The sequence below is a fragment of the Mauremys reevesii genome, linkage group 17, assembly GCF_016161935.1.
Source record: "Mauremys reevesii isolate NIE-2019 linkage group 17, ASM1616193v1, whole genome shotgun sequence".
In the NCBI taxonomy this organism is placed as follows: Eukaryota; Metazoa; Chordata; order Testudines; family Geoemydidae; genus Mauremys; species Mauremys reevesii.
This window is the reverse complement of record NC_052639.1, coordinates 14,001,527-14,073,260: the sequence shown is the minus strand read 5'-3', so window position 1 is coordinate 14,073,260 and position 71,734 is coordinate 14,001,527. Positions and strand designations below refer to the sequence as shown.

At 51.5% G+C, this 71,734-nt stretch overlaps 1 non-coding gene across 1 annotated transcript; it reads left to right on the top strand.

Moving 5' to 3' along the window:
- The first annotated feature begins 16,569 nt into the window (after positions 1 to 16,569).
- On the top strand, positions 16,570 to 16,641 carry TRNAQ-CUG. Its single transcript has one exon. It is a non-coding gene; the product is annotated as a tRNA-Gln (tRNA).
- Positions 16,642 to 71,734: the final 55,093 nt, after the last annotated feature.

The window sequence follows — 71,734 nt, the reverse complement described above, 5'->3', positions numbered from 1 at the left end:
AAATTCAAGCATTGCACTATGCAAACTTGGGACAGCTATAATGTTAAAGAACCTGAATCTCTAAACAGGACTCAGGGAGGGCATTTGGATAAAAATCCCAGCACCTTCCCTCTTCTGACAATTGGGGAAGAGGAGTTCTCTGGGCTTCTCCCCAGGGCATCGCCCTGATCCCACCCCCCTATATTTCATATTTACTGCTGATTGATAGATTTAACCCTCCAGTTGGTTTGGTGGCTTTAGCTGGTTTTGTCAAGCTCTGTTATTGTCTCTAATTCCTTCATCAGCACAGGGAAAATACAATGAATCAGCCTGGCTGATTCTCCTCTGTGTGTCTTTAAAAATACAGTGAATTTAAAAGACACTATTATTGTTTATTTTTTGTTTGCACAGGTTCCATTCTGGGAGCTATGTATACAAGTCATTGTTAAACCTCAGGAACATCTGAGTTCAACTCCTTTAAAATAATGTTTGAACTATAAAGAAAATTAAACAGTGATTTCTTTTGAAATGTCAAGCTATTTTGCCCTTTTTCTAAAAAAAATTCTCCGTGTCAACTAAGTCCTTGGATTGTTTGAAAACAAAATGTATTTTTGCATGGGGAAAATTTTATGTTCAATACCCACATGAGTAACACGTGGGTGCTGGGAATCCTGCAAGGGGGGACACAAGGAAGCACTGTCCCTCCTCAGTATGCAAAATGGGAAAAGATCAATGGCTGGAGTAGCTTCCACTGCTCTAATACCCTATTAAAGTCAATGATTTAGGTACATAACTATAGGCACTCAAGTATGGAAATTTTGGCCTATGTGATTTGACCAGGGCCACAGTGGGAGCCAGTGTCAACGCTAGGATTAGTCCTTTGTTCTCATCCCTGAGCCCACTACATACTATATTGCCTCTTCTATTTGTCTGCCCCTTTGTGGTCAAACGTCATGCTGGATGCTCAGCAGAAGAACTTGTGATAGTCCTAGTGTATCAACGGTAGCCTGAGTGGTGCTGCCCACTCCAGCTGCAAAATGATCTGGGGCCTTCCCAAAAATCAAAGAGCTTCTGGCTGTGATTTGTCAGTCCTCAAAGGCCAGCCAGGTGACTGTAAATAACTTACAATCACTAGGAAAAATTAGTATCAAGATTCCAACTCTAGCAGTCAGACAACATTGGTTCAATTTACAAGAGATTACTTTTTATATTCCTTGGTTCCCCCCAAATCAGGAAGGGCCTGTGACCACAGGTCCTGCAGGGTACAAAGGGCAGGTCTACATCCCTGTTCTCTTTGTGCATAGTCCTGCCTGCTACCTTTTCAGTTTCAGTTCTGCTACCACAGTACTGATCAGCACATAAGAATAGGAAAGGGCACACACACACACCCCTCCTGGTTTTGGGAGGGGAACATAGGAATGTTATGTGCTCTTATTCAGCACATAAGAATGTTATGGCACATAGGAATGTTATGGAATAACATAGGAATGCCTTAGGGCACATAGGAAAGGGCACGCTGGTAGCACACGGCCAGGCAGACCAGTGTGCCTCTGCCTCCCAACGGGGCTGCGCACCTGTGTCTGTCTGTCTCCCCACCTCCACCAACGTGGCCTGATAGTTCACGCTTGATCTCGTCACCCTCCCGCTCCATCCATCTTTCATTCCCTTCCCTGCGTCTCTCCATCCTTGTCCTCTGTCCCGTCCCCTGTCACCAGCCGTCCCGGCCCCTTCCCCTCGGTCCCGTCCCTGCATCCCCAGCCCTGTCCTCTGTCCCGTCCTGCTCCATCCATCCCTGCCCCCCTCCGTCCCCTCCATCCCGTCCCTGCATCCCCCTAGCCCTGTCCTCCGTCCCGTCCCCTGTCTCCATCCGTCCCTGCCCCCTTCGTCCCCGCCGTCCCTGCATCCCCCCAGCCCAGTCCTCCGTCCCGTCCCCGCTCCATCCGTCCCTGCCCCTCCGCCCCTCCGTCCCGTCCCTGCATCCCCAGCCCTGTCCTCCGTCCCGTCCGTCTCCATCCGTCCCTGCCCCTTCGTCCCTCCGTCCCTTCCTGCATCCCCAGCCTGTCCTCTGTCCCGCCCCGTCTCCATCCGTCCCTGCCCCCTTCGTCCCGTCCCTGCATCCCCCCAGCCCTGTCCTCTGTCCCGCCCCTGTCTGCATCCGTCCCTGCCCCCTTCCCCCCTCCATCCTGTCCCTGCATCCCCCCAGCCCTGTCCTCCGTCCCGTCCTGTCTCCACCCGTCCCGGCCCCTTCGCCCCTCCGTCCCTCCGTCCCGTCCCTGCATCCCCAGCCCTGTCCTCTGTCCCGTCCCCTGTCTGCATCCGTCCCTGCCCCCTTCGTCCCCTCCGTCCCTGCCCCCTTCGTCCCCCCAGCCCTGTCCTCTGTCCCGTCCCCTGTCTCCATCCGTCCCTGCCCCCTTCGTCCCCTCGGTCCGTCTGCATCCCCAGCCCTGTCCTCTGTCCCGCCCCTCTCCATCCGTCCCTGCCCCTTCCCCTCCGCCCCTGCATCCCCAGCCCTGTCCTCTGTCCCGATCCGTCCCTGCCTGCATCGTCCCCTCCGTCCCGCCCCTGCATCCCCAGCCCTGTCCTCCGTCCCGCCCTGTCTCCATCCGTCCCTGCCCCCTCCGTCCCCTCCGTCCGTCCCTGCATCCCCAGCCCTGTCCTCTGTCTGTCCCGTCTCCCCCAGCCCTGTCCTCTGTCCGCCCTGCCCATCCGTCCCCTCCTTCGTCTCCGTCCCATCCCTGCATCCCCCCAGCCCTGTCCCCCGCCCCGTCCCCGTCTCCATCCGTCCCTGCCCCCTTCGTCCCCTCCGTCCCGTCCCTGCATCCCCCCAGCCCTGTCCTCCGTCCCGTCCTGTCTCCACCCGTCCCTGCCCCCTTCGTCCTCTCCGTCCCGTCCCTGCATCCCCAGCCCTGTCCTCTGTCCGTCCCCTGTCTCCATTCGTTCCTGCCCCCTCCGTCCCCGTCATCCCCTCCCAGCACCCCCAGCCCTGTCCTCTGTCCCGTCCTCGCCTCCATCCGTCCCTGCATCCCCCAGCCCTGTCCTCTGTCCCGTCCGCCTCCATCCGTCCCTGCCCCCTCCGTCCCCTCCGTCCGTCCCTGCATCCCCAGCCCTGTCCTCTGTCCCGTCCGCCTCCATCCGTCCCTGCCCCTTCGTCCCCTTCGTCCCGTCCCTGCATCCCCCAGCCCTGTCCTCCGTCCGTCCGTCTCCATCCGTCCCTGCCCCTCCGTCCCCTCCGTCCGTCCTGCACCCCCAGCCCTGTCCTCCGTCCCGTCCCGCCTCCATCCGTCCCTGCCTTCCGTCCCCTCCGTCCCGTCCCTGCATCCCCAGCCCTGTCCTCTGTCCGTCCTGTCTCCATCCGTCCCTGCCCCTTCGTCCCCTCCGTCCGTCCTGCATCCCCCAGCCCTGTCCTCCGTCCGTCCGTCTCCATCCGTCCTGGCATCCCCAGCCCTGTCCTCCGTCCAGTCCCGTCTCCATCCGTCCCTGCCCCCTCCGTCCCCTCCGTCTCATCCCTGCATCCCCCCAGCCCTGTCCTCCGTCCCGTCCCGTCTCCATCCGTCCCTGCCCCCTCCGTCCTGTCCCTGCATCCGCCGCCGCCTCCCCTCCAGCACAGGTGCGCGAGGCGCCGGGTCGCTGCCCGCGAGCGGGGGGAGGAGCCGCCCCCGCGTCGCGGACTCCTCCTCGTTGACGTCATTGCCGCGCGCTGCCAGTCAGCTGCTTTGTTTGCGTCACGGCCCAGCCTGGGAGGAGCCGCCCCGCGTCGCGGACTCCTCCTCGTTGACGTCATTGCCATGCGCGCTGCCAGTCAGCTGCTTTGTTTGCGTCACGGCCCAGCCCCCTCCCGCCCCACGTGGTCCGAGAACGTTTGTTTTGGTGGTTGCCGCGGCGACAGAGGGCGGTGACGTCACAAGTGGGGCGGCCCGGTCGCGCGGCGTGACAGTTCCCAACGGACAGTGTCAGCGCTCTGGGCGCGAGCCCCGCCCGCGAGGACACTCCTCCACCCCGCGCACCAGCTCGCAGCAGCAGCGGCTCCCGGCAGCGGCGCGAGCAGGGAATCCCCGGAGCCGTCTCGCGCCGCCCTCCTGCTGCTGCTGCTGCTGCTGCCCGGCGGCGGACCGCGGCTGGCCCCGCCCCTGCTCCGGAGAGGCCCGTCCGAGCTGTAATTAAGGGTTTTTGTCTGGCAACTTTTTCATATTTTTGGTGCAACGTTTTTTACCCCTTTGAGCCTCTGCCCAGCTGGACTCTCCGCCGGGCTCCCAGCCCGAGCAGCCCCTGACACTTCCATGGGGTGGGGTGTCCCCGCTCCCGTGGCACTTGATGGGTCTCGGTGGCACAGCAGCGTGGATCCGGGTCCGAGCAGCGGCGGCGTTACAGGGCTGTCTGGTTCTCTCCCCGTGCTGTCTGCAGGCAGCCACCCGGCCAATGGACACGGCTCTCAGCGGCACGCTGCTCCTCCTCGCGATCCTCGCGGCGGGCAGGGAGAAAGCCCTGAGGCAGGCAGGTGTCAGCAATGCGAGTCCTCCCCACCCTGCACAGCCTGCCCGGTGCTCCGCGGTGCCCGGTGCTGGATCGCAGCGCAGGGGAGCTGCCCGGCCCCACCTGGCGAGAGTGACCGGGGCTGAGCTGGGCTGCAAATGAACGGGAGGGGACGGATGGAGACAGGGGACGGGACAGAGGACAGGGCTGGGGGGTGCAGGGACGGGCCGGAGGGGACGGCGGGGGGCAGGGACGGATGGAGACAGGGACGGACGGAGGACAGGGCTGGGGGATGCAGGGGACGGAGGGGACGAAGGGGGCAGGGACGGATGGAGACAGGGGACTGGACAGAGGACAGGGCTGGGGGGATGCAGGGATGGGACAGAGGGGACGAAGGAGGCAGGGACGGATCGAGACAGGGGACAGGACAGAGGACAGGGCTGGGGGGATGCAGGGATGGGACGGAGGGGACGAAGGGGGCAGGGACGGATGGAGACAGGGGACGGGACAGAGGACAGGGCTGGGGGGACGCAGGGAAGGGAGTGAAGGATGGAGGGAGTGAAGGATGGAGGAGCGGAGGGGGACCGGATCGCAAGCGTGAACTATCAGGCCACGGTGGTGGAGCTGGGGGGGAGACAGACAGACACAGGTGCGCAGCCCCGTTGGGAGCCAGAGGCACACTGGTCTGCCTGGCCGTGTGTTACCAGCGTGCCCTTTCCTATTGGGGTGCGCCCATGCTGTGCCACAGAGCTCCCCTGCCCAGCACCCCCCTACAACTCTTCCACCACAAATGCACAGTGCTGTGCACACACACCTCGCCCAGCACACCCCTGCCCACAGCCCCACCACAGCTGCCCAGCACCCACACAGAAACCCCACTCTCTAGTTTCCCAATACACACAGATTTCCTCCCTTCCTTCCTCCTCCCAGTGCCCTTCCCCACAGCCCCACACCATAACTGCACAATGCCCCACACAGACCCGCAGTGCCATGACACACACAGATCTCCCCCATAGCCCAGCACCCTGTTTTTCACTCTTGTTTTTCAAGACCCAAAGGGAGAAATCCTCCCTCCTCCTACTCCATGGGAGGAGGGAAGCGGGATTGAGCTTCTATGAATAGCTCCAGTGCCTGATTCTGCTTGAACTTACTTTTCCTGAAAGAGGCACCATTTTTCTCAGTTTTACCGTCACCCCTGGGGTTCTGAATAACAGCAGTGAAACTGACCAAAGCTGCTAGTGCTTGGCAGCATTGTGAGGCGGAATAGAAGCTCTGGAACTGCCAGTTTGCAGACTCAGGAAGACAGGTCTGCACTGGTTTACATTTGGAAGGTTATCTTCCGATAATGAAAGCTGGGCATGTGCTTTCTTCAGTCCCTGACAATGCATGGCGGAGAATACAATTATTAAAGAAAAACAGTTTTAGCCCCTTTTTGCACAGTTACCTGCACTTATACAGGTTGCAACCTGATATTCCTTGCACAATCTACAAGTTTGGGTGCATCGGTAATGCCCTAATTGTATTACCGTTGCACCGTGATTTTGCTTGGTTCTTTTTAACCAAGGTGAAGTATTCCTAGAAAATAGGTGAAACATTTGGATTTGTAACAGTAATGTAAATACTGTGATAAATTCAGTGCCCCTGGCTTCCCATGGTTCCACAATCATAGAAATGGCACTGGAATTTACTTTTATCTTCAGAATTCCCTCTCCTCCGCAGATCACCATAAGAACTTCAGGAAGGGCATTTGAAATAACACATAAAAGTGATTCCATGCACAAGTATGGAGTGTTTTCTGTTTCTCTGGAATTTGGCAGTCTATGGTGCTTAATATGGGCATATATGTTTGATTACTATAGAAATTTTTCAGATCCTGTAAAAAAAAGTCTGTCTTCACAGAATCCTCTCATCATTGGTACAGAAAGTGAAACAGAAGTGCTGCATTATTTTAGGGTTTCTGGATATGTTTTTCTCCTGGAAACAATTTTGGTGCTTTTATTATGCCAGATAATTACAAAAAATGTACTATCTGAAAAATATTGGTGATTGGCAGCAGTAGCCCTGGAAACGAAAATGGGTGAGATTTTCAAAAGAGAGTAAGTGATTTAGGAACATAAGTCTCATTAACTTTTAATGGGACTGGCATTTCTAAGTCATGCAGTTTTCAATGTCTCACCCATCATGTAAAATAGGGCTTGAATTTTCTATGATTTAGTTGACCACTGGCATGTACTTTCAGTATTTTCAAAAAGCATATACCAAATGGTAAATTAGAACATGCTGTAGCATGGCTAGTGCTGAATTATCAGACAAGTAGTTTCAAAACTTCCAATTTTTTATGCAGTATGTAGCTATTTATTTGTTCTAAAATCCATACTCTTACTGGCAGACTATTCTCAGACCTTGTAACCTTGTATGACTCTTACATAAACAAAGTTGTAGCTTCTAGTAGAGACTTAACTGATTTGCTCTGCTCTTTGTGTTATAGAGGAAAATCTTGTTCTCAGATGCCGATTCTTGAAATGATGAGGGTTTGTCGATCCCATAAATCACCTTCTTTCAAGGCCGGATCAGATATTCAAACAAGGTTATGAACCTCCTTACTTGTACAGTCATAATTCCAAAACAGGTCGATCAAGAGGAGTTATGTCCCTGCCCTGTATAATTTATAAACATGAAGCTGAGTAACCTTGGATGACGGAGGACAGGGCTGGGGGGATGCAGGGACGGGACGGAGGGGACGGAGGGGGCAGGGACGGATGCAGACGGGACGGGACAGAGGACAGGGCTGGGGGGATGCAGAGACAGGACGGAGGGGACGAAGGGGGCAGGGACGGATGGAGACAGGACGGGACAGAGGAGAGGGCTGGGGGATGCCGGGTCGGGCCGGCGGGGGGCGGTGGGGCCCGGGACGGATGGAGACGGGACGGGACGGAGGACAGGCTGGGGGGATGCAGGGACGGGACGGAGGGGACGAAGGGGGCAGGGACGGATGGAGGCGGGACGGGACGGAGGACAGGGCTGGGGGGATGCAGGGACGGGACGGAGGGGACGGAGGGGGCAGGGACGGATGGAGACGGGACGGGACAGAGGACAGGCTGGGGGGATGAATGGACGGACGGAGGGGACGAAGGGGCAGGGACGGATGGAGGCGGACGGACGGAGGACAGGGCTGGGGGATGCAGGGACGGGACGGAGGGGACGGAGGGGCAGGGACGGATGGAGACGGACGGGACAGAGGACAGGGCTGGGGGGATGCAGGGACGGGACCGAGGGGACGAAGGGGGCAGGGACGGATGGAGACGGGACGGGACAGAGGACAGGGCTGGGGGGATGCAGGGACGGGACGAAGGGGACGGAGGGGGCAGGGACGGATGGAGGCGGGACGGGACGGAGGACAGGGCTGGGGGATGCAGGGACGGGACGGAGGGGACGAAGGGGGCAGGGACGGATGGAGGCGGGACGGGACGGAGGACAGGGCTGGGGGGGTGCAGGGACGGGACGGAGGGGACGGAGGGGGCAGGGACGGATGGAGACGGGACGGGACAGAGGACAGGGCTGGGGGGATGCAGGGACGGGACGGAGGGGACGAAGGGGGCAGGGATGGATGGAGTCGGGACGGGACAGAGGACAGGGCTGGGGGGTGCAGGGACGGGACGAAGGGGACGGAGGGGGCAGGGACGGATGGAGGCGGGACGGGACAGAGGACAGGGCTGGGGGGGGCAGGGACGGATGGAGTCGGGACGGGACAGAGGACAGGGCTGGGGGGTGCAGGGACGGGATGAAGGGGACGGAGGGGGCAGGGACGGATGGAGACAGGGGACGGGACAGAGGACAGGGCTGGGGGGATGCAGGGACGGGACGGAGGGGACGAAGGGGGCAGGGACGGGTGGAGACAGGACGGGACGGAGGACAGGGCTGGGGGGATGCAGGGACGGGACGGAGGGGACGAAGGGGGCAGGGACGGATGGAGACGGGACGGGACGGAGGACAGGGCTGGGCGGATGCAGGGATGGGACGGAGGGGACGAAGGGGGCAGGGACGGATGCAGACGGGACGGGACAGAGGACAGGGCTGGGGGGATGCAGGGACGGGACGGAGGGGACGGAGGGGGCAGGGACGGATGCAGACAGGGGACGGGACGGAGGACAGGGCTGGGGGGATGCAGGGACGGGACGGAGGGGGCGGAGGGGGCAGGGACGGATGGAGACGGGACGGGACAGAGGACAGGGCTGGGGGGATGCAGGGACGGGACCGAGGGGACGAAGGGGGCAGGGACGGATGGAGACAGGACGGGACAGAGGACAGGGCTGGGGGACGAAGGGGCAGGGACGGAGGGGACGAAGGGGCTGGGACGGATGCAGACAGGGGACGGGACGGAGGACAGGGCTGGGGGGATGCAGGGACGGGACGGAGGGGACGAAGGGGCAGGGATGGGTGGAGACAGGACGGGACGGAGGACAGGGCTGGGGGGATGCAGGGACAGGATGGAGGGGACGAAGGGGGCAGGGACGGATGCAGACAGGGGACGGGACAGAGGACAGGGCTGGGGGGATGCAGGGACGGGACGAAGGGGGCAGGGACGGATGGAGACGGGACGGGACAGAGGACAGGCTGGGGGGATGCAGGGAAGGGACGGAGGGGACGAAGGGGGCAGGGACGGATGGGGACGGGACGGAGGACAGGGCTGAGGGGATGCAGGGACGGGACGGAGGGGGCGGAGGGGGCAGGGACGGATGGAGACGGGACGGGACGGAGGACAGGGCTGGGGGGATGCAGGGACGGGACCGAGGGGACGAAGGGGGCAGGGACGGATGGAGACAGGACGGGACGGAGGACAGGGCTGGGGGGATGCAGGGACGGGACGGAGGGGACGGAGGGGACGAAGGGGGCAGGGATGGATGGAGACGGGACGGGACAGAGGACAGGGCTGGGGGGATGCAGGGACGGGACCGAGGGGACGAAGGGGGCAGGGACGGATGGAGACAGGGGACGGGACAGAGGACAAGGATGGAGAGACGCAGGGAAGGGAATGAAAGATGGATGGAGCGGGAGGGTGACGAGATCGCAAGCGTGAACTATCAGGCCACGTTGGTGGAGGTGGGGGGGAGACAGACAGACACAGGTGCGCAGCCCCGTTGGGAGGCAGAGGCACACTGGTCTGCCTGGCCGTGTGCTACCAGCGTGCCCTTTCCTATGTGCCCTAAGGCATTCCTATGTTATTCCATAACATTCCTATGTGCCATAACATTCTTATGTGCTGAATAAGAGCACATAACATTCCTATGTTCCCCTCCCAAAACCAGGAGGGGTGTGTGTGTGTGCCCTTTCCTATTCTTATGTGCTGATCAGTACTGTGGTAGCAGAACTGAAACTGAAAAGGTAGCAGGCAGGACTATGCACAAAGAGAAAAGGGATGTAGACCTGCCCTTTGTACCCTGCAGGACCTGTGGTCACAGGCCCTTCCTGATTTGGGGGGAACCAAGGAATATAAAAAGTAATCTCTTGTAAATTGAACCAATGTTGTCTGACTGCTAGAGTTGGAATCTTGATACTAATTTTTCCTAGTGATTGTAAGTTATTTACAGTCACCTGGCTGGCCTTTGAGGACTGACAAATCACAGCCAGAAGCTCTTTGATTTTTGGGAAGGCCCCAGATCATTTTGCAGCTGGAGTGGGCAGCACCACTCAGGCTACCGTTGATACACTAGGACTATCACAAGTTCTTCTGCTGAGCATCCAGCATGACGTTTGACCACAAAAAGGGGCAGACAAATAGAAGAGGCAATATAGTATGTAGTGGGCTCAGGGATGAGAACAAAGGACTAATCCTAGCGTTGACACTGGCTCCCACTGTGGCCCTGGTCAAATCACATAGGCCAAAATTTCCATACTTGAGTGCCTATAGTTATGTACCTAAATCATTGACTTTAATAGGGTATTAGAGCAGTGGAAGCTACTCCAGCCATTGATCTTTTCCCATTTTGCATACTGAGGAGGGACAGTGCTTCCTTGTGTCCCCTTGCAGGATTCCCAGCACCCACGTGTTACTCATGTGGGTATTGAACATAAAATTTTCCCATGCAAAAATACATTTTGTTTTCAAACAATCCAAGGACTTAGTTGACACGGAGAATTTTTTTAGAAAAAGGGCAAAATAGCTTGACATTTCAAAAGAAATCACTGTTTAATTTTCTTTATAGTTCAAACATTATTTTAAAGGAGTTGAACTCAGATGTTCCTGAGGTTTAACAATGACTTGTATACATAGCTCCCAGAATGGAACCTGTGCAAACAAAAAATAAACAATAATAGTGTCTTTTAAATTCACTGTATTTTTAAAGACACACAGAGGAGAATCAGCCAGGCTGATTCATTGTATTTTCCTGTGCTGATGAAGGAATTAGAGACAATAACAGAGCTTGACAAAACCAGCTAAAGCCACCAAACCAACTGGAGGGTTAAATCTATCAATCAGCAGTAAATATGAAATATAGGGGTGGGATCAGGCGATGCCCTGGAGAGAAGCCCAGAGAACTCCTCTTCCCCAATTGTCAGAAGAGGGAAGGTGCTGGGATTTTTATCCAAATGCCCTCCCTGAGTCCTGTTTAGAGATTCAGGTTCTTTAACATTATAGCTGTCCCAAGTTTGCATAGTGCAATGCTTGAATTTACATGAAGAGAAAGTAGAGAGTAAGTAGGAAAGTTCTTCCAATTTTAAACTAGATGTATATTAAATTAAATCTGTGCTAATTAATCAGAGGCATAAAGAGTATTTAAGACAACAGCTCAGCCCCTCTCACCCACCCTCTCCATCACCATTGTCAACTTTCTCTGGATGTGTTTTTATGGATAAACTGAACTGATCTGACTGGCTGAATCAAACAATAAGTTGTTCTAAACGAATCACGATGTTTCAGGTCAATAACTGTTTGGGAAACATCTGTTACGTTACTGCTTCAACATTCAGCTGAGAAAATTATTAGATATATATTCTGATAATTTGAACAGAAACAAAGTCATCGTAACAGAACATTGAGAGAGGATCAAAGCCTTAGGTTTTGAAAATAAATATCACACGTCAACATTTTTTCCATAAATGCTTCGGCAGCGGAGACCATTATCCTAAGATAACATTCTCCAGCAGAGAGATGATCTCTTAATTAGAGCAATATGTAAACTACTTTAGGATGCTTGATATAAATCCTGCAAACTGATTCATTGATACTTTTACTAAGATGAATTTTGATATCATGGGATGAAATCCTGGCCCCACTGCCACACCCCTCCCTTGCTGGGCTAATGTCCTGCCAAGGGCCAGGCACTTTGGAGGTTTGAGCTACTCCCTGTGGATCACCCCACTCAAGGAGCGTTCGTTCTAGGAAGCAAGCCGGCTAGACAGGAAAACATCAGACGCTGCTGCTCCCAATGCTACACTCAGTTTTTCAGAAATTAGTCGACTTTATGGCCAGAAGAGACCATTAGAGCATCTAATCTGACCCCCTGCATATCACAGGCCTCCTGTATGCAGGCCCGCCCAGAGAGGGGGGCAAATGGGGCAATTTGCCCCAGGCCCAGCAGGGGCCCCCACGAGAGTTTTTCGGGGCCCCTGGAGCAGGGTCCTTCACTCGCTCCGGGGGCCCCGGAAAACTCTCATGGGACCCGGGCCCCCAGAGCTTCTTCGCTCCCGGTCTTTGCCTGCCAGGGGTCCTTCCTCTCTGGGACAGAAGGACACCCCCCCCCACCACCGAATTACCGCCGGCCCGGACCCAGCCGTCCGAGTGCAGCCGGGTCTGCGGCGGTGGGGTCCTGCCCGGGACCCGCCACTGAAGTGCCCCAAAGGCCCGTGGTGGGGGCTGCACTTCGGGGGCGGGTCCCGCTTCGGCGGTAATTCGGCGGTGGGGGGCCCCCGCTGTGGGTCTTTGGGGCACTTTGGCAGCGGGTCCCGGAACGGAAGGACTCTCCGCCGCTAACTTACCGCCAAAGCGGGGGCCCCCCGCCACCGAAGACCCTGGACCCCCAGAATCCTCTGGGCGGCGCTCGATTTAACAGGGGTTTGTTTCAACTTATTGCCCCGATTAAAATCTATGGCTAAAAGGCAGCCACTGTTGTTAGTACTTGTACCTGTGTTTGGTGCCACCTCTTTTCCCTTTGGCCTTGTAGTTGACCAAGGGCAAAGCTGAACATCTCCTCAGATACCAGGGAGTGTTTATGTCCATTCCTGCGAGCTACACCGGGGTTTGATGTTGCTGCTTTCAATCCTCTGGCTCTGCCGGGATAAGGAACAATTCAGGCTGTCACTGAACTGAAGGAGGAAGATCAGTTTTTGACAGGGAGAGGGACGCCTCCTCTTAAAGGTGTTTGGCTGGCTGGCAGTCCTGATCCCCAGATCTCGCCCGTGGGGCTCCAGCAGTTTGGGGACCGGATCTCTCCCTTGGCCCCACCTGCTGCCTCCAGGCGCTCCTCCCCAGGGGCCCCAGCAGTGCAGCGGAGCTGAGCAGCATCTGCCTGCTCGCTCCAGTGGCTGTCGGCCCCTCCCCATGGCAGGGCAGGGTGGGGCTGGGCCTCCATGCGCTGCCCCCACCCCGAGCCCCTGCAGCCAATGGGACACTGCGGGGGTGATGCCCGGGGGCAGCAGAACGTTGAGGCCCCCCAGCCCACCCCACCTTGGAGACCCAGGTAAGCGCCTGACTCCCTCCCAGAGCCAGCACCCCCACCCCTCCCCACATACCCCTCCTCCCTGCAAACTCCTCCCAGAGCCTGCAGCCCGGTCCACACACACCTGCCCCCAACTCCCTCCCACAGCCTGCACCCTCTCCCTCCACACACACCCTCCTGCCCACCCTAATCTCCCTCCCAGAGCCTGCACCCCCACCCCTCCTCCTGTTCCCCCTACTCCCTGCCCCAGTCCAGAGCCTGCACCCAACACCCAAACTCCCAGAGCCGTACAAGGAATTTTTGTGCCCGAGGCAAGGGCCAGCTCCAGGCTCTTTGGCTGCGGGTCCTTGATCCCTGTCGGAGGGAAGGACCTGCCACTGAATTGCCACCGCCGCTTCATTCATCCTTCGGTGGCAATTCAGCAGTGGGTCCCTGAGTCCTCTCGGAGAGAAGGACCCACTGATGAACTGCCGCGAAGAAGTGGCAGCGAAGCGCCTCTGATCGTGGTAGAGCTGCGCCTCCACTTTCTGCATCCGAGGCAAGTGCCTCACTGCCTCGCCCATGTTACGGTGCTGCAAACTCCATCCCAGAGCCTGCACCCCAGAACCCCACCCCCACCCAAACTCCCTTCCAGAGACCAGCCTCTCACCCCTTCTGCACCCAAACTCCCCCCAGAGGCTGCACCCCTCCTGCACCCCAATCCCCAGCCCCAGCCCAGGGCCTGCACCCTAGACCACCTCCTCACCCAAACTCCTCCCAGAGCCTTAGGCAGGTGGGGGGTGGAGTTTTGGGGGGCTGGTTCTGGGCGGTATGAGTGACATTATTGGCCCACTGGGAGGATTGGAGGACTGGCCCTGGCCCTAAGGTAAATTGAGGTTGAGACCCTGCTTTAAGGGATTGGAGCAATGCTGGAGAGACTGACGGGCAGCGAGCTGGGGAGCTGTGTGTGCTCCAAGGAGAGTTGTTGTGCTCTGGTGACACAGAGCGGGGGTGGGGAGTTTGTAAGCTGTGGGGTTTGTATAGAGATAAAGTTTACTAACCCCCAGGTTAAAAACTGTTCCTGCTCTGGGCTATACAGGATGTTCTCTGTTGAGAGTATAGCTCAGTGGGTGAATGTTTCCTGTAGGGTAATGGGTTCCTAGTTCCACTCCAAATGAGTCCCTTAAAGAAACTTTTTCAAATGAAAATCGATTTCCACACCCATCTCCAGTATGTTCAGGAGTTCGCTGAAGTTGAGGGGGGCTTGAAATGAATTTAAACACTATTTTCCTATGCAAATGAATAAAGACCTAGCAGAGCTGCCCAGCAGCTGAAATCAGTTCCAGTCCTCAGCGTCTCTAAGAGGGACACTCGGTAGCTGAGGCATGTGGGACACCTCTGGGATGATGACAGGAGAAAAAATGCTGGATTCAATGAAAGCTGAGACCATAGGAGGAGAAGGTGAATGGCAACACCACACATAGTCATAACACTCAGACACGGGGCTTCACTGTCACTACCCCTGTGTTTTCCATCATTTATATCCAGGGGTGAAAGTAACTTACAGGACTTACCGGTACTGCCGGAGTCCCGAGGGGGCGTGGCCTCATCCAGAAGGGGCGTGGCCTCATCTGGGGGGGCGTGGCCTCTCAAGATTTAAAGGCCCTGGAGTACCAGCTGTGGCTGGGAGACCAAGGGCCTTTAAATGAACCAGGGCCTCCCAGCTGCAGAGGTAGCCCTTTAAATTCTGGCCCCAGCCCAGCCACCAGAGCCGCGGCCGGGATTCAAAGGGCTCTGGGCTGACCGCAGCCGCAGCAGCCCAGAGCCCTTTAAATCCGGCCCCAGCCTGGCCGCCGGAGCCGCGGGTGGGGGGTTTAAAGGGCTCTGGGCTGCCAGCTGTGGCGGGGAGCCTAGAGCCCTTTCAATCCCCACAGCAAAAGCCGGTGCAGTCCGGCACGGCGTATTGGCTCTTGCCGCTATGCCGTACCAGCTTGTACCAGCTTACTTTCACCTCTGTTTCTATCCTAAGGAACACACCCTCCCCCTCCCCCACGCACTGTCACACACAACCTTCTCCCCTTGAGCCCCATCCAACCCTCCCCCACACACGCCACGGGACACAGCCTCTCGGTGACTCACCCCGATGGGGGCTTGTCTCTGCATCTCCCCAACAGGGGAGCACGGAGCCGAAAGGGCCACAGGAGACCAGTGGAGCTAGGCAGGGATAGAAAAGACTTCCCCTCCCTTTCCTTCCCCTCCCTGAGTCCCGTTAATCTCACCCATCAGATGCTCCAGCACCAGGTGGGCTCAAAGCACCAACCTTCCCCTGAGCAACGGAAGGGGGAACCAGCTCTTTCACATGGAAGGAGGCTCCCCACCTCTGCTGCTGCCATTCTGCAGCCTTTCATATGGATTTGTATTAGCTAATGCAACCCCCCCACTCCTCTAATCCAGCCATGAAACATGGAGACAAGCTCCTGAAAGCAGGGCCCAGTGGTGCAATGGGTTAGTGCCCAGGACTTACAGAGCAGTGCTGAGTGGAGTGATGCTGAGGTTGTGAGTTCAAACCTCACCTGCAGCCCTAGTTTCCTTTAAGCAAATGGCTTCTGCCAATCAGTTTGCCCTGCAGAAAATACAATTCCTGCTCAGAAGACACTGAGGTCCCCTTGCTTTACAGAGAGCAGGGCAGATTCCACAGATCTACCAGGCTCTGCCCTCCACCAGCTGCCTGTGTCAGGAGGGGTCAGGCAGAGCCCAGAGCACTGCCCCTGACTCCCTCTCAGTCTTTGCTCCCCAAACCACCTGTGTGCTCACCCACTTCGCTGTGAGACTCAAACCCTGCCTGGCTTGCTGTATGCTGGTGTGGTTTTCATCTGTCACGTTGATGTGCATGTGGGTCCTGTGTGATTTTGGTGGATGTCTTGCATAGTTCTGTGTGCATGGATGTGTGTATGATTTTTGCATTAATATTGTTTTTTGCTTTGTATTCTTTTGATATGTGGGTTTTGTGTTTCCTGTTGTGGGTTTTTGCTGTATTTTTGGTGTGGATTTGTTCTTTCTATATTTTGTGAGGTTTTCCTTTTTGTGTATATGGCTCTGTGTGCTGTGTGGGTTTGGTTTTTGTTATGTCTGTGTGGGCCTGTGCAGTGTGTGATTTTCTCATTCTCTGTGTGCGTGTTTGTCTCTCTGTTTGTATCTTCATGTGTAAATTCACTGGAACTTTTCAAAATCTGCACAGCTTTGCCAATTTTCACCAGGAATTTTTCTCCATTAACAAATTCTCACTTGTTCCCTACCCGTTGGTGACCATTGCCCCAGGGGCCTGTCAGTCTCAGGGTCCTGATTTCCCATTGGCCCTTCCCCCTTCTATTGGGACTGGGAACTAGCCAACCAAACCCCACTAAGTTTTAGTAAAGGGCCAACAGTCCCTTACACAAGCCAGCCCTGTGAGAGTCTCCAATGTCCCAAGAGACCAATACAAGCTGGTCCCATGGTGTAAAGGGCAGCACTCAGGACTCTGAATCCTGCAATCTGAGTTCAAATCTCAGTGGGACCTTGTGTTAGCTGGTGGTAAAGATCTGGTGCTCAAAGTGCTTTCTTGTCTCCAGCTATACAAAAGTGGGTCGTTAACTCCTTTTCCCCACCAGAGCCAGGTCTTTGGTGGGGGTTTAGAAGTGGCTCTAGTGGTTGGGATTCTCACTGCTTCACCTGATGCCCACAAGTCTGGTGCTTGTAGCCACACTTTTCCTCTTGCTCACATGGCACTTGAAGAAAGCAGTGCCAGGGCCAGGCTTGATAGGCAGGAGGGAGGCAGAGTCCCAGGCTGGAGCCCAGCACACCTCTCCTCCTCTGGGCACCTGGAGCAGAGGCGGCTGGTGCTGACAGCTCCGAGGGAAGGCTTATAAGCCACAGAGCGACTGAGGGCGGGGCTAGACGAGGGCAGGACCATGCCTATGTGTGGCCAGCAGACAGGCAACAAGACTCCCGGCCAGCCTGCTCCCTGCCATGCCAAACCCCCACTGAAGGCCACCCGCAGACCACCATGCGGGGCGGCTGCTGATGCTCTGTGTCCAACATCAGTAGACGGTAGGAAAGCAGGGCCAGCCCTGGTGGGGCCTCTTACCGTTCCCATACTCCATGCTCACTTTTGCAGTGGGGCAGGAGATGTTATCCCAAGAGGCTTTTCTCCAGCTGGTGAGAAGCAGAGAAACATCCAGGCTCCCAAGGCGCTATGTAGCAACCCCCCTCAAGCACAGGGACAGAGGGAAACTGCTCCACACGCTAGCCCGGGCAGCCGTCCATTTCCTTTGGGAATTCAGGAATAGCAAAGGCTAGACTGGAAGCACCTGGGGCTCATGCCCCAGCCTTTGTGACATCCAACCCCCAACTCCTTCCCGGGGCTCTAGCTGAAGCCAGAGCATTGGCCTGAGCGGCCAAGAAGAGGTTCCAGATTTGAAAGGAGCAGGACTTTCAGCACGAAGGTAAAACTGCATCAACACAACCACAAAGGGACTTGACCCCTCAAGTTTTTGATTCAAAGTCAGGCACCTTATCCGTTAAGCCATGCGGGCGCCTACTTCATGCACTTCTTTGGAAAAGGTGGACACTGTGGGTACGTCTACACTACGGGACTATTCCGAATTTGCATAAACCGGTTTTGTAAAACAGATTTTATAAAATCGAGTGCGCGCGGCCACACTAAACACATTAAATCGGTGGTGTGCGTCCATGGTCCGAGGCTAGCGTCGATTTCTGGAGCGTTGCACTGTGGGTAGCTATCCCGTAGCTATCCCATAGTTCCCACAGCCTCCCCCGCCCCTTGGCATTTCCGGGTTGAGATCCCAGTGCCTGATGGGGCAAAAATCATTTTCGCGGGTGGTTCTGGGTACAGCCTCACCCCTCCCTCCCTCCCTGACAGCGGCAGACAACCGTTTCGCGCCTTTTTTGCTTGGTGAACCGTGCAGACGCCATAGCACAGCAAGCATGGACCCTGCTCAGCTCCATACCGCAATCGTGGATGTTTTAAACACCTCGCGCACTCGTGCAGTATATGCTGAACCAGGACCTTCGAACCGAGGCGAGTAAGAGGCGGATACGGCAGCGCCGGCGATGACAGTGATGAGGACGTGGACACAGAATTATCTCAAACCGCGGCCCCGGCGCTTTGGAGATCCTGATGGTAATGGGGCAGATTCTATCCATTGAACGCCGATTTTGGGCCCGGGAAACAAGCACTGACTGGTGGGACCGCATTGTGTTGCAGGTGTGGACGATTCCCAGTGGCTGCGAAACTTTCGCATGCATAAGGGCACTTTCATGGAACTTTGTGACTTGCTTGCCCTGCCCTGAAACGCCATAATACCAAGATGAGAGCAGCCTCACAGTAGAGAAGCGAGTGGCGATAGCCCTGTGGAAGCTTGCAACGCCAGACAGCTACCGGTCAGTCGGGAATCAATTTGGAGTTGGAAAATCTACTGTGGGGGCTGCTGTGATGCAAGTAGCCAAAGCAATCACTAAGCTGCTGCTACGAAAGGTTGTGACTTGGGAAACGTGCAGGCCATAGTGGATGGCTTTGCTGCAATGGGATTCCCTAACTGTGGGGGGGCGATAGATGGAACCCATATCCCTATCTTGGCACCGCAGCACCAGGGCACCCAGTACGTAAACCGGAAGGGGTACTTTTCAATGGTGCTGCAAGCACTGGTGGATCACAAGGGACGTTTCACAAACATCCACACGGGATGGCCAGGGAGGGTTCATGACGCTCGCGTATTCAGAAGCACTACTCTGTTTAAAGGGCTGCAGCAAGGGACTTACTTCCCAGACTAGAAAATAACAGTTGGGGATGTTGAAATGCCTGTCGTTATCCTGGGGGACCCAGCCTACCCCTTGATGCCATGGCTCATGAAGCCATACACAGGCAGCCTGGACAGTGGTCAGGATCTGTTCAATTACAGGCTGAGCAAGTGCAGAATGGTGGTGGAATGTGCATTTGGCCGTTTAAAGGCGCGCTGGCGCACATTACTGACTCGCTCAGACCTCAGCCAAACCAATGTCCCCTATGTTATTGCTGCTTGCTGTATTCTCCACAATCTCTGTGAGAGTAAGGGGAGACCTTTATGGCGGGTGGGAGGCTGAGGCAAATCACCTGGCCGCTGATTACGCGCAGCCAGACACCAGGGAGATTAGAAGAGCACACCAGGAAGCGGCGCATCAGAGAAGCTTTGAAAACGAGCTTCATCAATGGCCAGGGTACAGTGTGACTGCTGTGTTTGTTGATGAACACCCAACCCCCTTGATTGACTCAGTCCCTGTAAGCAACTCCCCCTCCCCCTTCGAGTACAGCTTACTTATGCAAATAAAGTCACTCTCATTTAAAAAGCATGAATTCTTTATTGATTCATTATAAAAGAGGGAGAGAAGTAAGGGTGTGCTTTGGGAGGAGGAAAGGAGGGATGGAGAAGGCCATTAAAAAAATTCAGAGTAACGGCATCCTTCTGGTTGGGCTGTCCACGGGGTGGAGTGGCGGGTGCACGGAGCCTCCCCCCACGCGTTCTTACACGTCTGGGTGAGGAGGCTAAGGAACATGGTGAGGGGGGAGGGTGGTTATACAGGGGCTGCAGCGGCACTCTGTGATCCTGCTGCCGTTCCTGAAGCTCCACAAGACGCCGGAGCATGTCAGTTTGATCACGCAGCAGCCCCAGAGTTGCATCCCGCCACCGCTGATCTTCCTGCCGCCACCGCTGATTTTCCTGCCGGTCTTCCTGCCGCCACCTCTCATCTCGGTTGTCCCTCCTGTCCTCACGTTCACTGGCCTCTTTCCTGTAATTTGAAACCACGTCCTTCCACTCATTCAGATGAGCTCTTTCATTGCGTGTAACTTCCATAATATCCGAGAACATCTCATCTCGCGTCTCTTTTTCCTCCGCCTTATCTGTGCTAGCCTTTGGGATGGAGGAGGGACGCTTGAAAAATTTGCAGCTGCACGAGGGAGATAAATATTTAGAAAGATACATTTTACAGAACAATGGTTATACTGTTTCACAGTGAACATCACTATTCACCTAGCACATGTGATTTCCTACAAGGTCGCATTTTTCATCTTAATAGTGACCGCTTGCAGCTCTGGGTTTACAGATCTCACAGACACATCAGGTCCAGGCATCAGAATTCAGCTTGCATGCGGCCATGGTAAGCCACTGTCTCAGTGATTTACCCTCCCCCCCAACGCATGGCTAATACCACGCTAGCTCCCTGCTAATCAACAACCTTCCCCTCCCCACCCACCGGTGACCAAACAGAAAAGATCATCGGCATTTCACTCCTCCTCCCCGCTTCGCTACGTGCAGGAAAGTGTTTTTTAAGCTGCTGCATTCCACGAAACCAGTAGAAAATGGCCACCCCTTACTTAAATTCCTGATTTTTAACCAGGTTATCCTGAACGATATCACTTTGCTGAGGATAACAGAACAAGATAAAGAGCGGATGCTTCTTGAATGCCAGCAGTCCCCGGGACCATACGCTGCGATGCTTTGCCACGCAATGATACCTGATTACTTGCTACATGCATGGCATGGTAAAGTGTCCTACCATGGTGGGCGGAACAAGGATGCCTTGCCCAGAAACCTTCTGCAAAGGCTTCTGGAGTACCTACAGGAGCGCTTCATCGAGATGTCCCTGGAGGATTTCCTCTCAATCCCCGGACATGTTAACAAACTTTTCTAAGTAACTATACTGTCTGCGAATGCATCCCAAGTCCTCTGGGCAAATCAATCATTAAAAAAGGCTTGCTTAAAAAACACTGTTTGCTATTTGCAAAGGTACACTCACCAGAGCTCCCTTCCATGGCGTCATTCTCTGGAATAGTTGATTGTGAGGGCTGGGAGCAGGGTAATTCCGTCAGGGTGATAAAAAGCTCCTGGCTGCTGGGGTTCACGGAGTGCTGTGTGCTCTCTGCGAGGTCTTCCTCTTCTTCTTCCTCTTCATCTTCCCCATCTGCATAATCCTCAGACATGGCAGAGATTACAACCCCCACCTCGGAATCCACGGTCAGGGTGGGGTACTTGTGGCGCAGCCCCTAAAATTGCATGCAGCTCATCATAGAAGCGGCATGTTTTTCGACCTGCCCCGACCTTCCGCTTGCTTCTTTGGTTTTCTGGTAGGCTTGTCTGAGCTCCTTAACTTTCACTCTGCACTGCACGGAGTCCCTGCTGTGGCCTTTAGCCGTCATAGCCTTAGAAATTCTTTCAAATACTTTTTCATTTCGTCTTTTGGAACGCAGTTCTGTTAGCACTGAATCCTCTCCCATATAGCGATCAGATCCAGTACCTCCCGAGCGGTCCATGCTGGGGCTCTTTTCGATTCTCAGGAGACTGCATTGTTAACTGTGCTGATGAGCTGTGCGTGGTCACCTGTGATGATGAGCTCTCCACGCTGTCGAAGCAGGAAATGAATTTCAAAAGTTCGCGGGCTTTTCCTGTCTACCTGGCCAGTGCATCCGAGTTGAGAATGCTGTCCAGAGCGGTCAGTGGTGCACTGTGGGATAGCTCCCGAGGCCAATACCGTCGATTGCGCCACACTAACCCTATTCCGATATGTTAATACCGATATTAGCGCTACTCCTCTCGTCGGGCAGGAGTACAGAAACCGATTTAAAGAGCCATTAAAATCGATATAAGGTGCCTCCTAGTGTGGACGGTTGTGGCGTTAAATCAGTTTTACGCTCGTAAAACCGATTTAAACGCCTAGTGTAGACCAGGCCTGTGTTTCTTGGGTCACCTATTGAGGGGGGGCGAGACTCTCTGGCACAAGAAGTCGAGTTCCCAGTGAGATGTGAGACTTAATTATACGGGGCCAGGTGCAGGGCTTTGACAGGGAGGCTCAGGCATGGGGGATTGGGGTGCAGCGGACGGACCGGCTGTCTAGCTGTGGAGATTTAGTCGCACTGAGGCACAGGAGGGAGGAGGAGGAGGAATCCTGCTGACAGGCAGTGGCTGTGCAGAAAGAGGAGGAGTTCTGGGGACTTTCTTTGCCTCTCTTTGCCTGCCTGCTCACTCCTGTGGTGAACGGTGAAGATGCTCTTAACAAGCCCAGGTAGCTCAGTTGGTAGAGCATCAGGCTTTTAATCTGAGGGGCCAGGGTTCAAGCCCCTGTCTGCGTGCTCAGCTTTTAAGTTGCCTTGTGTTCCAGGAGCCAAATTCTGTTTACAGCCACATGCGGATTCCCAGAAGCTGTGGCCATTTCCTGGAAAGGCTCCTTTCCTTAGCGATCAGGAGAGAGGTCACATCCACAGGAGCAGGTGTAGAAAGCACAGTCTCTGGCTGCCAGGAAGCGGTGTGCCAACATAGTGTTCTCTACAACGGCGTTTAGATCGATAATTTACGTGGCTCAGCACCTCTGCCCAGGCAGCTCCCCCAGCCTGACACACACACACAGCCCCTGCATCCTCCTCAGCCCAGAGGTGAGCCCCCCAGCTGAGTGGGGAATCAGAACCCCCCGAAATTACCCTGGGACCAGCATGATCTGCCTCCGCCCTGCCCTGCTCTGCATGTATTCGGAGTGAGTCGGTTTCCTGTCCTGCCATGTGTCTCTTCTCCTCCCCAGTTCCTTCCAAACCACCCCATTTCCCTGCACCCCGGGCTGGGTCTCTGCCAACCCCTTCTCCTCCTGCCCCCAATATCTCCCTGCCCCTACAGGTCTATAGGGCTGGATCCTCCCTCCCCTTCTCCCCTCAGTTCCTGCCGCTGGGGGTCTATGGAGCTGGGTCTCTCCCCGCCATCCCCTCTCCTGCCCCCATATCCCGCTGCCCCTATGGGTCTATGGGGCTGGGTCTCTCCTCATCCCCTTCCCCAATATCTCCCTGCCCCAGGCTGTGACATGCTATGACGTGTGCTGGGGCTGTGCCGTGTGCTGGGGCCAGGGCCGGCCCAGGTTTTTGCCGCCCCTGCCGGCAGGAAAAAAATCTGTGATCACAATCGGCGGCAGCTCCACTGCACCACTTTCTTCTTCAGCAGCAATTCAGTGGCAGGTCCTTCCCTCCAAGAGGGACCGAGGGACCCGCTGCCGAATTGCTGCCAAAGACTCGACATGCCGCCTTCCTGGCTGCCCCAAGCACCTGCTTGCTGAGCTGGTGCCTGGAGCCGGCCCTGGCTGGGGCTGTGACGTGCTGGGTCCTGCTCACTACCAGAGGGCAACTCACTCACTTGAAACCAGCAGGACAGAAGGTGTCACGTGTCCATGGGCGGGGCTATGCAGATGAGCAGTGTCTGGCGGCAGTAGGGAGAGCAGCGAGATGAACCGAAGGAGCCCGGCGGAGAAAATTCTCTGCGTGTGGACAGAATCCCACCAGTTTTCTCTGTGTTGGGGGTGGGGGGCAGATTTCTTGATATCACAGCCCCTGGGGGAGGGGTTTGAATCATAAGTCCAAAGTGGGAGAACAACTCCCCCCACTTGTGCTCAGTCTCCACTAGGGGGCTGGGCTGGGATCACTAGGAGGGAAGCACAGGGAAAAACAGTTTCCCTATGGAACCCAGGAGTCCTGGATCCCAGTTCACTCCACCCCCAGAGCCAGGGATAGAACCCAGGGGTCCTGGTGCCCAGCCCCCTCCCTGCTCTGACCACTCAACCCCACTGCCCTCCCAGGGTGGTGCAGGGGTCACTGGGTCTGTGTCTCAGCTCAGCTAAGGGCCTTGACTGATTTTCCCAAAGTGCTTCCTTCTGAATCCATCCGACGCAGTGGGGATTCACCCACTAAAGCTCATGCTCACACACGGATGTTCTTCTATGAGGAGCCACAGGACTCTTTGGGGCTTTTACAGATCCGGCACATCTGCCCCTGCCCAGTCACTGCCCACCCCGTGTGGGGCACCAGCACTGTGCCGGGTCGTGATGGGAAATTGTCCAAGCTGGCCCAGGAGAGACGTGTGTGTCCCTGCTGCCCCTGCTGGTGGGGCTGAGCCCTACTCTGTGTGTGTGTGCATCTGTGACACTGTTTGTATCAGTGTGTTGCTGGGCTAACCACTAGGAAATGGCTTTGCAGGATTTTGTATTCTGCAGCAAGTCACACACACACACACACACATACACACACTCTGACGCACAAAGAGACTCACACAATCGCAAGAACACTCAGACACCACACACCCAGAGGGACATGCTAGCCCAACCCCCAAAGAGAGCACCAATCACCGCCCCAGCCACACTCACAATCACCCCACACACACCATAATATTCACAATCGTGCTCAGAGATACAACTGCACGCAGTTCACTCCCACAGCTACCAATACAAGGACCTCCTGCCCCACACAGCATCTGCCAAGGCTCATGGAACTCACTGCCACTGGATGGCTACCAATGAGAATGATCCTCATGCAGGATCATGTGCTTGGACCCCTTGTCCCCTCTTGGGGTGCACTGTGCAGCGTGGCTGGGGATTGTGCAATGGCCCAGCACCAGGCAACGCAGAACGGACACCACACGCCCTGCCCTGCCTCAACTGAGCTACTCTCCTGGTGCATTGGAGACCAGTACCCCACACCGTGGCACTCCTGCCCCACAGGGGGAGAGCTGCAGCCCCCGCCACATTCCGCAGAGGGGAGAAGGGTCAGGCCAGCCAGCCCTTGTAAGATGGGGAAATCTCCACTGGGGTCGACGGTATGGGGCTGCGACATACAGAGAAATAGTTGTCGTGCCGGCAGAGGGCGGCAGAGCGCATACACACACACACAATTGCAAACATACACAGACACATGCATGAATCCTGACACACACACACACAATTGCTAATATACACAAACACCCGCACAAATCTAGCCAACACCAACACAAGCCTGAGAGCCAGGGGAGCAGAGCAGGCTGGGGCCGGGTAACTCCACTTCCCGCAGGAGGTAGCCAGCCCCATCCCCACGGAGGCCTGGGACCAGCCCGTCGGCGGGCCCCCCGGGCGGCCTGGGGCTCCAGCCGGCCCTGCTCCCCTGGCTCTCAAGCTTGAGGGGAGGGGGGAACCGCCCCACAGCACTCGCCGGCGGCATGGCTGGGAGCCAGGGAAGTGGACCAGGCTGGGGCTGGGTCACTCCACTTACCATGCTGGGTGTGCTGGGGGGGGGGCGGGGCTGGGGCCATGGGGAAGAGCCGGGCAGCCCCCCTGCAGCAGCTCCCCACCCCAGCTCACCTCCACTCCGCCTTCTCCCCTGAGCTCGCCGGCACCGCTCCACTTCTCCCGCCTCCCAGGCTTGCGGTGCCAATCAGCTGTTTAGTGCCGCAAGCCTGGAAGGGGAGGAGACTTAGAGCGGGGGCGGCGTGCTCAGGGCAGAAGACGGAGCAGAGGTGAGCTGGGACAGGGAGTGGTTCCCTGCACGCCCCCATTGCTTGCTGCAGGCAGCTCTCCCAAACCTCCCAGCCCCCTGCCCCAGCTCACCTCCACTCCACTGCCTCCCCTGAGTGCGATTTTTGGTGCCCCCAACCACTTGGCACCCTGGACGGCCGACTAGTTCGCCTAGTGGTTGCACCGGCCCTGGCCACTGACTATCATCAGGATTCCTCCTCGGTGAGACTAAATCTCCCCACCTAGACAGCCGGTCCATCCGCTGCACCCCAGCCCCCATGCCCGAGCCTCCCTGCCAAAGCCCTGCACCTGGCTCCAGACAATTAAGTCTCACGTGTCGCTGGGAACTCCACTTCTTGTGCCCAGAGAGTCTCGGCCCCCCTCAGTAGCTGACCTGAGAAACACAGTGTCTGCAAAAGCAGCAAAGAGTCCTGTGGCACCTTATAGACTAACAGACGTACTGGAGCATGAGCTTTCGTGGGGGAATCCCCACTTCGTCGGACGCATCAGTGTCTGCCTTTTCCAAAGAAGTACCTAGAGGGACTTTTACCATGTGGCCTAATGGATAAGGCGTCTGACTTTAGATTAGACAATTGAGGGTTTGAGTCCCTTCGTGGTTGTGCTTGTCCGGTTTTACCTTTGTGCTGAAAGTCCTGCTCCCTTCAGGGCCTGAACCTCTTCTTGGCTGCTCAGGCCAATGCTCTGGCTTCAGCTAGAGCCCCGGGAAGGAGCTGGGGGATGGGCGTCACAAAGGCTGGGGCATGAGCCCCAGGTGCTTCCAGTCTCGCCTTTGCCATTCCTGACTTGCCAAAGAAAATGGGCGGCTGCCCGGGCTAGGGTGTAGAGTAGTTTCCCTCTTCCAAATGTGCATCTGTCCCTGTGCTTGAGGGGGTTGCTACATAGCGCCTTGGGAGCCTGGGTGTTTCTCTGCTTCTCGCCAGCTGGGGAAAAGCCTCGTGGGGTAAAATCTCCTGCCCCATGGCAAAAGCGAGCACCTTGAGTGGGCCCGGTAAGAGGCCCCACCAGGGGCTGGCCCTGCTTTCCTACCGTCTTCGATAATGGCCACAGAGCATCAGCAGCCGCCCCGCATGCTTGTCTGCGGGTGGCCTTCAGTGGGTGTTTGGCATGGCAGGGAGCAGCCTGGCTGGGTGCTTTTGTGCCTGTCTGAAGGCCACACCTAGGCATGGTCCTGCCCTCCTCTAGCCCTGACCTCAATTGTTCTGTGGCTTTTAAGCCTTCCCTTGGAGCCATCAGCACCAGCCGCCTCTGCTCTAGGTGCCCAGAGGAGGAGAGGTGCTGGGCTCTGTGACGAAGTGGGGGATTTTCTTAGGGTTTGCTGTGTTTTCCAGTGGTTTGCATGCACAGGGAGTGGGACTCAGTGTTCCCAGGTGTTACTGGTTTAACGAGGTGAGGGGAAAGGGAGTTTGTTGCTACAGAAGACCGGAGAGGGACTTGGGACCCCGGCTGATGGCCTGGAGGATGGAGACCCCAGCGACTGGTGACCTGGTGACCCGGAGACCCAGCTCAGGAGTCACAGGCGGTTCTGGCCAGTGGGAGGACAATGGGCTGTGGGAGAGGACCCCGTGACCAACCTGTTCCAGCCAGAGGAGGGCGGAGAGGAGAGGAGGCCCAGGCAACCCTGTTTACCTGGAGAAAAGACAATGGACAGCGGTGGGGCTTGGGGCCGGAGATATCGGAGGCCTAGCTGGGAAGCGGGGGGCTTGGGGCTGGCGAGGGGAAGCAGGCAGAGCCCACCTGGCTGCAGGGGGACTGGGATGTGCTGTTATTGTGAGAGGCCAGGCCTGAGGCCCTGAGAGTTTCCTGTGCTGTGTTCAACTCTCAATAAACCTCCTGTTTTACGCTGGCTGAGAGTCGCTCTGGGCTAGAGAACAGGGGGCATCAACCCCTTTGGGGGTGAGGAGGTCCAGGGGGTCCAGAGCGCGTGGACTCCCTGAGGGGCCCATGGCGAGAGACAGACGTGCTAAGGCTCAGAGAGGGGCAGCTCCAGGAGGTGGAGGGGCCTGACCCCGAGAGAGAGTGGACCCCCGAGAAGAGCTGTCGCACTGAAAGGGGCACCCCCCACGGACCGCACAGGGCCAAGAGTGGGCACGATCTGTGAGTCCGTGACAGGCAGTGACATCACAAAGGCCTTTTGCAGGACCTCAGACTATTGGCCAAAGGTGGTGGGGAGGTGGTGACCTCACAGAGAGATGCTGACATCAGCCAGGCAGGACAGGGGCGAGGGGCCAGGGAAACCTCAGAGACCCTGTGGCTTTGCTTCAGCAAGTCTCCTTCTCCAGGTCTCTCTTTGAGGACTGGGGGAGTATTGGGGTTCACGTACCTGAGCGCCAGGAGGAACCTCTTTCGAGTTTTCTCCTTCCCTTTTAGTGATTTTACTAGAAAACAGCCGACCCTGTTTAGACGGTAAGAGCCTCCTCGAGGGAAGGGGTGTCCTGGGGGTGTCACAGTTCAGATGCCGGTGCTCCCCCATTCAAGGAAGTTCCCACCACCCTGATCTGTGTTCGCAGGGTGGGAGAGAGCAGCATCCACAGCAGTGATTTGCTCCTGGCTGCTGGAGCAGAGCAGCAGGCTCAGCTGTCAGAACTTCCTGGAGCTATGAAAGGGGAGAGGCCCATGGCTCTGTAGCAGGACTGCAGGGCAGGCGAGTTCACAGAGGGTATTGTGGGATACTGGCAGAGGCCAGTTATGGTGATATAATGAACAGCAGTGTCTACACTGACACTCTGTCACTTTAAGTTTGCTGCAAAAGCTCTACTCTTCTCATTGAAGTGGTTTTATTTTGCCACCAAAACAGGGCAGTTTTGTCGCCAAACGTGGCATTGCAGTGTGTACACCAGCCAAAAGCTGCTGACTGAGGGAGCGTTGTGTGTTTTTCACACACCAGAGCAATATAATTCTGCTGAAATAACTTTGTAGTGCAGATCTGGCCAAAGATTCACACACACACAGCTTGCAAGGAAAACCTCACCTGCTCCTCTGCTTTGTGGGGCCAGGTGGGGCCCAGGGAGTCAGGTGTGAGCAGACACTGTACATTAGTCACAGGCAGGCTCTATGGTTTAGCTGGTTAAAGTGCCTGTTTTGTAAACAAGAGATCCTGGGTTCAACTCCCAGTGGTGCCTTGTTGAGATGTTTTGAGAGCACCTGGTATTGGCTACTGTCAGAAGACAAAATACAGAGCTAGATGGACCTTTGGTCTAGCCCAGTGTGGTTTTTCTTATGGTTTAAATTACACTCACAGGCACTGATAATAGAATTACTGAAAGTTTGGGATTTAAGAGCTGATAGGTCAGTGGGCCAAGCCCTCATGGATGACCCCCTCCTCTGGGACAGAGGCAGGTTTGGGCTCGCACCAAATGCTCATTGTGGCTGCCAGAATCTGTGGGCAGCTCATTTAGTTTCCACCCAGGGTTGAGTCCCTGGTTCACACATCGAGGATAACAACCCTTTGTTTCTCCTGCCCCAATAACATGGAGACTGGGAATGCAACACCAGCCACAAGTGATCATTTCGGCAAGCAACCCAACCTATTTCCAACATACTGTAAATCCACATGCAGACTCATACACGAAACCTTGCAAGAAAATCTTCCTGAGGGGGTCTGAAGCACCTGCTGCTGGAGGGAAGGAGGGAGCTGTGGGTTGGGATTGAGGAGCAGCGTGAGGAGCGGGGGGCCTGTGGATTGGGATTGAGGGGCACTGGGAATAGAAGGGGCCTGTGGGTTGGGATTGAGGGGCACTGGGAATAGGAGGGGGCTGTGGGTTGGGACAGAGGAGAAGGGTGAAGAGGAGCAGGCTCTGGTTGGGAGTGAGGCTGGGGACTGGGTCCCAATACTAAAATTTAGGGGTTAGATCAATGTTAGGACAGGGTGGCAGTGGAGGGATGAGTGAGTCCCTAGACAACACAGTGAGTACGGTGCCTTCTTATTTTCCCCTTTTCCACCCAGGCAGGCAGGTGAACTCTACAGAGGCACCTCTGGGCTTGCACTGACTAAGGACAACAGCTGTGAGTGGGGTGGGAGAGGGGATGGCTCATGTTAAAGGACTTTGGTTGGTGGCCTTATGAACCGTAGGGAGCAGGGCACTGCCTAGCTTATTTGGGTGTGGGTCTTTCCCTCGTGGTTTATGTTTATGTGTTGGAGCTGCTGACATGACTTCTGCTAACCCTGGGCTTACATTGCAGTGTAGACATACCCTGAGAGGGCATCTAGACTGTGATAAAATCCCTGTGGCCCAGCTGGCCTGGATGATCTGATTTGGGCTCCTGGGGCTCAGACTGGAGCCCAGGCTCGGAGACCCTCACCCCTCGTGGGGTCTTGGAGGCTGGGCTGAAGCCCAAGTGTCTACACTGTAATTTTATAACCCTGCAGCACAAGCCCCACAAGCCTGAATCAACTGACCCAGGGTTTGAGAATAGTGACTTGGGTGTGTTAATGGCAGTGTAGACATAATGCTAGGCTATGTCCACACTGCAATGAAACACCCAGGGCTGTCCCGTGCCAGTGCAGGCTCCCAGGCTAGGGCCATGGGGTGGTAAATTTGCACTGTAGACATCTCAGCTCAAGCTCAATATCAGGTTCTGGGAGCCCTCAAAGTTGGGAGGGAGTTTAGCAAAGTGAAAAAGGTAAAATGGCAGTGGAGTATTGCCTGGAGTCAATGGCATTTCTCCATTGGTCTGTCTGCTTTGGGACAGGGACAATAACATGTCCTGCTGCTTTCGTTATTTCAAAGGGCGGTTTAGGATTTTCATTCTCACACACGGTGCACGAAGCAGGACTCAATCCTGGGTGGAAACTAAATGAGCTGCCCACAGATTCTGGCAGCCACAATGAGCATTTGGTGTGAGATCCCAGACCTGCCCCTGTCCCAGAGGGAGGGGGGTCATCTGTGATGGGCTGGAACACTGACCTATCAGCTCTTAACTGCCAAACTTTCAGTAACTCTGTTATCAGTGCCTGTGAGTGTAATTTAAACCATAAAAACAGCCACCCTGGGCTGGACCAAAGGCCCACCCAATGCTGTATTTTGTCCTCTGACAGCAGCTAATATCAGGTACCCAAAGAGTTACTCAACAAGGCACCACTGGGAGTTGAACTCAGGATCTCCTGTTTAGAAGGTAGGTGCTTTAGCCAGCTAAGCCATGGTGCCTACCTAGAGCTAAGACACAGTGATGCCCACAGCTGACTCCCTGACAGCTCCACCAGGGCCTGACACGCTTTGCATGTGTTTGGATTCTGCAAAGCAGAGAAGCAGGTGAGCTTTTCCTTGCAAGCTGTGTGTGTGTGTGTGTGTGTGTGTGTGTGAATCTTTGGCCAGGTCTGCACTGCAAAGTTATTTCAGCATCATTATATTGCTCAGGTGTGTGAAAAACACACAATGCTCCTCGGTTGGCAGCTTGTGGCTGGTACACACACTGCAATACCACGTCTGGCGACAAACTGCCCTGTTTTGGTGACAAAATAAAAACACCTTGACGAGAGGTCTAGAGCTTTTGCAGCAAACTTAAAAGACAAATTGTCAGTGTAAATGCTGCTGGTCATTATATCACCATGACTGGCCTCCACCAGTATCCCACCATGCCTGCCGTGAACTCGCCTGCCCTGCATTCCTGCTACAGAGGCTGGGCCTCTCCCATTTCATAGCTCCAGAAAGTTCTGACAGTTGAGTTCCCATCTGAGGGAGGAATAGCTCAATGGTTTGTACATTGGCTTGCTAAACCTCAGGTTATGAGTTCAATCCTTGAGGGGCCATTTAGGACTGGGGCAAAAACTGTCTGGGGATTGGTCCTGCTTTGAGCAGGGGTTGACTAGAGGATTTCTTGAGGTCCTTTCCAACTCTGATATTCTATGATTCTACACTGGGATTAGGTTGATATAACTGCATTGCCAGCCTAAGTAATGTAATTACACCAACCAAATTTTGTAGTGTAGACCTGTCCAAAGAATCACACACACACCTTGGGAGCAAAACTTCAGCTGCTCCTCTGCTTTACACAATCCAAACAGGAGCAACACTTGTCAGGTCCCAGTGGGGATTGGCAGAGAGTCAGGTGTGGGCAGACACGATGCTTTAAATAACAGCAGGTACCATGGCTTAGCTGGTTAAAGTGCCTGTTTTGTAAACAGAAGATCCTGGGTTCAACTCCCAGTGCTGCCTTGAGGAGTGGCTTTGGGAGACCTGGTATTGGCTACTGTGAGAAAACAAGATTCAGAGCTGGATAGACTCCTATGCTGCCCCTTCCTCCTGCTCACTGCTCTCCGCCCTTACGGTCATTACAAAGTGGCAAGGCAGAGCCCTCCCATTTTTAAAAGTCCTGGGGTGGTGTTCCCCCCTGTTCAGGCCCCCTGGGGCCCTGCACTTCACACAGCTCTCCTGATTTCAGCTGTTAGTGAGGGAGCCTCACTGCTAGCGCAGACTGGGCAGTTTCTTGCATGAGAGACACTCTCCCAAAGCAGGACTAATGCTTAGAGCTGGTTATCAGTGATTTCAGATCTGTTGGTCTGCAGCAAGACTCTCCATTGAGTCTTAACCAGCTCTGTTATTACACAGGGAAGAACAAAAGGGTGAAATGGTGCCTGGAACCCTTAAGAAGAATCCACCCCACCAAGTACCAACACTTGTTGCTATCCGCTCTCAGCTCAGTTTTGGGGTCACTCCTTGCCTTTATCAACCTGAGGGGGGGGCTCAGAAAATCATAGCAAGCATGTTCTCCAGTGGTGCAATTAGTTAGTGCACAGTACTTATAGAGCAGTGCTGAGGAGCTATGCTGAGGTTGTGAGTTCAAGCCGCACCTGGAGCACTGGTTTCCATTAACCAAGTGGCATCACCCCCTCATTTGGTCCTGTGGAATGTAGAATTCCAGCCCTGGGACACTGAGGAGGAGAGGAGACAAACATGCTCCCTTCAATTATTACCTCCTCTCTAGAGCACAGGTCAGAATCTACAATCCTTTCTCCCCCCCCCCCCCCGCCCCGGGGCCCGGCTCCCGCAAGCAGAGCCTGGAGTCCGGCCCCGGGGGTCTGTGCGATTGACAAACTAAAAGTGACAGGGACCAAAAACACAAATCCCGCCTGGTGCGGGGAGCCAGGTTTGCTCTTCAAATTCTGTCGTTGGTACATTTCCAAGTCTGGGAATGTCCCACAACAGCATTGAATGGGAAGCTGCCTGCAGAACAGTTACAGTGCACAGAGCTCCTGTGGAGGAGGGGTGGGAATTAGTAACATTTTGAGGATCGTTTGGGAAATGAGCCTTTGCTGACAAGGTTTGTCTCTGTTCATATTTCACCTTCAGGTGTTATGTTGAGGGATCTTTAATATATTTTTGTGAGGTTAACAACTATCTCCTCAACTTTATTTACTCAACTTAAAAATTGATGTCACTTGATTTTTGCATCTCCCTGTGAAAATACAACTGACACGTGTGGCTTTCTACAGGGGGTCATGATGTTAAAGTTGGGGAAATCAGGTCTCTGTACTTCTGTGGAGGGGGGGTTGCTTTTTTACAGCTGAATCACTGCCAGGCACACCGGGCTGTTTGCTGCACCCACTGTCCTTGCCGGGGCCCCTGCTGAACCCTGGGTGGCTGCACTGCCATGCTGGAGTGACTCTGCAGGGGGAGAAGCTGCTGTGGGGCAAGGTAGAGCAGGTGCAGGAAGGAGACGGGGTCACTATTCACATTCTGAACTGCACAATTTTCCAAATTTGGGAATAGATTCATAGACTTAAGGTCAGAAGGGACCATTACGATCATCTAGTCTGACCTCCTGCACAATGCAGGCCACAGAATCTCACCCACCCACTCCTGTAACAAACCCCTAACCTACGTCTGAGTTATTGAAGTCCTCAAATCGTGGCTTAAAGACCTCAAGGTGCAGGGAATCCTCCAGCAAGTGACCCGAGCCCCATGCTGCAGAGGAAGGCGAATGTCCGAGAACAATTCTAGTGGAATGTGATCGCAGAGCAATGACACTGGAGGTGCCCAGAACTCCAATGGGGGCAGCGTGGAAATTAATAATGGGAAGATCATTTGTGAAATTAGTCGTCACTGACAAGCTTTGTCTCTGTTCCTATTTCACACTGTGATGTTAGTTAGAGGCATCAGGACAGGTTTTTACTATATTAATTAAACACTTAATTTTATTTACCCAAGCCAAAAACTTAGTGTCACTTATTTGTTCTCTGTCCTAGCAAGAATGAATTGAATTTCGTGACTTTCTGGAAAGTGCAGCGAGATGAAATGTGGGGAATTCAGTCTGTGTGTTTGTGAGCTGATGTTTTCCTCTCACAGGTCAGTGCCTGCATTGAAATACCAAGAGGGATCTAAGGGCTGGTGTACGCTGGGCACTGAACTGACAGAGCGACGTCTCTCAGGGTGTGAATCCCCTCCCCAAACCCATAGAGTTAAGGTGACCTAAGCCCAGGTTAGCCAGTGGGAAAGCAAAGGAAGAATTGTTCTGTCAAGGCAGCTCTTACAGGGATGGGAAAACCCTCCAGTCACTGTCTACTCCAAAGTGCTATAGCAATGCCACAGCAGCATTTTAAGTGTAGACAGAGTGAAGCTAGATCTGGCTCCAATTTGCACTGTGGATGCTCAGGCACCAAGACTACAATAATGACAACAACAGCACAGTGCTTGCGTAGTTGGCAGGATTTAAACCTGCATGAGGTGACCCCAAGGGATTTCTAGTCCATCGCCTTAACCACTCGGCCACACCTACTTGATGTACAGCTGTTCCACTGCATGATGATTCAGTTCTCACTGAATTGTCACTTCAAATTGTTTGCTCAGACCAGCTTCCCAGCACACTCACGGCTGCGCATCAGTGTAAGTGTGTCCTGGGCTGAACAGTGAGAATTCCTGCCCATTTCCCTTCTGGCTGGAGCAGGCTGAGAGTGTGTTTGTGTTAATGGCATTGCTGTAGATTGTTGTTCATTCCCACTCTGACAATACAGGGAATAAGGGAATCTCTCTGATTTACCCTAACTACTTTTGTTGTTACAGTGGATGAAATGACATTTTCCCTATCCCTGCCCTGTTCCTGCTCTTTGTTATAGTTCAATATATTTTAACTGAGGAAAATGATAATAAAAATATCTGCTCTCCAGCAAAACTTGAAGCAACATCAAAGCAACGGGAATGAAACAATTTGTTCCCGAAGGGGGAACTTGATGACTAACAATTGCTTTGAAATGGGGGAACAGTCAAACCGTGACGCTCAGGCTTTGGCCAGCCCTAATCAAGGCATTTCTCACATTCTCTCCCATGTGGCTTGTCTGATGTCTAATAGGAACGTCCTCTGATTGAAGCTTTTCCCAAATGCAGAGCATGTGTAGGGTCTCTCTCCACTGTGGATTCTACGATGTCTGACAAGGTTTGAGCTGTCAATGAAGGTTTTCCCACACTCAGAGCATGTGTAGGGTCTCTCTCCTGTGTGGATTCTACGATGCCTGCTCAGGCTAGGGCTCTGTTTGAAGCTTTTCCCGCACTCAGAGCATCCATAAGGTTTCTCACCTGTGTGGATTATCTGAGGTGTGATAAGGGCTGACGTCCGACTGAAGCATTTCCCACACTCAGAGCACGTGTAGGGTTTCTCTCCTGTGTGGATTCTCTGATGCGCGACAAGGGCATATCTCCAACTGAAGCGTTTCCCACACTCAGAGCATCCATAAGGTTTCTCACCCGTGTGGATTCTCCTATGTGTGATAAGGTAGGAGCTCCGACTGAAGCTTTTCCCACACTCAGAGCACATGTAGGGTCTCTCTCCTCTGTGGATCCCCTGATGTGTGAAAAGGTCTGAACTCCCATTGATGCTTTTCCCACACTCATGCCATGTGTAGTGTGTCTCTTCCAAGTTGATTCTCTCGTGTGTAATAAGGTCTGAGAGGCTACTCAGGTTTTCCTCTGGCCTCTGCTGAGACTCACAGGCTTTTGCTTTTTCTGGGAGTGCACAACTCTCGGAAACATTCCCTTGGGTCTTCCTGATAATGTCCTATGTGGTTCTACTTGCTCAGCATCTTCCTACTGGGGATTCTCCTCATTCTCACTCACCATCCCAACACCTGATGGGAGACAGAGAGAATCCAGACATAGGTCACTCCCTGCGCTGGAGAGAAAGGAAATCTCAGAGACAAGAAGGGATATAGGTATGAACATACCAACATACGTGTGGGAGAGATCAAACCTATAAGGAGATCATTTTCATCAAACCCTTCCCCAGATGAGAGAGGAAGGGATCAGTTCTGGGTGTGCATCTCACCACAACACTCAGGGAAAGTGAGATTGGGAGGGACCTGCTGCCAGTTGTCAGTTAGGTAGGTGGGAAGCCATGAGTGACATCTGCCTAATGATTCCACATCTGAAGGGAACAATCCTGAACTTGCAGAGCTCACAAGGTCTTTGTAGGGCATCCCAAATGTTTCCTGTATTCATGGAGAGTTTTGAGTTGGTTTAACCAATCCTCACCTGTGCAGGCAGCTCGGGAGCACTTCTTTCTCAGAGCCCTGGCGGTCTGGGACCCACGGCTCTTCCCCTCGTTCCAGCTGCGAGATCACATCAGGTTTGGAATTTAGAAACCCTACGCCAGGCAAAGAAAACAAGGGAGGTCAGTGGAATTTGTGGGATACTTGTCACAAAGAATAGTCCACGGTTTTAACCGCAGCTCATTTTTAAGCAGTAACGTCCCAAGGCCAGCTTCCTTGGCTCAAAGTGGCAGGAGAGTTATTATTATTATAAATCATATGTATTACCTTAGTGCCTAAGGACCAGCTAACAGTGGGTCCCCATTGTGCTAGGCAAAGTACAAACACAGAATAGTAGATGGCCCATGCCCTAAACGATTTACAATCTAACTAGACAAGACAACCACAGAATGGGGGAAGGGGTAGAACCACCCGATAACGAAATAGATATTAAGATGCTTAAAGAAAATTTAGTTTGATAGCATCCTGTCTGGCAAGAAATCACTTATCAACAGTTGTGGTACCCTCATTTCTGTATTGTTTTATCTTTATGTCCACCACTTTTCTGGTTCTGTAATTGTTTCTGCCAGGTATAATTAATTTTGCTGGGTGTAAGTTAATTAGGATAGTAGGATATAATTGGTTAGGTAATTATGTTGCAATACGTTAGACTGGTTAGTTACATTTCAGTAAAATGATTGGTTAAGGTGTAGCTGGGAATATGACTATATAAACTGGGGTCAAACAGGAGGGGAAGGGAAATTGGAATCAGGTTTATTAATGGGGGAAATGGGAACAGGGACACAGACAAGGCTCTGTGGCCTCAGAGCTGGGAAGGGGGATGCAGGCTAAACGCTCTGCGGCCTCAGAGCTGGGAACGGGACACTGGGGAACAGACTCTCTGGGCGTACAGCGATGAGCCCGACTGGTGTGAAGGGCTTCGGAATCTGCTTGCTTGGAAATAACCCCAATAAACATCGCACTATCTGCCCTTCGGACTTCTGGTCTTTTGCTGCTTGCTGTCTGCGTGACAAGAACCAGGGAAGTGGGCGGGGGGAGGGAAAGCCCTCTAACAAAACTGACACGACCTGATAACCAAGAGGTGAGCCTTAGGGGAAGGTTTTAATACACTTTGTAACTGATGAGGGATTCCCACGAGGACTGATGAGGGTGCAATGGTAAATACACATTTAGATCCTTTTCTTGTTTTATCTCTTTTTCCCATAAGGCTTAACATCTGGCGCAGTGTCATGGATGCACAGGATCTGTGCAATGCCCTGGCTTTTAAACAGTCCTTGGGAGGTGCCCCTTGAGTGCGCTGGACCCCAAGGGGTCCCACTCTTCCACAAGGAGAGACCATGTAGCTTCAACACTTGAGACTGAGCCTCTGGATTCAACACTCCTATTTCAACCTGTGAGCTCTGCCAGCAGGTCCAGCTGAACGACACTCCTGTTCAGAGACTGCTCCTCATTCATGCTTCAATGCACCTCAGCAAGTTTTTGCTGTGACACTGGGCAGACTGTTAAAATATAGCAGGGTTTATTAGTCAACTGAAACACAGCATTAGAAAGGCTTTAGATTAGGACAGAGAAGCAAAGAAGACAATATAGTCCATATTGGCCAATGCTCTTGAGCCAGGCTGCTGTTAAAAATCCTCCATAAAAGTATTAAGCGTAGTCTTGAAGCCAGATATGTCTTTTGCCCCCAATACTCCCCTTGGAAGGCAAGACTAAACTCCCTAGTGTCCACTTGATAGCCACTGGTTCTTCTTCTTCTCCACGGCATCGCTCGTGGAGAACAAGGACCTGCAAATCTACAGTCGTACTCTATCTTTGTTTCAAGAATGAAAACAAACTAGCGCCTCAGAGGACCGGAACGGATTTCAGCTGATGGACAGCTTTCCTCAGTGTTTGTACATTTTAACAGGAATATATTGAATGATTAAATTCATTTCACGTCCCCGTTCAGCGGAACTCCTGAACATACAGGAGATGGATATGAAAATATAGATCACTTAAAAAAGAGGACATGTAAGAGAGCAGCTGGACTTGAACCAGAAACCTCTCGATCTGCCCTCAAATGCACCACCACTGAGTTCCCTGAGGCAGTGTTGGAGCCAGTGATCTTGAAGAGTATGAAGGGGACACTTATTTCAAAGAGCTTCTCTTCCATTCCCAGACATGAGTGGTTTTAAAAATGGAGTTTCATTACATTTTCTATGTGCATGTAAACACCACAGCTTGCACAATCCCCACAACTGCTCAGTCTCACCAGAGCACAATAACTTTGGAGGCCCCACACCCAGCTACCCAGCTCTGCGGCCTTTAACCTCTTCAGCAGTTCTCCAATGCCTTAAAGCCACAGGGCACAGCATGGAATTTGACCCCATTAATCCTAAATCAATTTGGATGAAAAATCTTTGCAAAAATAGTTCGTTTTCCAAACCAAAAGCATCTCCTGTTTGTGGCGTCCCTTAAAGTGTCTCTTTGCACACAAAGAGGAGACACTTTAATTTGGAAACGAGATAAGATGCTTCAGTCAGGGTAAGCAGTTGCTCCCTTCATGATTGAAAGATCATAAAATGCCAGTCAAATTGACTCTTTCAGCCCTTACACAGCAGACCCCACTGACGGCATCTCCCCGGGGCCGGGTGGAGCCAGCTCACCTTCTCAAACCTTCCCATACCCGGGGGAATGGGAAAGTGCGAGGCTGCAGCGCCACCTAGCGGCCACAGGACAAATCGCCGGCTGCTGCACCTGTGGGCACTGGGAGTTCGCTTAACATGGAAAGCTGCCTAATGCAAGGTTGGCAAAACGGGGTCTGCTGCACTACATCATCATCTGCAATGACTCAACCCGATAGGACACCTCCTGTGCTACGCTGCTACTAGTGACCCTCTCAAACAGGTCCCCACAGCTCCCCAGCCTCCCCCCACCAGGAGGCAGCTAGGAGAGGCTTGTTACACTGCTCTACAGCCAAAATGCTTCTGAAATAAATGGAGTCCAACTTTACTAATTCTGGGTCACTGAGAACGAAAATGATGCTTAAAATTCTTGATTGGCTCTAGTTTTCAAGATATGCTATTGGGTCAGTATTTATGACCCTTGACTTGGGAATGGCGGAGGATAAGTGAGTTATAAAGGGACGGATCTCAATTTAAACCAGTAATGACTAAAATCCATCTTTGACTGGATCTATGAATAAATCTATGAATGGCTTTGGACAGTACTTGCTTTTAGGCAAAACAATGAAGGATACAATCTGAAGCTGGTATTGCCTCATACATGATATGAATTGCATCATGTTATTCCTAGAAGTCATGGATGATGCAATCATAATGAAGCTGAACCAATTGCCCTATATCAGGTCTAGAAATCATACAGTGTCTTGCTCTCTTATTTGTCAGTGTTTGATTTTGCAAAGGGACCCATTTCTCTTTAGCCAAAGTGAGCAGAGATGCCTCGTACTTGTGTGAACAGTGCAGATAACTTGTGCTATGTTTGTAGAAGTGACTTTTGCATCACAAAAGTGCAGTATAAACACTATGGTAAAGAAAGCCTATCACTTTTCTTTTGGCTGCAAAATTGGAGATCAGGTGTGTGTTGGAAGCAATGAGTGTGGCAATCTCAGTGAACCGACGGAGGGTGATGGTGGTCAGAGAGAGACAACGGAAGATTAAAGGGGCAACAATGGGCATAGCGATGATGATTGTGTTGTATTTCATTCCTTAGATCTGGTGCCAGCGCCCGTCTCTTTAGCCTTGTAGTTTACCAAGAGTAAAACTAAATATCTGTTGAGATACAAGGGAGAGTCTGTGTCCATTCCTGCTAGCTGCACAGGGGTTTGACATTGCTGCTTTCAATCCTCCGGCCCTGCCGAGACAAGGAACAATTCAGGCGGTCACTGAACTGAAGGAGGGAGATGATTTTCTGACAGGAGGGACGGCTCCTCTTAAAGGTGTTTGGCAGGCAGCCTCCTTCCCAGGTCTGTCCCGACAACACCCAGTTGAAAAGGGACTCTCCTCAGCCCTTCTCAGCCCGGTGAAAACGAGCGAGTGAGTGAGCGTGGGGGAGAGCGAGCGACGGAGGGAGATGGATTGAGCGGGCCGGGACCTCGGTGAAGGGGCAGGATGAGGGTGTTCAGTTTTGTTGGGTCAGAAAGTTGGCAACCCCAGATCCAGGGGAAACAACTCAAACACCCAATGAGTCTGGCCAGGGGCAGGACATCAGCTTTGAGGGGAGGGGTGGGTGTGGCAGTGACATCACAAAGGCCTTTTGCAGGAACTCGGCCTATTGGGCAAAGGTGTTGGGAGGGGGTGACCTCACAGAGAGACCCCGACATCAGCCGGGCAGGACAGAGGTGAAGGGCCAGGCCAGTCTCTGAGACCTCCCGGCTTTGCTGCCGCAAGTCTCCTTCGCGAGGTCTCTCCTCGAGGGCTGAGAGAGAATTAGGATTCACGGATGTGAGCATGAGGAGGAACCTCTGTGGAGTTTTCTCCTTTCCTCCCACTGACTGTGCCGAAAAGAAACTTCCCTTTGAGAAGGTAAGAGGCTCAGAGACGTTTGGAACCTGTTCAGTCTGATCCACCTGGCGCAGGCAGCATTCTAGGCCCAGACAGCACTGGCTTCAGGTGGCAGAATTTGATTTCCTCCCTAGGTTTTGATGATTGGAATCCCTGGGGACATTGGGGTGTATCCTTTTGGTTTCCTTTTCCTCTTTCCTCCCTCCTTTCGCCTCTTGCTTCTTTTTCCTTTTCCCAGCTTCCTCCTTCTAACAAGGAGGGAAGTGTCTGGAGTGGGCAGGGGAGGGGTTGCTCTCATTGCAGAGGTCCTCACCAAGAGGTGGGGCTGGATGAGAGTGATCCCCTGTGATGGTGACCTGGGCCGTCCTTTGGGACATCTGCTGAGACCCTCAGCCTCCCGCCCTCAGAGTCTCAGTGGTGATTGGCCGAGCAGGGGCTATCGTGAGCGAGGAGACTCAGGTCCTTTTGGTCTTTTTCAAATCAGGCAAAGAAGTCACAGCCGATCCAATGTACGTGATTAATCTTGCTGCTTCTCTCCATTAATTGTCTCTTAGCAGGTGATGATTTCCTCTAATGTTCTAGGTCTTCTAAAATCCTTGCTGAATAATTACTATGAACCCCTGTTGGTCTGTAGCTCAGTTGAGAGCACTTTATTCTGATCAGTCAGCGTATGAAATTGAAGATCTGAGAGAGAGGTTGAAAGTCAGGAGCAGTGTTTCCTCTAATTTGCTATGTCCGTGTGCGGAATGAATTTTGCTGAGTGCACCAATACGGAGGTGAGGTGTGACACATCACCTGTCTATTGGTGCTCATTCCAAACTTCATTCTGCACATGGATGGTGTGTGACGTGGTGAGACTGAAGGGTTAGGAGTGTGGAGGGGGGCTCAGGAAGGGCAGAGGTTGGGGTGCCAGGGCTCCGGCTGGGGGTGCAGTCTCTGGGGTGGGGTTGGGGATGAGAGGCTGAGAGCTGGAGCAAAGGGTTGGGGTGCAGGGGTGTGAGGGCTCCGGCTAGGGATGCGGCCTCTGGGGTGGGGCTGAGAATAAGGGGCTTGGAGTGCAGGTTGCCCCAGGGAGAGAGGACTCCCCCACAGCTCTCTCTCACCACAGCAGATCAGGGTCAGGTGAGAGGGCACCTGTCTCCTGGCCACAGCAGCGCTGGTGGGGCTTGGCTGGGTCGGGCTGGGGCAGGGGGAGGGAACAGGATTTATTTTTCCTAAGTCAAAAGGAGGAAGGGATGGAGTTATGCTTCAGTTTTTACCTTATAAACTTAAGTCCTGTCTAACCAACAGGACACTATGGGAATAACACACCATGCCATGTGGTGACATCACAAGAGCAGAGGATGTGAGAACTACAGCAACTGAGAGGGTGGGGGGGTTAGAATCAGATTGTTTCAAATGCTGCATTTGTCGGCTGACATTTAACAGCAACGCTTAGCTAACACAATGGAGAAAGGAATTCTCTGCTAAAGATTCAACCTGCCCCTTTGGCCAACTCCACCCCTTCCCTGACCGGAGTGTGCTCAGAACACCCCTCCCCCCCACATTCACACCATCACCCCCCACACAAGCCCACAGCTGGGCACCCAGCACAAAGCAAGGGAGGGGGTTGCTTGGCTTATTTTACTTTTTACTTTGCAAAAGGTTTTTTAAAAAGCATTTTCTGCCCCTGTTCCCCATGATGGAGAAGCAGATGGTTGTGGAGAAGGGGATCTGCGAGTGGTGGAGTCGGGAACTTGGGGCGAGGCAGTGGGAGGGGAGTGTGTGTGGGGGGAAGGGGCAGTCGGGGTGAAGGGAGGCTAAAGGGGGTCAGGTCAGGCAGCTGGGTGCGGGGTTTGGGGGGAGGCTGAAGGAGGCAGTTGGATGTAGGGGGGAGACTGAAAGGGCAGCTGGGGAGGAGCCTGGGGGGCAGGGGAAAGCTGAGGGGGGCAATGAGGGGAAGGGACCGGGGCAGTTGTGGGAGGCAGAAGGGGGCAATTGGGGCAGTTGAGGGAGGCTGAAGGGGGTAATGGGGGAAGTTGAGGGAGGATAAAGGGGGTGATGGGGGCAGTTGGGGGAGGCTGAAGGGGGCAATGGGTTGAAGGAGGCCGGGGCAGAGAGGCTGCTGGGGGGCTGCCTGTCCCCACGGGAGGGGAGGAGGAAGAGGAGCTGCCCTTCTTTCTGAAGCTGTTTCCTGTTAGATCTTGCAACTTCACTGTTCCTGAGCAGGGTCCTGTGATGAAAAGGAAACTAGAGAGATTCGTGGTCCTGCTTTCAGCAGGGGCTTAGGCTGGATGACCTCCTGGGGTCTCTTCCAACCCTCATTGTCTAGGATTCTGTGTTTCTGTGGAGGACAGGTCCATCAATGGCTGTTGGCCAGGGTGGGCAGGGATGGTGCCCCTAACCTCTGTCTGTCACAAGCTGGGAATTGGGCGACAGGGAATGGCTCCCTGGATAATTCCTGTCTGTTCATTCCCTCTGGGGCACCTGGCACCGGCCGCTATCGGCCGACAGGACACTGGGCTAGATGGAGCTTTGGTGTGACCCAGTCTGGCCGGTCTTCCTTCTAATGCTCTTCTCACATGCTCAGTAACAGCTGCAAGCTGCTGCCCTCACGCGCCATCAGAATCTGCTCCTGCAATCAAAGGCCGGAAAATCTCTGAAGGGGGAAATTGGAGGGGCGGGATGGGCAGAGGGACAAAACTGGGACAGGATCTGGGGTTCAGACGGGGCTGCCCTGCCAGGTAGGTGCAGAAGGAAAACCCCAGCCAGAGGGAGGCAGAGGGGATAGAAGTTCCCACAGATGGGGTGAGCCGGCAGCAGCAGTTCCACACTAGGGTGTGGTGGATGGTAGAAGGACTCGTGTTCCTTGCAGGATGGTCCATCTCAGCCCCACTCCCAGGGCTGTGGTGTTAAAGGCCCCGAGTGGCCCAGTGCCCAGGCTCCACCGCTCTGCTCTAGCTGAAATGGTGACTGAGCTGCCAAGGGAGATGTGATTCAGGAAATAGTTTAAACCTCTCCTCCCCATCCCCTCATCATAAAGCAAACTGATACTTTTAGACGTGTTTACGCTGCTTCAGAGAATTCCTGGCCAGTTTCCGTCTCGGTAACATGTCTGCTTGGAGCCTCAGAGTAGCTCAAGATTTGTCTTATCTGCTGCTCTGATTGCCTGAGTTAGTCTCCTGTCCTGAGCTCCCTGGAGTTCTGCACCTTTTCATTGTTTATTTCTAGCAATGGTATTTGGATGACAGTGTCCAGTAGTTCAGGCACCCAGCTGAGAGGCAGGAATTAGGACACACCGGGGAGCTGATCCCCCTGCCCCACTCGCGCTCATTAGTTAGCCCCAATGAACCCCCTTCAAAGGGAGAGCTGGACAGAGCCCCACCACGGCACACTGCTTCGTGCACTGACCTGAAACATGGGGGACCCTGGTTCAAATCCTTTCTCCCTTGTGGACAGTGGCGGGGGGCGGGGGTGATGCTGGCAGCCCAAGCTCATGCCGGTGGCCTCAGGCCTCCCTGAGGCACAGATCTAGCCCAAAGGCAGACTTGCCTAGGTGGCAGGATAGCCCCGAGTGCCCAAGGGGACTGTCTGTGACTCCCTGCTCAGGCTGTTCGTGTGCCTGGGGAGTTCGCTCTCGGGGGGTGGAAGCTCCCAGTCCCCATGGGGGGTGCCCTGGTGTGTAACAGTCTGCCCTGAGCTTGGTACTCACGTCCCTGAGCTACTCTCTGCAGCTGGACAGAGGGAATTGAACCTGGCTCTCCCACATGGCAGGTGAGTGCTGGGAGCACAGGACCTATCTGTGAGAGAGGGGCAGGGCTAGGACACCTCCCCGTTGTCAGTGTCTCCCTGGGCGGGCTTGGCTGGCTCCCTGCCTGGGGAGCTGGTGGTTGTGAGTTGTGTTGTAAGGTGCCTGTGTCGCCCGTGCATCGTACAGGGAGTTCAGGCCCCTAACTCCGCTTAGTGGATCACTGGGTTGTTCCTGTAAAAGCAGCAAAGAATCCTGTGGCACCTTATAGACTAACAGACGTTTTTGCAGCATGAGCTTTCGTGGGTGAAACAACAATTCGGTTGTTCCTGGATTTTCTCGCTGCTGAAACCAGGTCCTGTGACGCTCAGCACTGCCCCCCCTCAGTCCCGTCACGGGGTGTAGCCAGTCCGGTCTCTGCAGAGCCCAGCTGAGCAATGCCTGATTGACATGGGTGTGCACAGGAGAAAAGACAGAGCACAGGCTGGAAAGTGACACATCACAGCAAAGCCCAAACGCTCCTCCTAGGGGCACGATATTCCCTGTGGGTGCTGGGGGGACACGCTGTGATGGGATCCGCTGTGCCCCCGAACCCTCTCCAGCCTGGGCTGTCTCCCACAATGCCCTGCTAGTGACCAGCAGCAACCCCTCCAGGCGCTGTTATCCCTCGGCACAACGGCATGTGGAGCGGCTTGATTGCATGGATGCTGCCGGAGCCACTCGTGAATCCCACAGTGAGGTGCCCGCCAGATCCCCCCAGCTCCCAGCACTGCACCTCAGGAATATGCTGTGTGTGTTAGTAATTGGTTCCCCACTTCCCCACTGGAAGGTGGAGCTACACCAGGAACGTGGGGTCTGTGGTGTCGTGGTTTGGGTGGGTTATTGGAAGAGCGGGGAGGACTAGTCTATGGCAGAAGCCTGCGATTTGCCTTGCCTGCCGGCTTGCGCTTTGGCTTCACTTTTGGTTTTTGATTTTTTCCTCCACTGTCATCAGTTCATCCCTTCCCACTGAACTGCCCAGTGCCTGGCCTGGAGGTGGAGGCAGGAGGAGAGAGACAAGAGTGAGATTTCAGCATCTCCAGTAGCCCCAACAAACACTGTGGGGTTTTAATTCATAGCTGTTGTCGGTCTGGGGGAGACCCTGGTGCACCAGCGGGGGAGGGTGTCTGATGGGGTTGGTGGTCTGGCTGGGGCAGACATTGCATCCCCTTTCCCACTGCTAATTGAATGAGAAGACAGACGTCCCTGTGGAGCAGATAAGAGCCTCCGAGAGGTTTCATGTTGTTGTTTCATGTTGTCCTAGGTTTCCTTCCTATGGACTGCATCACCAAGTGGAATTCATGGCAAACCATTGCCATTACGCAGTAAAACATCTTTAAGACTTCGTCTTTGATGAATCAATGAACAGTCTCCACTCATGTGGATTGTGAACGATGTTGCAATGTCCTGGTGAAATCGCTCGCCCAAAACTGTGGAGCTGCAGTAGTGCTGGGGCAGTGATCCCCACCGTGACCTGGGCCATCCTTTGAGCTCTCTGGTGAGACCCCTCAGCCTAACATCCTCAGTCTCTACCCTGATTGGCTGAGCAGGGCGTTAATGACAGGGAGGAGACTCAAGGCCTTTTGTTCTCTTTTAAGACCAAGTAAATAAGTCGTAACCAGTTATATGTTTCATGGATTGTGCTGCTTCTCTGCATTAATTGTCTCTGAGCAGTTCATGATTCTCTCTAACATTGCAGTTCTCCTAAAATACTGGCTGAATAATTACTGTGCACACTTGTTGGACTGGAGCTCATCTAAGAGCACTTTATTGAGGTCATTCAATGTATGAATTTCAAGATCCGATGGTTAATTTAAAAATCAGGTCTCTGGGGGTCCTATTCCCAATTCAGCCATTGACTGGCTTTGTGACCTAAGGCAAGTCAATTCTCCTTTTTCAGTCTGAGCATCTCCTCTTTCAAGTAGGGATAATAATGATCCGCTCCTACCTACCTCAACACACTCACTCTTCCCCAGCACACACACTCTCTCCCACACACAAACAGTCTCCACACTGCAGCTGAAAAGCAGCTGGCAATCTAGTAGGATGACCCTGGAACAATGGGATAGAGAAACCTTCATCACTGAAAGTGCAGCCACAAAGACACCACACACCAGCTTCCCCTAGCTGGTAAGAATCAAACCTCCACAGAAAGATCCTTATGGTATCGTAGGCCAGCTTCCTAAGGCCTCAGCCTCAACCACTTAACACAGGGGCCTGTCTACACTCTGGTTCTGTTCTAACGGAAGGATCATTTCCAAGTGTTCGCTCAGACCAGCTTGCCCAGCACCCTCACTGCTGTGCATCTCTGTATGTGTGGCCATGGCTGAACAGCAAGAATTCCTGCCCATTTCCCTTCTGGCTGGAGCATGGTTAGAGTGTGTTTGTGGTTAATGATTTTGCTGTAGATCGTTGGCTTCCTGCTTTGGCAATTCAGACAGTCCCTTTTCCCAACATATCTCCAGCACATCAGTCCCTGGCTGAGTCTCCTGGGCAGTGGAAAACATCCCTTGTTTGGTGCTGCCAAGGGGATCGTGCAGAGCTGAGATGTCTCTCGGCTTGGATCAAAGGGGAATGTTGGATGGAATTTATCACACAACCCTCCTGCTCCGCAGAGCCCCATGGGGAGAATGTAGAGAAGGGGGAGTCATTCCTTCCTGCACTCCCAGAATAGTTGCTAGGACTCCTTCCTGCCAGCTACTCACCCCTGGATTCATCCTTAGCTCCTAGGATCTTTCTGCTCCAAAGGCTCCATAGTCCTGGGGTGGGGAGGGTGTCACTGCACAGTCTGAAACACAAGAGAAGTTTCTGGAATTGAAGGAAGGAGCAGAAAATGGAGAGGAAAGAAAAAGAGAGAAAACGCCTTGTCTCTCTCCCCTTCCCCCCTGCCCCAATCAGGAAATGTTACCAAGGACCAGCGTTAGGGGAAACGGAGCCCTGGGCAAAACTTGTACTTTGGCAAAGTTCTTGGTTCAGGCTTGTAGCAGTGATGGAATAAACTGCAGGTTCAAATCAAGTCTCTGGAGTACATCCACAACTGGGATGGGCCATTCAGTCCTTTGTACAGAGCTTCAGTTTGTAGACAAGTCCCTCCAGAAGTATGAAGCAGGACTGAAGACCAGATGGAGATGAAGCATCAGTCTTTTATAGTCTCTTGCCATGTGGTCTTTGCTTTCTTTGTCCCAAGGACACTCTATCCAGCACGTGACATAGAAAACCTTAGAGTTCTGTCCATAGGCAGGTCCCTGCACACCTTGCTGAGCCACAAGGCATATCTGCCTTCTCTCAATGGGTCAGTTGTATAGCTGATGGTCCTTAATGGGCCATCAAGCAGGCTAGGCAGAGCTGACACCAATTTGTCTGGCTGGGGTGTTCCCCAGAAGCATAGCACAAGTTTGAAATACAGGCAGCATAGAGCCAATATTCATCATGTCAACTGCAAAATGATACATATCTAGAGATAGCATAATTATAATCAGCCAATCATAACCTCTCCATAGACCCTTTATGTGACCACCTTTATACAATATTGGCTGCAAATATAGAACAGTGGTGGCAACGGTGATCTATACAGTTACAGATTATGTCAATAACGTCACAGGAGGTGACATGGTATCAGTGAGACTGATACTGGAATACTGCCTCCAGTTTTGGTGTCCTCATTTGAAAAAGATGGTGTGAAATTGGAGTTGAGGCAGCAAAGAGCCACCAAATGTTCTGAGGGCTGGAGAAAAATGCCTTCTAGTGAGCTATTGAAAGATCTCAACCTGTTTAGCTTCTCAAAAGAAGATTGAAAGGTGACTTCACTGAAACGTTGAAATGCCTTAATGGAGAGAAAAGATTGGCTATTAAAGGGCTCTTTAATGTAGCAGAGAAAGGCATTAAAATCCCAATGGCTGGAAGGTGAAAAGAGACAAATTCATATTACAATTAAGGCACAAATATTCAACAGCGAGGTTGATTCACCACAGGAACAAGCTACCAGGGAAAGTGGTGGATTCTCCGTCTCGTGACGTCATTTCATGAAGACTAGATGCCTTTCTGGAATGTGTTTACCCCAAAAGTAGCTAGTGTGTCATACAGGAGGCCTGTGATATGCAGGGGTCAGATTAGATGCTCTAATGGTCTCTTCTGGCCATAAAGTCAACTAATTCCTAAAAAACTGAATGTAGAATTGGGAGCAGCAGCGTCTGATGTTTTCCTGTCTATCCGGCTTGCTTCCTAGAACGAATGCTCCTTGAGTGGGGTGATCCACAGGGAGTAGCTCAAACCTCCAAAGTGCCTGGCCAGGGGCAGGACATTAGCCCAGCAAGGGAGGGGTGTGGCAGTGACATCACAAAGGCCTTTTGCAGGACCTCAGACTATTGGTCAAAGGTGGTGGGGAGGTGGTGACCTCACAGAGAGATGCTGACATCAGCCAGGCAGGACAGGGGCGAGGGGCCAGGGAAACCTCAGAGACCCTGTGGCTTTGCTTCAGCAAGTCTCCTTCTCCAGGTCTCTCTATGAGGACTGAGAGTATTCGGGTTCACGGACGTGAGCGCCAGGAGGAACCTCTCTTGAGTTTTCTCCTTCCCTTTTAGTGATTTTACTAGAAAAGAGATGTCCCTGTTTAGAGGGTTAGAGCCTCCTCGAGGTTTGAAACTGTTCGGTCTGATCATTCTGGTGACAGTTGAATTCATGGAAAGCATGATCTTAAGGATGCAGAATTTTATTCCACACCTCGGATTTTGTCCCTTAGAATCACTGGGGCATTAGGGTTTGTCCTTTTTGTTTCAACTTTTCCTCCATTCCCCCCCCCTTCTCTTCCTCTCTTGCTTCTTTTGTCCTTTCTCCTGTTCCCCTCCCAACACCAGGAGGGGTGTGTGTGTGTGTGTCTGTGTGTGTGTGTGTGTGTTGCGGGGGAGTGCTCGGCAGCTCTTACTGTGGGAGGTCCACCCAAAACTGTGGAGCTGCAGTAGTGCTGGGGCAGTGATTCCCGCCAGTGACCTGGGCCATGCTTTTAGCTCTCTGGTGAGACCCCTCAGCCTCCCCTCCTCAGTCTCTACCCTGATTGCCTGAGCAGGGGGTTATTGACAGGGAGGAGACTCAGGTCCTTGTTGTTCTCTTTTAAGACCAAGTAAATAAGTCATAACCAGTTATATGTTTGACAAATTTTGCTGCTTCTCTGCATTAGTGGTCTCTGAGCAGTTCATGCTTCTCTCTAACATTGCAGTTCTCCTCAAATACTGGCTGAATAATTACTGTGCACACTTGTTGGACTGGAGCTCATCTAAGAGCACTTTATTGAGGTCATTCAATGTATGAATTTCAAGATCCGATGGTTAATTTAAAAATCAGGTCTCTGGGGGTCCTATTCCCAATTCAGCCATTGACGGGCTTTGTGACCTAAGGCAAGTCAATTCTCCTTTTTCAGTCTGAGCATCTCCCTCTTTCAAGTAGGGATAATAATGATCCGCTCCTACCTACCTCAACACACTCACTCTTCCCCAGCACACACACACACTGTCTCTCCCCACACACAAATAGTCTCCACACTGCAGCTGAAAAGCAGCTGGCAATCTAGTAGGATGACCCTGGAACAATGGGATAGAGAAACCTGCATCACTGAAAGTGCAGCCACAAAGACACCACACACCAGCTTTCCCTAGCTGGCAAGTATCACACCTCCACAGAAAGATCCCTGTGGTATCGTAGGCCAGCTTCCTAAGGCCTCAGCCTCAACCACTTAACACAGGGGCCTTTCTACACTCTGGTTCTGTTCTAACGGAAGGATCATTTCCAATTGTTCGCTCAGACCAGCTTGCCCAGCACCCTCACTGCTGTGCATCTCTGGTTGTGTGGCCATGGCTGAACAGCAAGAATTCCTGCCCACTTCCCTTCTGGCTGGAGCATGCTTAGAGTGAGTTTGTGGTTAATTATGTTGCCGTAGATTGTTGGCTTCCTGCCTTGGCAATTCAGACAGTTCCTTTTCCCAACATATCTCCAGCACATCAGTCCCTGGCTGGGTCTCCTGGGCAGTGGAAAACATAAGAACATAAGAAAGGCCGTACGGGTCAGACCAAAGGTCCATCTAGCCCAGTATCTGTCTACCGACAGTGTTAATGCCAGGTGCCCCAGAGGAGTGAACCTAACAGGCAATGATCAAGTGATCTTCCTCCTGCCATCCATCTCCATCCTCTGACAAACAGAGGCTAGGGACACCATTCTTACCCATCCTGGCTAATAGCCATTTATGGACTTAGCCACCATGAATTTATCCAGTTCCCTTTAAACATTGTTATAGTCCTAGCCTTCACAACCTCCTCAGGTAAGGAGTTCCACAAGTTGACTGTGCGCTGCATGAAGAAGAACTTCCTTTTATTTGTTTTAAACCTGCTGCCTATTAATTTCATTTGGTGACCTCTAGTTCTTGTATTATGGGAATAAGTAAATAACTTTTCCTTATCCACTTTCTCAATGTCACTCATGACTTTATATACCTCTGTCATATCCCCCCCTAGTCTCCTCTTTTCCAAGCTGAAGAGTCCTAGCCTCTTTAATCTTTCCTCGTATGAGACTCTCTCCAAACCCCTAATCATATTAGTTGCCCTTTTTTGAACCTTTTCTAGTGCTAGAATAACTTTTTTGAGGTGAGGAAACCACATCTGTACACAGTATTCGAGATGTGGGCGTACCATGGATTTATATAAGGGCAATACTATATTCTCCGTCTTGTTCTCTATCCCCTTTTTAACGATTCCTAACATTCTGTTTGCTTTTTTGATCGCCTCTGCACACTGCGTGGACATCTTCAGAAAACTATCCACAATGACTCCAAGATCTTTTTCCTGACGCGTTGTAGCTAAATTAGCCCCCATCATATTGTATGTATATTTGGGGTTATTTTTCCTAATGTGCATTACTTTACATTTATCCACATTAAATTTCATTTGCCATTTTGTTGCCCAATCACTTAGTTTTGTGAGAGCTTTTTGAAGTTCTTCACAATCTGCTTAACTATCTTGAGTAGTTTAGTATCATCTGTAAACTTTGCCACCTCACTGTTTACCCTTTCTCCAGATCATTTATGAATAAATTGAATAGGATTGGTCCTAGGACTAACCCTTGGGGAACACCACTAGTTACCCCTCTCCATTCTGAGAATTTACCATTAATTCCTACCCTTTGTTCCCTGTCTTTTAACCAGTTCTCAATCCATGAAAGGACCTTCCCTTTTATCCCATGACAACTTAATTTAAGTAAGAGCCTTTGGTGAGGGACCTTGTCAAAGGCTTTCAGGAAATCCAAGTACACTATGTCCACCGGATCCCCCTTGTCCACATGTTTGTTGACCCCTTCAAAGAATTCTAATAGATTAGTAAGACACGATTTCCCTTTACAGAAACCATGTTGACTACTGCTCAATAATTTATGTTTTTCTATGTGTCTGACAATTTTATTCTTAACTATTGTTTCAACTAACTTGCCCTGCACCGACGTTAGACTTACCGGTCTGTAATTGCCGGGATCACCTCTAGAGCCCTTTTTAAATATTGGCGTTACATTAGCTAACTTCCAATCATTGGGTACTGAAGCCGATTTAAAGGACAGGTTACAAACCTTAGTTAATAGTTCCGCAACTTCACATTTGAGTTCTTTCAGAACTCTTGGGTGAATGCCATCTGGTCCCGGTGACTTGTTAATGTTGAGTTTATCAATTAATTCCAAAACCTCCTCTAGTGACACTTCAATCTGTGACAGTTCCTCAGATTTGTCACCTACAAAAGCCAGCTCATGTTTGGGAATCTTCCTAACATCCTCAGCCGTGAAGACTGAAGCAAAGAATTCATTTAGTTTCTCCGCAATGACTTTATCGTCATTAAGCGCTCCTTTTGTATTTTGATCGTCAAGGGTTGTTTAGCAGGCTTCCTGCTTCTGATGTACTTAAAAAACATTTTGTTATTACCTGTGGAGTTTTTGGCTAGCCGTTCTTCAAACTCCTCTTTGGCTTTTCTTATTACACTCTTGCACTTAAGTTGGCAGTGTTTATGCTCCTTTCTATTTGCCTCACTAGGATTTGACTTCCACTTTTTAAAGGAAGTCTTTTTATCTTTCACTACTTCTTTTACATGGTTGTTAAGCCACGATGGCTCTTTTTTAGTTCTTTTACTGTGTTTCTTAATTTGGGGTATACATTGAAGTTGGGCCTCTATTATGGTGTCTTTAAAAAGGGCCCATGCAACTTGCAGGGATTTCATTTTAATCACTCTACCTTTTAACTTTTGTTTAACTTTTGTTTAACTAATCATCTGCTTCCTCACCATGGGGAATAGGGGCAGAAAATGCTTTTAAAAGCCTTTTGAAAAGTAAAAGTAAAACAAGCCAAGCAACCCCTCCCTTGCTTTGTGCTGGGTGCCCAGCTGTGGGCTTGTGTGTGTGTATGGGGAGGCTGGCGGGAGAGGTGTTCTGAGCACACTCCGGTCAGGAAGGGGTGGAGTTGGCCAAAGGGGCAGGTTGAATCTTTAGCAGAGAATTCCTTTCTCCATTGTGTTAGCTAAGCGTTGCTGTTAAATGTCAGCCGACAAATGCAGCATTTGAAACAATCCGACTCTAAATCCCCCACCATCTCAGTTGCTGTAGTTCTCACATCCTCTGCTCTTGTGATGTCACCACATGACATAGTGTCTTATTCCTATAGTGTCCTGTAGGTTAGACAGGAATAAGTTTATGAGGTAAAACTGAAGCATAACTCCATCCCTTCCTCCTTTGACTTCGGAAAATAAATCCTGTCGCCTCCTCAGTCCCAACCCAGCCCCACCGGCGCTGCTGCGGCTTGGAGACAGGTGCCCTCTCATCTGGCCCTGAGCTGCTGTGGGAGAGAGGGCTGGAGGGGCAGTTCTTTCTCCCTGGGGCAACCTGCTCCCAATCTCCTCATTCTCAGCCCCACCCCAGAGCCCTCACCCCTGCGCCCCTACCCTCTGCTCCAATGCTGAGACCTCATCGCTAGCCCCACTCCAGAGCCTGCACCGCCAGTCGGAGCCCTCACATCACTGCGCCCCAACCCCGAGCCTCTCCCACACTCCAAACCTTTCAGCCTCACCCCTGCCACACACCATCCATGTGCAGAATGAATTTTGTAAGGAGCGCAATATGCAGGTGATGTGTCACACCTCACCTCCATATTTGTGCCCAAAACAAAATTCATTCCACACATGGACATAACAAATTAGAGGAAACACTGCTCCTGACTTTCAGCCTCTCTCTCACATCTTGAATTTCACACATTGAGTGATCAGAATAAAGTGCCCTCAAGTGAGCTAGAGACCAACAGTGGTTCATAGTAATTATTCAGCAAGTATTTTAGAAGACCTAGGACATTAATGAAAATCATGACCTGCCAAGAGACAATTAATGGAGAGAAGCAGCAAGATTAATTCCATACATTGGATTGGTTGTGACTTATTTGCCTGATTTGAAAAGAGACCAAACTGACCTGAGTCTCCTTGGTGTCGATAGCCCCCTGCTCAGGAGACTCTGAGTGGCAGGAGGCTGAGGGGTCTCACCAGATGTCCCAAAGGATGGCCCAGGACAGCATCAGAGGGGATCACTCTCAGACCCAGACCCACCTCTTGGTGAGGACCTCCCGCAATGAGAGCAATACCCCTCCCCTGCCCGCACTCCAGACCCATCCCTCCTAGGTAGAGGGAGGGAATCTGGAAAAGGGAAAAAAGAAGCAAGAGAAGAGGAGAAAGGAGGGAGGAAAGAGGAAAAGATAAACCAAAAAGGATACACCCCAATGTCCCCAGGGATTCCAATCATCAAAACCTAGGGAGGAAATCAAATTCTGCCACCTGAAGCCAGCGCTGTCTGTGCCTAGAATGCTGCCTGCGCCAGGTGGATCAGACGGAACAGGTTCCAAAGCTCTCTGAGCCTCTTACCTTCTCAAAGGGAAGTTTGTTTTCAGCACAATCAGTGGTAGGAAAGGAGAAAACTCCACAGAGGTTCCTCCTCATGCTCACAACTCTGAATCCTAATTCTCTCTCAGCCCTCGAGGAGAGACCTCGCGAAGGAGACTTGCGGCAGCAAAGCCGGGAGGTCTCAGAGACTGGCCTGGCCCTGCACCTCTGTCCTGCCCGGCTGATGTCGGGGTCTCTCTGTGAGGTCACCCCCTCCCCACCACCTTTGCCCAATAGGCCGAGTTCCTGCAAAAGGCATTTGTGATGTCACTGCCACACCCACCCCTCCCCTCAAAGCTGATGTCCTGCCCCTGGCCAGACTCATTATGCCCATCGTTGCCCCTTTAACCTTCCGTTGTCTCTCTCTGACCACCGTCACTCTCCATCGGTTCACTGAGATTGCCACACTCATTGCTTCCAACACAGCTGCTTTTCAGCTGCAGTGTGGAGACTGTTTGTGTGTGGGGAGAGACAGTGTGTGTGTGTGCTGGGGAAGAGTGAGTGTGTTGAGGTAGGTAGGAGCGGATCATTATTACCCCTACTTGAAAGAGGGAGACGCTCAGGCTGAGAAAGGAAAATTGACTTGTCTTAGGTCACACAGCCAGTCAATGTCTGAATTGGGAATAGGACCCAGAGCCCTGATTGTCAAATTAACCATCGGATTTTGAATTACATACATTGAATGACCTCAATAAAGTGCTCTCAGATGAGCTCCAGACCAACAAGTATGCACAGTAATTATTCAGCCAGTATTTTAGGAGAACTGCAATGTTAGAGAGAATCATGAACTGCTCAGAGACAATTAATGCAGAGAAGCAGCAAAATCCATCAAACATATAAGTGGTTATGACTTATTTACTTGGTCTTAAAAAAGAACAACAAGACCTGAGTCTCCTCCCTGTCATTAACCCCCTGCTCAGACAATCAGGGTAGAGACTGAGGATGGAAGGCTGAGGGGTCTCACCAGAGAGCTCAAAGGATGGCCCAGGTCACTGGCAGGGATCACTGCCCCAGCACTACTGCAGCTCCACAGTTTTGGTTTGGAATAAAATTCTGCCTCCTTAAGATCATGTTTTCCATGAATTCAACTGTCACCAGATGGATCAGACTGAACAGTTTCAAACCTTGAGGAGGCTCTAACCCTCTAAACAGGGTCGGCTGTTTTCAAGTAAAATCACTAAAAGGGAAAGAGAAAACTCGAAAGAGGTTCCTCCTGGCGCTCAGGTACGTGAACCGCAATATTCCCCCAGTCCTCAAAGAGAGACCTGGAGAAGGAGACTTGCTGAAGCAAAGCCACAGGGTCTCTGAGGTTTCCCTGGCCCCTCGCCCCTGTCCTGCCTGGCTGATGTCAGCATCCCTCTGTGAGGTCACCACCTCCCCACCACCTTTGGCCAATAGTCTGAGGTCCTGCAAAAGGCCTTTGTGATGTCACTGCCACACCCCTCCCTTGCTGAGCTAATGTCCTGCCCCTGGCCAGGCACTTTGGAGGTTTGAGCTACTCCCTGTGGATCACCCCACTCAAGGAGCATTCGTTCTAGGAAGAAAGCCAGCTAGACAGTAAAACATCAGACGCTGCTCCCAATGCTACACTCAGTTTTTTAGGAATTAGTCGACTTTATGGCTAGAAGAGACCATTAGAGCATCTAATCTTACCCCTGCATATCACAGGCCTCCTGTATGACACACTAGCTACTTTTGGGGTAAACACATTCCAGAAAGGCATCTAGTCTTCATGAAATGACGTCACGAGATGGAGAATGCACCAATTTCCTTGGTAACTTGTTCCTGTGGTGAATCATCCTCGCTGTTGAATATTTGTGCCTTAATTGTAATATGAATTTGTCTCTTTTCACCTTAGGACCCGGCGAGGTGGGAGTGTGCCAGACCTTGGGCTGCAGCCCAAGCCGGAACTTCTACATGACAATTAAACAGCCCCACAGCCTGAGTCGTGTGAGCCCAAGGCAGTGGTACGGGCCAGCCACCGGTGTGTAACAAGTTTGCGTGGAGAATTTGCGGCAAAACTGGGAACTGAACCCAGATTGTTTCAATTCTTGCCTCCCCCCTTAACCGCAAGCCCAGCGTGTGTGTGTACAGCATTGTTTTGGTCTGTGTTTGCCTTGTATTGGCTTCCAAGGGAGGCTGTGGAATTTCCTTCATTGGGGGTTTTTAAGACCAGGTTAGAGATACGCCAGTCTGCAAATGTCTAGGGATACTTGGTCCTGCCTCAACACAGTGGGCTGGAGTAGATGACTTCTCAAGATCCCTTCCAGACCTACATTGAAATAATTCTCTTGTGTGCTGCGTCATGTTCTACGCTGAGCTGTTTTGCATGGTGCCATTTGGAACTGTGATCGCACCATTTTGTGTAGCAGTTTTATGGTGAATTGTTTTGCCTCAGCTTGTTTTCCATTGTGTACTTTTGTCCTAGGATGTCATAGTTCGCATCGTGTTGCTTTCTTTTCCTTTGTATTGTCATTTTATGCTGTGGAGTGTAGGTTGTGTTTTTTTTCCCCCTGAATTTTCCTGACACTATGTTGTGGTGAGTTTTATTCTGTATGTTGTGTTTTTATATGTATATATTGCATAGCATCCTAGAAATGTAGGGCTAGATAGGACCTCAAGATGTCATCAAGTCCAGCTTTCTCTGCTGAGGCAGGAACAAGTATATGTAGATTATCTATGACAGAGCTTTGTCCTATTTGTTCTTAAAAACTACCAGGAAAGAGACTCCCAGCCCCTTGTAAGACTGTTCCAGAGCTGAACTGCCTTAGCTCTGGGGACACCCACACAGATTTTAGTGGTGAGCAGCTCTGGAGAGAGAGAGGAGACCCCAGTGAGTGGGCAGTTGGATAAAGAGACTAAAGTTGGGAGGAGAAACATTGACGTGTCCAAGGTCACCCAGGCTGTCTGTGACCGAGCTAGAAATAGGTTCTAGTGCCACCGTACTGCTGTTTCTGAAGGTCTCTGCCACACTGCTGTTTTAGGCACTGGTGCAAACCCTTAGTGTAGACAGAATTTACACTAGTGCACTCTGGCACTGGTGCACCATGTCCCAGTTTGAAGGTTTGGGGTGGGGAGAGGGGCTGTGACCTCCCTGAGGCCTGAGGCTGACTGAACGGTGCAGCTGGTAACGGAGGGGCAGCACTGAGTGCTGGAGGTATGAGCCAGGAGCACAGCCCCACAGGACTGGACACTGACTTCTCCTGACCCAGGGGACACACCCCCAGCGAGGTGGTTTGTCCATGGATGTGCAGGCTGTCTTGGCAGAGCAGCTCATTTGCAATCCCTGCACACCTCTTCCTACAGTGTGCACTGGGACCTTTCCAAGCTGCGAGTGACAGGGCTCGGGAGTTAACAGGATCTGTTCCTGGCTCTGTCATGGATCTGTTTGGTGACCTTGGGGAAGTCACAGCTCCTCTCTCTGTAACACTGTCTTCAGTGACTCGAGAGCACTAGCACCAGCCTCAGGCAGACTGGTGAGAAGCAGGGCACAAACCCCAAATTGGGTGTGAGGTCTGTATGGAGATTTCACCAACCAAGTATCCAGTGTAAACGCTTCAGGCATTGTAACAGCATTAACATGGAATCACAGACAGTCCTCTTGGGTGATCCCATATATCTCACCACGCAGGTGAGCTCACCTTTGTGACAGGTGGTCCCTTACTCCAGGGGTTCCCAACCTATTTCGTTCTGAGCCCACACCCACTACCCCTACACCCCCACACGCTATAAAAACTCTACTGCCCATGTGGGCCACAATAACTGGTTTTCTGCATATAAAATCCAGGGCTGGCGTTAGGGGTAGCAAGCAGGGCAACTGCCTGCGGCCCCATGCCACAGGGGCCCCCGCAAAGCTACATTGCTTAGGCTTTGGCTTCAGCCCTGGTGATGGGGCTCAGGGCCCTGGACTTCAGCCCCCTGCGCTGGGACTTCAGCTTTCTGCCCTGGGACTCAGTGAGTCTAATGCCGGCTTTGCTTGGCAGCCCCTGAAAGCTGCTCACGGCCCCAGGGGCCCTGGTTGAGAACCACTGCCTTACAGCACGAATCACAGCAATGTTCAAGTTACTGCCAGTCCCAAAGGACCCGTCACTTCCTTAGGTCAATTAAATCTTAGATCTTCCAACAAAGACACTTGTAGCCAGTCCTGTCATAACCTGTATTAAGACTTATTTAAAAGGAAACGAGAGTTGTTAACAAAGTTAAAGCAGGTAATCCTATAGATGCAGATGAGTTGCAGTCTTAAATTTCAAAGGTAATAGAAGCTTCTGTAATAAGCAAGCTCTACATATTCTTTAGGACTAACTCAGGCTAAGCAGCTGGGGATCTCTTGCTTATGCCTAGAAACTTTGCCCCCAGAGTCCAGGCAGCATACAGACAATCAGTTCCTTCTCTATGGGGTTTTTCATCCCCTTCCTACCATGTGGTCTGAGCAGGAAACTTAGCTACTGGGAAGTGAAGAGCACAACAACAGTCTTGTGTCTTTGTTAACATCCCATAATAGTCTCTCTGGTGTTGATGGACCTTTCCTGCCAGGCAGGGTGTAATGCATTCTGTTGCCAATCAGCACTTCACATTGGTAAAGTCTCTCTCCTGTTTGGTGATTTACAGAGCCACAGAGGCTCACAATGCAACTAGTCAGATGTTAACTCAGGCAGCAACTTACAAGTATTCAATAAAGTCTAAACACAAAACACATTCTTATGTTCACAGTCTGTATGAGGAGTATCTACTCATTTGGACTCACTGGGGAGCCACAGAAAGAAACAAGGTGTGCTGAGGCAAGAAGGCCCAATCCCAGAGCCCCCAGGGTCACGCTTCCCAAAAGCTAAAACTAGGCCCAGCCCATGAAAGGCACTCCCAGGAGAGACTGTGTAAAGGCTGGAGCGTCAAATAACTTAGTTAATCTGAGAGAGCTGCCTTGGGGACAATGACAGGGCACTCAAGGCAGGATGAAGTATTATCTAGACTAGGAGTGGCCAACCTGAGCCTGAGAAAGAGCCAGAATTTACCAATATACATTGCTAAAGAATCATCAGCTCCCACCCCCTGCTCCCAGTGCCTCCCACCCATGGGAAGCCACACTAATCAGCACCCCCCCTCCTCGCACTCCCGATCAGCTGCTCATGCTATGCAAGACACTCGGTGGGGGGGACGGGGGGGATGGAGCGTGGGCACTGCAGGCTCAGGGAAGGGGTGGGAAGGGGTGGAGTGGGGCAGGGCCTGTAGCTGAGTAGTGAGCACACCCAGCACATTGGAAAGTTGGTGCCTGTAGCACCAGCCCCGGAGTTGGTGCCTGTACAAGGAGCTGCGTATTAAATTCTAAAGAGCTACATGTTGGCCACCCTGATCTAGACCATCCCTGAGAGGTATTTGTCCAGCCTGCTCTTAAAAATCCCCAATGATGGAGATTCCACAACCTCCCTAGGCAATTTATTCCAGTGCTTAACCACCCTGACAGGAGTTTTTCCTAATGTCCAACCTAAACCTTCCTTGCTGCAATTTAAGCCCATTGCTTCTTGTCCTGTCCTCAGAGGTTAAGAACAATGTTTCTCCTTCCTCCTTGAAATGAACTTTTATGTACTTGAAAGCTGATCATATCTTCTCCTGACTAAACAAACACAATTTTTTCAGTCTTCCTCATAGGTGATGTTTTCTAGACCTTTAATCATTTTTATTGCTCTTCTCTGACTTTCTCCAATTTTTCCACATCTTTCCTGAAATGTGGCACCCAGAACTGGACACATTACTCCAGTTGAGGCCTAATCAGTGCAGAGTAGAGCGGAAGAATTACTTCTCATGTCTTGCTTACAATACTCCTGCTAATACATCTCAGGATTATACTTGGGTTTTTTCCAACAGTGTAACACTGTTGACTCATATTTAGCTTGTGATCCACTGACTCTCCCAGATCCGTTTCTCCTGTGCTCCTTCCTAGGCAGTCATTTCCTGTCTTGTATGTGTGCAACTGATTGTTCCTTCCTAAGTGGAGTACTTTGGATTTGTCCTCATTGAATTTCATCCTATATTCTCCAGTTTGTCCAGATCATTTTGAATTGTAATTCTAGCCTCCAAAGCACTTGCAGCCCCTCCCAGTTTGGTATCATCTACAAACGGTATAAGTGTAACAGAGAGACTCTGCTACTGGGAGGGTTTCACTATGTCTAGGAGGGTTGCACCCTGGTGGGAGGGGGCTAGGCCTGTACTGGAATAAGGTCATTTTGTGCTACACAGTGTGGCAGAACCTAGAATGTCCATTACCAGGGAAAAATGCTGGGGGGAATTGACATGTGGAAAGGACAGAAACCCTGTCTGAATTCTCTCATTTTGCCCTTCTTGCCCTGGCAGGCTACAGAATAATGTCCACCTTTCACCCTAAATCATCCCCTCCTCCCAGTAGGAAGGAAACGGCTGCAATGGAGCTGGCTCAGGTAAGGGATTATCAGGGAGCTGGTGGTGGGTTCTGCTTGGAGGAGAGGAGAAGTAAATGAATAGGAGGGTGGGAGCTGCTAGAGGTAGTGGGAGGCAGGAACTGTCTAGGGTGTGGAATGGGAGGGGAAATGATGTGACAAACCTGCTGAGACTTGTGTACTCTAGGTGTGATGGGCTGTCAACTCGGGGGTGCAGTCTGGGGGGCTTCTGGGAAACACTGTCCCTCTAATCCTCAAACTGGGTTGGCCCTTCTCACACTGCCAGCCTCTCCAGGCCCTGTTATTACCCAACAGGACAGCAGGTGGCACCACGCATCCAACTAAGCTACCTGAGTGCTTTACCTAAGCCACTCAAAGACAGATAGAAGACAAAAGCCAATTTCCCAGCCATAAGTGGTAGCAAACAGATCAAAGCAGATTACTTAACAAATAACCAAAAACTCAAACTAAGCTTAACATACTATCTGGATAGAATTTGAATAGCAGTTTCTCACCCTGACTGATGATACAAGCAGTCCACCAAGTTTCCATACACAAGCTAAAAATCCCTTTACCCTGGGACCAGCAGTTCCCCCAGTTCAGTCTTTCTTCCTCAGGTGTTTCCAGGAGTTCTCTTGTGTGGGGAATGAGGCCAAGAAATGATGTCACACTCCACCTTATGTAGCTTTTCCATATTATGGAACCATTTGTTCCAAACTTGTTTCCCAGTCCAGTTTGTGGAAAATACAGGTACAAAATGGAGTTTGTTGTCATGTGGTCTGCTCACATGCCCTAGCATGCCCTGCTGAGTCATAGTAGCCATGGCTCATAGGCTAGCTGAAAATTCACAAGAGGGCTAAGCTCTTCCACGGTCCATTGTCTTTCTTGATGAGCCATGAACACTGTCTGGCTTCTTTGTTGTACCTGAAAGGCTTTTTGTGAGTGTTACCCAGAGTAAACACATTTGAAATACAGATACAGAGTCAATATCCATAACTTCAGTTACGAACATGATACATGCGCACAAATAGGACAGTCATATTCAGCAAATCATAACTTTTCCAATGACACTGAACATGACGCATCTTGCACAAAATGCAACATAATTATGTCCTAATCATTTTATAATCATACCACTATGCTGAATGTGTGGTGTAGTGTCAGGGCCTAATTTCAAGGCACAGGAGTTGGGAATGGAACTTCCACTCTTTGTGGAACAGGAAATAACCCTCCAGCCAGGGCTGGGAAAACTTCCTGACTCCCAGTGCTGGAGCCTGAATCTTCTGACACTTCATTAGTTACCACGAACCCCAATCTTTGTGGCAACTGCAAACTTTATCAATGATGATTTTATATTCTCTTCCAAGTCATTGATAAGAATGTTAAATAGCACAGGGCCAAAACCAATCCTTGTGGGAACCTCTAGAAAGAAATCTACTCAAGCATGGTTCCCATTTACAATCATAGTTTTTAATCTGTTTAATGTATGCTGTGTTTATTTTGTATCTTTCTAGTTTTCTAGTCAAAATATTGTGCTGAACCAAGTCATATGCCTTACAGAAGACTAGGTAATGTTTTCACCTCTCAGCTCATCAATACTATTAGCTGCAACCAAACTTTTGATCTCACCCAATAAGGATATCCAGTTAGATTGATTGGATCTGTTGTCTCTGAACCTTTGTTAATTGGTACTAATTATATTACCCTCCTTTACCTCTTTATTAATTAAATCCATATTCGCTGCTCTATTATCTTGCCCAGTATCGGACTAACACGCTTGTAATTAGCTGGGTCATCTCTTTTACACTTTTTAAATATTGGCACAGCATTAGCTTTATTCCATTCTTCTGGAATTTCCCCATTGGTCCAAGTCCTAATTAAAATCAACATTAACAGTCCTCCACCAGGTCTTTCAAAACTCTTAATACAAGTTATCTGGACCTGCTTATTTAAACATGTCTAACTGTAATAGCTTCTCTTAACATCCTCGTGAGTTATTGTTGGGATGGAAAGACTGTCGTTGTCAACGTCTTATATGATTACATCATCTGTTTTTCTCCAACTCCAGGAGTGAAATATTTATTGAACACTTTTACCTCTTCTGTATTATTTTTGATAATTCTGCCATTTCTATCTAGTAATTTACCACTACCATTGTTAGGGATAAATTTTGTACTTAATATACTTTTTTAAAACTTCCTTCTTATTTTCATTAAGTGGTCATTGATTCCTGATAGCTTCCCTTACCAATTTTCTACAATTCTGACTTTCTAACTTATATTCTTTACTGTTGACTTCCCCGTTCTTCCATATATTTTATTTGGAGATTCCTACCAGGGAGCCACCAGCAGGGTCCAGAGACAGCCCCATCTCCTATATCAAGCCCTGGTTAGTAGCTATGTGATAAATGTGATGACTCTGCCTCTGTCTGTCAGCTGGGAGACACAAAGGTTCTCTCTTTCCATCCTCTGATGCCTCCTGGCTGCTCTAAGCAAGGTGGGTGGGACTCTGTTAACATGTGCCTCCTGAGCTCCCATTTACCTGGTGCTGCTGTTCCGTGAATAGTGGGGTTGTGAGTGGGGCAGCAGGTACTGAGTGTTGGACTCTTGCTCTTTCAGGGGCCGGTGACCTTCGAGGAGGTGGCTGTGTATTTCACCAGGAAGAGTGGGTTCTGCTGGACCCCACTCAGAGAGCCCTCTACAGGGATGTCATGCAGGAGAACTATGAGACGGTGGTCTTGCTGGGTAAGGAGTCCTGTCGCCTGGGTTATTAGAAGCTGTGGGGTCTCTAAAGAACCTGAGTAGTAATAACTGTATACCTTTATTCATCATACAAGTTTTGCAGGTTTTCTTGCCCCCCTTTTTTGCCTTATCTCCCACACGCTAGTATCATTTTTGGACATGTGCCTTTTTGGTGCCGTCAGTCATTTTAAAATTGGATTTAATATATCCTTATTGGCTATATTAATCACTGTAGCTTTCATGCCTTTTCCTCATTTTAAGAGGAAAATATGCCTCCTGTAGAATTCTAAATTGAGTAAATATGTGTATGACTCATGCATGGTTTGTGTGACAGTGAGATGAGCTCTTTTAGGAGAGCGTGTAATGTTGCCATTCAGGATCCCATGGGTGAAGGGATAAGAGAGTCGTGGGAGGGGGGGAGAAGAGGGGGGAGTAGATAATTCTGGGGTGCCAGGACATGGGGAGGGTGTGTGCAGGGTTAGAGCTAAGAAGCAGCAGGGAGGTAGGAGGTAGTGAGAGATGAGGAGAAAATACAAGAAGCTCCCAAGGTGCCGGGAAATGGTGCCGGCTGAGAGTAATGGGAAGAAGGGGAGGGGAGTGTGGAGAAAGGGCACCCGGGAAGTGGGCTGGGTGGGTCATTGGGAGGGAGTAGAGGTTTGAAAATCTAGAGCTGTCGGGGATCCCAGACCTTTAACCCTCAATCCCTACTGAAGCCTTGTTGCTTTAGAGCCTACACTCCAGTTTTATTTCTGTTCAGTTTCACTTCTTTTTACATTTCCCCAAATATCATTATTTTAACATTTGACCTCCTCTCCCACTCATAACCCTCTCCCATATAACCTCCCCATGTCTATGCTCAGTGACCCTGGCCACTGATCCTGAGTCCTTGCTGCATTCCTCCCTGTGATGATGCGGTTCTGGCGGGACCCAACGGAGAGTGCCAAATCAGGACCAATTGCTCAAACAGGGCAGTCACAGCCCTAGGCTGGGGTTTTTCCACCTCTAAGGCAAACCAAACCAGCCAGACAAAGAGGACTTTGGTTTCACCCCACTGGCTAACCACAAGTCACACAAGCAATTCCCTTAGACACTCCAGTCTCCCAGTCTCACCACCCGTGCCACTGTCCTGGGGATGAATGGTTATGAAAACCAACACCCCAATAAAAGAAAACAGTTCTCTCTATCCCAAAGGACCAAGCCCCAGACCCAGGTCAATATACACATCAGATCTTACCCACAAATCACACTGTTGCCAGTCCTTTAGAATCTAAAATCTAAAGGTTTATTCATAAAGGAAAAAAGATAGAGATGAGAGCTAGAATTGGTTAAATGGAATCAATTACATACAGTAATGGCAAAGTTCTTAGTTCAGGCTTGTAGCAGTGATGGCATAAACTGCAGGTTCAAATCAAGTCTCTGGAGTACATCCCCCGCTGGGATGGGTCATCAGTCCTTTGTGCAGAGCTTCAGTTTGTAGCAAAGTCCTCCAGAGGTAAGAAGCAGGATTGTAGACCAGATGGAGATGAGGCATCAGCCTTAGATAGGCTTTTCCAGGTGTAAGAACCTCTTTGTCCTTACTGTGGAAAATTACAGCAAAATGGAGTCTGGAGTCACATGGGCCAGTCCCTGCATACTTTGCTGAGTCACAAGGCGTGTCTGCCTTCTCTCCATGGGTCAATTGTGTAGCTGATGGTCCTTAATGGGCCATCAAGCCAGCTGGGCAGAGCTAACACCAACTTGTCTGGGATGTTTCCCAGAAGCACAGCACCAACTTGAAATACAGACAGTATAGAGCCAATATACATAACTTCAACTAAAAATGACACATGCACACAGACAGCATAATCATAACCAGCCACCCATAACCTGGTCATAGACATCTTATATGACCCCTTTATCTAACATTTGGTGGCACTACAGGACCTTGGTTACAAACCATGTTCTATATGGTCCCAGTTTATACCAATAACGTCACACTCCTCCCATAGCAGGGCCGCTACCCAGACACAAATGGGCACTTTGTTGATGATGTCACTGGGTGGTTGTGTAGCCTGCATAATTTTTACACTTATAAGATTACATATTCCAAGCCCTTCACACCACTCGGGCTTATCTCTATACACCCATACAGTCTGTTCCCCAGTGTTCCCTTCCCAGCTCTGATGCTGCAGAGCATTTACCCCCGTCCTCCTTCCCAGCCTTGCGTGTGTCCCGGTTCCTGTTCCCCACACTTAATAAACATGATTCCAATTTCCCTTCCCCCTCCTGTTTGACCCCAGTTTATATAGTCATATTGCCAGCTACACCTAGCACGACTGATTGTACAGAAGAGAGAAACAATTAGAGAACCAGACAGATAAACAACAGAAAAGTCAGGGCCATAAAGATAGAACAATACAGAAATGAGAGTTTCGCAGTCAGAGCCATTGATAAGTGATTTCTTGCCAGACAGGATGCTGTCAAACTAAGTTTCTTTTATCCATCTTAAGATCTGTTTCTTTATCTGGTGGTGATGGGCATCATACAGACAGGATCGTCTTCCTAACAGCCTAATAGCACCTTATTTCAGTGTGACTGGTTTGGGATGAGAGGATGTGACCCTTCGCTTCCCAGCTAATGGCTGCCCCTGCTGCTTAGCCAAAGTCCTTAGCCTCAGACTATCCTAGTGAGAGAAGACCCATACACAGGCAGACTGAGATTTTAAAGTGCTCTCAGATGAGCTCCAGACCAACAAGTATGCACAGTAATTATTCAGCCAGTATTTTAGGAGAACTGCAATGTTAGAGAGAATCATGAACTGCTCAGAGACAATTAATGCAGAGAAGCAGCAAAATCCATCAAACATATCAGTGGTTATGACTTATTTACTTGGTCTTAAAAGAGAACAACAAGGACCTGAGTCTGCTACCTGTCAATAACCCCTGCTCAGCCAATCAGGTAGAGACTGAGGAGGGGAGGCTGAGGGGTCTCACCAGAGAGCTAAAAGGATGGCCTAGGTCACTGGCGGGGATCACTGCCCCAGCACTACCGCAGCCCCTCAGTTTGGGGTGGACCTCCCAAAGTGAGAGCTGCCGAGCACTCCCCCGCAACACACACACACACACACACACACACACACACACACACACACACACCCTCTCCTGGGGTTAGGAGGGGAACAGGAGAAAGGAGAAAAGAAGCAAGAGAGGAAGAGAAAGGAGGGATGGATGGAGGTAAAGGTGAAACAAAAAGGACAAACCCTAATGTCCTCAGTGATTCTAAGGGACAAGATCCCAGGTTTGGAATAAAATTCTGCCTCCTTAAGATCATGTTTTCCATGAATTCAACTGTCACCAGATGGATCAGACTGAACAGTTTCAAACCTCGAGGAGGCTCTTACCTTCTAAACAGGGTCGGCTGTTTTCAAGTAAAATCACTAAAAGGGAAGGAGAAAACTCGAAAGAGGTTCCTCCTGGCGCTCAGGTACGTGAACCGCAATATTCCCCCAGTCCTCAAAGAGAGACCTGGAGAAGGAGACTTGCTGAAGCAAAGCCACAGGGTCTCTGAGGTTTCCTGGCCCCTCGCCCCTGTCCTGCCTGGCTGATGTCAGCATCTCTCTGTGAGGTCACCACCTTCCCACCACCTTTGGCCAATAGTCTGAGCCCCTGCAAAAGGCCTTTGTGATGTCACTGCCACACCCCTCCCTTGCTGGGCTAATGTCCTGCCCCCGGCCAGGCACTTTGAAGGTTTGAGCTACTCCCTGTGGATCACCCCACTCAAGGAGCATTCGTTCTAGGAAGCAAGCCGGCTAGACAGGAAAACATCAGACGCTGCTGCTCCCAATGCTACATTCAGTTTTAAAGAAATTAGTCAACTTTATTGCCAGAAGAGACCATTAGAGCATCTAATCTGACCCCTGCATATCACAGGCCTCCTGTATGACACACTAGCTACTTTTGGGGTAAACACATTCAAGAAAGGCATCTAGTCTTCATGAAATGATGTCACGAGACGGAGAATCCACCACTTTCCTTGGTAGCTTGTTCCTGTGGTGAATCATCCTCGCTGTTGAATATTTGTGCCTTAATTGTAATATGAATTTGTCTCTTTCCACCTTCCCGCCATTGGGTTTTTTTATGCCTTTGTCTGCTACATTAAAGAGCCCTTTCATAGCCAATCTTTCCTCTCCAGTAAGGCACTTCAACATTTCAATGAAGTGACCTTTCAATCTTCTTTGAGAAGCTAAACAGGTTGAGCTCTTTCAATAGCTCACTAGAAGGCATTTTTCTCCAGCCCTCAGAACATTTGGTGGCTCTTTGCTGCCTCAACTCCAATTTCACACCATCTTTTTCAAATGAGGACACCAAAACTGGAGGCAGTATTCCAGTATCAGTCTCACTGATACCATGTCACCTCCTGTGACGTTATTGACATAATCTGTAACTGTATAGATCACCGTTGCCACCACTGTTCTATATTTGCAGCCAATATTGTATAAAGGTGGTCACATAAAGGGTCTATGGAGAGGTTATGATTGGCTGATTATAATTATGCTATCTCTAGATAGCCCTCTTGTGCTTGTAGCATCAGTCAGGTGAGAAACTGCTAATTCAAATTCTATCCAGATAGTATGTTGCTTAGTTTGAGTTTTTGGTTATTTGTTAAGTAATCTGCTTTGATCTGTTTGCTACCACTTATGGCTGGGAAATTGGCTTTGTCTTCTATCTGTCTTTGAGTGGCTTAGGTAACGCACTCAGGTAGCTTAGTTGGATGCGTGGTGCCACCTGCTGTCCTGTTGGGTAATAACAGGGCCTGGAGAGGCTGGCAGTGTGAGAAGGGCCAACCCAGTTTGAGGGTTAGAGGGACAGTGTTTCCCAGAAGCCCCCCAGACTGCACCCCCGGGGTGACAGCCCATCACACCCTAGAGTACACAAGTCTCAGCAGGTTTGTCACATCCTTTCCTCCCATTCCACACCCTAGACAGTTCCTGCCTCCCACTACCTCTAGCAGCTCCCGCCCTCCTATACATTTACTTCTCCTCTCCCTCCAAGCAGAACCCACCACCAGCTCCCTGATAATCCCTTACCTGAGCCAGCTCCATTGCAGCCGTTTCCTTCCTGCTGGGAGGAGGGGATGATTTGGGGCGAAAGGTGGACATTATTCTGTAGCCTGCCAGGGCAAGAAGGGCAATGTGAGAGAATTCAGACAGGGTTTCTGTCCTTTCCACATGTCAATTCCCCCCAGCATTTTTCCCTGGTAATGTACATTCTAGGTTCTGCCACACTGTGTAGCACAAAATGACCTTATTCCAGTACATGCCTAGCCCCCTCCCACCAGGGTGTAACCCTCCTAGACATAGTGAAACCCTCCCAGTAGCAGAGTCTCTCTGTTACACTTATACCGTTTGTAGATGATACCAAACTGGAAGGGGCTGCAAGTGCTTTGGAGGCTAGAATTACAATTCAAAATGATCTGGACAAACTGGAGAATATAGGATGAAATTCAATGAGGACAAATCCAAAGTACTCCACTTAGGAAGGAACAATCTGTTGCACACATACAAGACAGGAAATGACTGCCTAGGAAGGAGCACAGGAGAAACGGATCTGGGAGAGTCAGTGGATCACAATCTAAATATGAGTCAACAGTGTTACACTGTTGGAAAACCCAAGTATAATCCTGAGATGTATTAGCAGGAGTATTGTAAGCAAGACATGAGAAGTAATTCTTCCGCTCTACTCTGCACTGATTAGGCCTCAACTGGAGTAATGTGTCCAGTTCTGGGTGCCACATTTCAGGAAAGATGTGGAAAATTGGAGAAAGTCCAGAGAAGAGCAATAAAAATGATTAAAGGTCTAGAAAACATCACCTATGAGGGAAGACTGAAAAATTGTGTTTGATTAGTCAGGATTAGATATGATCAGCTTGCATGTACATAAAAGTTCATTTCAAGGAGGAAGGAGTCACATTTTTCTTAACCTCTGAGGACAGGACAAGAAGCTATGGGCTTAAATTGGAGCAAGTAAGGTTTAGGTTGACATTAGGAAAACTCCTGTCAGGGTGGTTAAGCACTGGAATAAATTGCCTAGGAGGTTGTGGAATCTCCATCATTGGGGATTTTAAGAGCAGGCTGGACAAATACCTCTCAGGGATGGTCTAGATCAGGGGTGGCCAACATGTGGCTCTTTAGAATTTAATACGCAGCTCCTTGTACAGGCACTAACTCCGGGCTGGTGCTACAGGCACCAACTTTCCAATGTGCTGGGTGTGCTCACTACTCAGCTACAGGCCCTGCCCCCACTCCACCCCTTCCCACCCCTTCCCTGAGCCTGCAGTGCCCACGCCCATCCCCCGTCCCCACCGAGTGTCTTGCATAGCATGAGCAGCTGATCGGGAGTGCGAGGAGGGGGTGCTGATTAGTGTGGCTTCCCATGGGTGGGAGGCACTGGGAGCAGGGGTGGAGCTGATGATTCTTTAGCAATGTATATTGGTAAATTCTGGCTCTTTCTCAGGCTCAGGTTGGCCACTCCTGGTCTAGATAATACTTCATCCTGCCTTGAGTGCCCTGTCATTGTCCCCAAGGCAGCTCTCTCAGATTAACTAAGTTATTTGACGCTCCAGCCTTTACACAGTCTCTCCTGGGAGTGCCCCTTTCATGGGCTGGGCCTAGTTTTAGCTTTTGGGAAGCGTGACCCTGGGGCTCTGAGATTGGGCCTTCTTGCCTCAGCACACCTTGTTTCTTTCTGTGGCTCCTCAGTGAGTCCAAATGAGTAGATACTCCTCATACAGACTGTGAACATAAGAATGTGTTTTGTGTTTAGACTTTATTGAATACTTGTAAGTTGCTGCCTGAGTTAACATCTGACTAGTTGCATTGTGAGCCTCTGTGGCTCTGTAAATCACCAAACAGGAGAGAGACTTTACCAATGTGAAGTGCTGATTGGCAACAGAATGCATTACACCCTGCCTGGCAGGAAAGGTCCATCAACACCAGAGAGACTATTATGGGATGTTAACAAAGACACAAGACTGTTGTTGTGCTCTTCACTTCCCAGTAGCTAAGTTTCCTGCTCAGACCACATGGTAGGAAGGGGATGAAAACCCCATAGAGAAGGAACTGATTGTATGCTGCCTGGACTCTGGGGCAAAGTCTCTAGGCATAAGCAAGAGATCCCCAGCTGCTTAGCCTGAGTTAGTCCTAAAGAATATGTAGAGCTTGCTTATTACAGAAGCTTCTATTACCTTTGAAATTTAAGACTGCAACTCATCTGCATCTATAGGATTACCTGCTTTAACTTTGTTAACAACTCTCGTTTCCTTTTAAATAAGTCTTAATACAGGTTATGACAGGACTGGCTGTCTTTGTTGGAAGATCTAAGATTTAATTGACCTAAGGAAGTGACGGGTCCTTTGGGACTGGCAGTAACTTGAACATTGCTGTGATTCGTGCTGTAAGGCAGTGGTTCTCAACCAGGGCCCCTGGGGCCGTGAGCAGCTTTCAGGGGCTGCCAAGCAAAGCCGGCATTAGACTCACTGAGTCCCAGGGCAGAAAGCTGAAGTCCCAGCGCAGGGGCTGAAGTCCAGGGCCCTGAGCCCCATCACCAGGGCTGAAGCCAAAGCCTAAGCAATGTAGCTTATGGGGCCCTGCGGCATGGGGCCGCAGGCAGTTGCCCTGCTTGCTACCCCTAACGCCAGCCCTGGATTTTATATGCAGAAAACCAGTTATTGTGGCCCACATGGGCAGTGGAGTTTTTATAGCGTGTGTGGGGGTGGGGGGGTAGGGGGTGGGGGGCTCAGAAAGAAAAAGGTTGGGAACCCCTGGAGTAAGGGACCACCTGTCACAAAGGTGAGCTCACCTGCGTGGTGAGATATATGGGATCACCCAAGAGGACTGTCTGTGATTCCATGTTAATGCTGTTACAATGCCTGAAGCGTTTACACTGGATACTTGGTTGGTGAAATCTCCATACAGACCTCACACCCAATTTGGGGTTTGTGCCCTGCTTCTCACCAGTCTGCCTGAGGCTGGTGCTAGTGCTCGAGTCACTGAAGACAGTGTTACAGAGAGAGGAGCTGTGACTTCCCCAAGGTCACCAAACAGGTCCATGACAGAGCCAGGAACAGATCCTGTTAACTCCCGAGCCCTGTCACTCGCAGCTTGGAAAGATCCCCAGTGCACACTGTAGGAAGAGGTGTGCAGGGATTGCAAATGAGCTGCTCTGCCAAGACAGCCTGCACATCCATGGACAAACCACCTCGCTGGGGGTGTGTCCCCTGGGTCAGGAGAAGTCAGTGTCCAGTCCTGTGGGGCTGTGCTCCTGGCTCATACCTCCAGCACTCACTGCTGCCCCTCCGTTACCATCTGCACCGTTCAGTCAGCCTCAGGCCTCAGGGAGGTCACAGCCCCTCTCCCCACCCCAAACCTTCAAACTGGGACATGGTGCACCAGTGCCAGAGTGCACTAGTGTAAATTCTGTCTACACTAAGGGTTTGCACCAGT